General features: G+C 42.4%; 1 protein-coding gene across 1 annotated transcript; it reads right to left on the reverse strand.

Annotated features, from left to right (window-relative positions):
* Positions 1 to 29,640: 29,640 nt before the first annotated feature.
* On the reverse strand, positions 29,641 to 38,164 carry LOC135463727 (receptor-type tyrosine-protein phosphatase alpha-like). The gene is made up of 5 exons (XM_064741138.1): positions 38,136 to 38,164; positions 35,917 to 36,042; positions 35,043 to 35,200; positions 32,868 to 33,003; positions 29,641 to 29,741 (listed from the first exon to the last, which is right to left on the reverse strand). Exons 1-5 carry the CDS (start codon positions 38,157 to 38,159, stop codon positions 29,664 to 29,666), a joined length of 522 nt encoding a protein of 173 aa, XP_064597208.1. The 5' UTR covers positions 38,160 to 38,164; the 3' UTR covers positions 29,641 to 29,663.
* Between the last annotated feature and the right edge of the window lie 33,925 nt (positions 38,165 to 72,089).

The raw sequence follows: 72,089 nt of genomic DNA on the forward strand, positions 1-72,089 counted from the left end.
CACAGAGGCCCCCAGGTGGTGTTTGGTGACCTCCCATACACAGGTGGTGCTTGGTCACCTCCCACACACAGGTGGTGCTTGGTCGCCTCCCATACACAGGTGGTGCTTGGTCAGATCTCATACACAGGTGGTGCTTGGTGACCTCCCATACACAGGTGGTGCTTGGTCACCTCCCATACACAGGTGGTGCTTGGTCACCTCCCACACACAGCCGGTGCTTGGTCACCTCCCATACACAGGTGGTGCTTGGTGTCATTCCATACACAGGTGGTGCTTGTCACCTCCCATACACAGGTGGTGCTTGGTAACCTCCCATACACAGGTGGTGCTTGGTCACCTCCCATACACAGCCGGTGCTTGGTCACCTCCCATACACAGGTGGTGCTTGGTGTCATCCCATACACAGGTGGTGCTTGTCACCTCCCATACACAGGTGGTGCTTGGTAACCTCCCATACACAGGTGGTGCTTGGTAACCTCCCATACACAGGTGGTGCTTGGTCACCTCCCATACACAGGTGATGCTTGGTGACCTCCCATACACAGGTGGTGCTTCGTTACCTCCCATACACAGGTCATGCTTGGTGACCTCCCATACACAGGTGGTGCTTGGTCACCTCCCATACGCAGGTGGTGTTTGGTCACCTCCCATACACAGGTGGTGCTTGGTGACCTCCCATACATAGATGGTGCTTGGTAACCTCCCATACAACAGTTGGTGCTTGGTCACCTCCCTTACCCCGGTGGTGCATGGTAACCTCCCATACACAGGTGGTGCTTGGTCACCTCCCATGCACAGGTGGTGCTTGGTTACCTCCATACACAGGTGTTGCTTGGTGACCTCCCATACACAGGTGGTGCTTGGTTACCTCCATACACAGGTGTTGCTTGGTCACCAAGCAGCAGGGATCAAAATTTGGGGTTCAAGACCAGCTTTTTGAGCCTGTGGTTAAAACAAAAGTCAACCCCTCTTACAACTGGTCTTCCTTTATGTTTTGACTAGAAACTGTAGAACAAACGTACACATTTTTAGTAATAATTTTAAGACAGACAAACGTATAAGAACTTTTGTTTTATTATCAAATATTTTGCATGTCACACTAAATTAAGATTATGTACAGCTTCTATAGCCACTACATTAGATGCAATCTGAAGGTGTTTCTTGACAACAGTAACATGACCTAAGAAAAAATGATAAAATACAGGTTAAACTGTGATATGGATAAAACATTGACATGATACACATGCAGAATCTTAAGATCAATTTTAATTTCTTATTTCGTTCATTTATCATCCTTTAATGAACATACAGGTATTGAAATGTACAATCATGATGGTATAATGCAACAAAATACTTTGTTAACATCGCCTCCACATAAACAGGGAGTGGTATAAACATGTTAAATCGTATTTTACATGATAATTATGGCCATCGCACTTGGTATGGATTGAGTAACGTAATAAATTCAATATGTTCTGCTAAATATGCTTCAATGTGCACAGGCCGAAACAGAATGTTTATATATACATCAAGTTTTACGTAATGCCGATCTCCTCTTTTATTCATGGCCCACATTTTCACAAAATAGGGCTGGATTTAATAGTCTGGTCTTTCTTTTGCCCAAAGAATATGTGAACTGTTTACATTTACCTATTTTGAAGAAACAGGTAATTATTTTTACATCTGCGTGAATTATCTCCTGGTCGTGAGTTGTAATTATTCTGGTCTGTGCTAACAAACCAATAGAAGGTACTGTGAGAGCTTATGACAGGAAACAAAATTGAATGGAATGGCATCAATATTCAAAAGGAGGGAAAAAAATAAATGTCCATAATAAAATCTAATATGATGATATGTTTGACAGTTCTTTTTGTATTGGAATGAAACTGGTTTAATTTTAGCTACTATTCGCTGGTGCCTCTTTCAAACTTCTAGTATCAGCACTGGTATACTTACAATATTCTAAATCCTCCAAACAACCGGCCATGCAGAGAAAGCATTATAAATTGATATATAATTTAAAAGACATATTTGATATCATTTTGAAGATTCAAATGTATTGGTCCTGTATGCTGACTTATCCTGTTTATCTGTTCATATAACAGAACACTCTTCTAATTCATGTACATCACTAAAGATAGCATGATGGTGGTTGAATTGGCTTAGGATTTGAATGTAGGCCAGGTGCACACATATACAATGTATGCTATTGAATGCATTCACTGATGAAGAACCCACGGAAACCACGATATTAAAGGGCAACAAATATTATTTGTTTGGAAATTCAGAATGATTCAAATGGACAAGCCTATAAATAACAGTTTAGCCCGCTTCCCTCATAATGGGCTGTTGAAAGTTCTGTACAGGTTTTCTAAACGCAAAGTACTCAAGTCTGGGCCTTTTGTTTGCGTATATATATCTCAAGAGTCAGAGAGAAGTGTTCCACGTGCTACGTTCTGACAGATGAATTCTGCATTTCAGGGAAGAGAATCTAACGAAATCCCAGGCGTCACGTGAACACTTGGAACTCTGAATCGTACGGTGGTCTTTTCGGACAATATTGGGGCCAGTGACTTCATACCAGGTTTTTATCACTTTCCACTCACGGACCGATAAATCTCAACACTAAACATGTATGTGCATATAGATTTATGCATAGATTCGCCGAATGGATCTTGAAACCAGCTATTTCAAACAAAAACATATACATGTGATATCTCTCACACCCTCTGCTTCACAACGGACCACCGTATAATCTGATGTTTTAAAACTACTTTACTCTGTTAGAAAAATTCTAAAGAAATAAATCAAAGTATTTTCTGGAATTGTCTTCTATCTGATGTATATCTGAGTGTTTTCTTTGCCTTCAATGACTTTTCCTACCACCCAATCTAAAACGACACTTCTTGAGAGCCCCCGTAACTGCCATGTAATCCTGGGGAGAGACTGGAGCTGTATGGGGTAAAACTGGGGGGCAGGGGGGGGGACTCGCCAGAACCACCCCAGGGAACCCATGATCGTCATCTTTCATCAGGGGCAGGGTAATAACGGGTGGGGCTTGTGCTCTGCACGTATTTTATGGCCCGGAGGGTGCGACAGAACTGCATCCAGAGGAGGACGGCGCTGGCAAGGGTCATGACCACACCGATGATGACAATGAAAAATTCTCAGGTGAGCGACTCCAGACTGACTGTGGAATTCCGCCACATGTTGTTACACCAGTTGTTACAACACGATGATCACAGAGAGACTAGGGAGAGTAGGACGCTGGCTGCCACAGAAATACCTGAGGGAAAATAACGTGATAACATTAGGGCCAAGAAAACTGACTCACTGACTGTTAAACTCACTGACTGACTAACCACCAGGCGGACCCCCATGAGGGAAGATCAACTGATATCATCACGGAAAAGAAGACTGTCCGACTAGCTGCATGGCTGACTGGCTCACTGACTGACTAACCACTAGGGAGACACCTCAGGGGAGATATGGTGATAACATCAGGGCAGAGAAGACTGTCCGACTAGCTGCATGGCTGACTGGCTCACTGACTGACTAGCCACTAGGGAGACACCTCAGGGGAGATATGGTGATAACATCAGGGTAAAGAAGACTGTCTGACTAGCTGAATGGCTGACTGGCTCACTGACTGACTAACTGACAGCCAGGGAGACACCTCAGGGAAGATCAGGTGATATCATCAGGGCAGAGAAAACTGTCTGACTAGCTGCATGGCTCACTGGCTCACTGACTGACTAACTGACAGCCAGGGAGACACCTCAGGGAAGATCAGGTGATATCATCAGAGCTGAGAAGACTGTCTGACTAGCTGCATGGCTGACTGGCTCACTGACTGACTAACCACTGGGGAGACACCTCAGGGACGATATGATGATAACATCAAGGCAGAGAAGACTGTCCGACTTGCTGCATGGCTGACTGGCTCACTGACTGACTAACCACCAGGCGGACCCATGAGGGAAGATCAACTGATATCATCAGGGCAGAGAAGACTGTCTGACTAGCTGCATGGCTGACTGGCTTACTGACTGACTAACCACCAGGGAGACACCTTAGGGAAGATATGGTGATAACATCAGGGCAGAGAAGACTGTCTGACTAGCTGCATGGCTGACTGGCTCACTGACTGACTAACCACCAGGGAGACCTCTGAGGGAGATATGGTGATAACATCAGGGTAGAGACGACTGTCTGACTAGCTGAATGGCTGACTAGCTCGCTGACTGACTAACTGACAGCCAGGGAGACACCTCATGGAAGAACAGGTGATATCAGGGCAGAGAAGACTATCTGACTGCCTGCATGGCTGACTGGCTCACTGACTGACTAACCACCAGAGAGACACCTCAGGGAAGATATGGTGATAACATCAGGGTAGAGAAGACTGTCTGACTAGCTCCATGGCTGACCAGCTCACTGACTGACTAACCACCATTGAGACACCCCAGGGACGATATGATGATAACATCAGGGCAGAGAAGACTGTCCGACTAGCTGCATGGCTGACTGGCTCCCTGACTGACTAACAACCAAAGAGACACCTCAGGGAAGATATGGTGATACCATGAGGGCAGCGAAGACTGGCTCACTGACAGCATGGCTGACTGGCTCACTGACTGACTAACCACCAGGGAGACACCTCAGGGAAGATATGGTGATAACATCAGGGCAGAGAAGACTTGATGACTAGCTGCATGGCTGACCAGCTCACTGACTGACTGACAACCAGGGAGACACCTCAGGGAAAATAAGGTGAAAACATCTGGGAAAAGAAGATTTTCTGACTAGCTGCATGGCTGCCTGGCTCACCGACTGACTTACCACCAGGGAGACAACTCAGGGAAGATATGGTGATAACATCAGGGTAGAGAAGACTGTCTGATTAGCTGCATCAAAGACCGGCTCACTGACTGACTAACCACCAGGGAGACACCTCAGGGAAGGTATGGTGATAATATATTAGGGCAGAGAAGGCTGTCTGACTAGCTGCATCAAAGACCGGCTGACTGACTGACTAACCACCAGAGAGACACCTCAGGGAAGATATGGTGATAATATCAGGGTAGAGAGGACTTGCTGACTGGCTGCATGGCTGACTGGCTCACTGACTGACTAACCACCAGGGAGACACCTCAGGGAAGATATGGTGATAATATCAGGGCAGAGAGGACTTGCTGACTGGCTGCATGACTGACTGGCTCACTGACTCACTAACCACCAGGGAGACACCTCAGGGAAGATATGGTGATAATATCAGGGCAGAGAGGACTTGCTGACTGGCTGCATGGCTGACCAGCTGACTGACTGACTAACCACTAGGGAGACACCTCAGGGAAGATATGGTGATAATATCAGGGCAGAGAGGACTTGCTGACTGGCTGCATGGCTGACCGGCTGACTGACTGACTAACCACCAGAGAGACACCTCAGGGAAGATATGGTGATAATATCAGGGCAGAGAGGACTTGCTGACTAGCTGCATGGCTGACCGGCTGACTGACTGACTAACCACCAGGGAGACACCTCAGGGAAGATATGGTGATAATATCAGGGTAGAGAGGACTTGCTGACTGCCTGCATGGCTGACTGGCTCACTGACTGACTAACCACCAGAGAGACACCTCAGGGAAGATATGGTGATACCATGAGGGCAGCGAAGACTGGCTCACTGACAGCATGGCTGACTGGCTCACTGACTGACTAACCACCAGGGAGACACCTTAGGGAAGATATTTTGATAACATCAGGGCAGAGAGGACTTGCTGACTAGCTGCATGGCTGACCGGCTGACTGACTGACTAACCACCAGGGAGACACCTCAGGGAAGATATGGTGATAACATCAGGGCAGAGAAGACTGTCTGACTGACTGCATGGCGGACTGGGTCACTGACTGACTGACACCCAGGCAGACACCTCAGGTAAGATATGGTGATAACATCAGGGCAGAGAAGACTGACTGACTAGCAGCATGGCTGACTGGCTCACTGACTCACTAACAGCGAAAGGGACACCTCAGGGAAGATATGGTAATAACACCAGGGCAGAGAAGACTGCCCGACTAGCAGCATGGCTGACTGGCTCACTGACTGACTAACCACCAGGAAGACACCTCATGGAAGATAAGGTGATAACATCAGAGCAGAGAAGACTGTCTGACTAGCTGCATGGCTGACTGGCTCACTGACTGACTAAATAACGTGATAACGTGAGGGAAAATAACGTGAAAACATTAGGGCCGAGAAGACTGACTCACTGACTGTTAAACTCACTGACTGACTAACCACCAGGCGGACACCCATGAGGGAAGATCAACTGATATCATCAGGGCAGAGAGGACTTGCTGACTAGCTGCATGGCTGACCGGTTGACTGACTGACTAACCACCAGGGAGACACCTAAGGGAAGATATGGTGATAATATCAGGGCAGAGAGGACTTGCTGACTGGCTGCATGGCTGACTGGCTCACTGACTGGCTAACCACCAGGGAGACACCTCAGGGAAGACATGGTGATAATATCAGGGCAGAGAGGACTTGCTGACTGGCTGCATGGCTGACCGGCTGACTGACTGACTAACCACCAGAGAGACACCTCAGGGAAGATATGGTGATAATATCAGGGCAGAGAGGACTTGCTGACTGGCTGCATGGCTGACTGGCTCACTCACTGACTAACCACCAGGAAGACACCTCATGGAAGATAAGGTGATAACATCAGAGCAGAGAAGACTGTCTGACTAGCTGCATGGCTGACTGGCTCACTGACTGACTAAATAACGTGATAACGTGAGGGAAAATAACGTGAAAACATTAGGGCCGAGAAGACTGACTCACTGACTGTTAAACTCACTGACTGACTAACCACCAGGCGGACACCCATGAGGGAAGATCAACTGATATCATCAGGGCAGAGAGGACTTGCTGACTAGCTGCATGGCTGACCGGTTGACTGACTGACTAACCACCAGGGAGACACCTAAGGGAAGATATGGTGATAATATCAGGGCAGAGAGGACTTGCTGACTGGCTGCATGGCTGACTGGCTCACTGACTGGCTAACCACCAGGGAGACACCTCAGGGAAGACGTGGTGATAATATCAGGGCAGAGAGGACTTGCTGACTGGCTGCATGGCTGACCGGCTGACTGACTGACTAACCACCAGAGAGACACCTCAGGGAAGATATGGTGATAATATCAGGGCAGAGAGGACTTGCTGACTGGCTGCATGGCTGACTGGCTCACTCACTGACTAACCACCAGAGAGACACCTCAGGGAAGATATGGTGATACCATGAGGGCAGCAAAGACTGGCTCACTGACAGCATGGCTGACTGGCTCACTGACTGACTAACAACCAGGGAGACACCTCAGGGAAGGTATGGGGATAATATCAGGGCAGAGAGGACTTGCTGACTGGCTGCATGGCTGACTGGCTCACTGACTGACTAACCACCAGGGAGACACCGCAGGGAAGATATGGTAATACCATGAGGGCAGCGAAGACTGGCTCACTGACAGCATGGCTGACTGGCTCACTGACTGACTAACCACCAGGGAGACACCTCAGGGAAGATATGGTGATAACATCAGGGCAGAGAGGACTTGATGACTAGCTGCATGGCTGACCAGCTGACTGACTGACTAACCACCAGGGAGACACCTCAGGGAAGATATGGTGATAATATCAGGGCAGAGAGGACTTGCTGACTGGCTGCATGGCTGACTGGCTCACTAACTGTTTGACAGCGAGGCATACCCCTCAGGGAAGATAAGGTGATAACATCAGTGCAGAGAAGGCTGTCTGACTAGCTGCATGGCTGACTGACTCACTGACTGACTAACCACCAGGGAGACACCTCAATGAAGACAAGGTGATAATATCAGGGCAGAGAAGACTGTCTGACTAGCTGCATGGCTGACTGGCTCACTAACTGTTTGACAGCGAGGCTGACACCTCAGGGAAGATAAGGTGATAACATCAGCGCAGAGAAGACTGTCTGACTAGCTGCATGGCTGACTGGCTCACTGACTGACTAACCACCAGGGAGACACCTCAGGGAAGATATGGTGATAACATCAGGGCAGAGAAGACTGTCTGACTAGCTGCATGGCTGACTGACTCACCGACTGACTAACCAGCAGAGAGACACCTCAGGGAAGACAAGGTGATAATATCAGGGCAGAGAAGACTGTCTGACTAGCTGCATGGCTGACTGGCTCACTAACCGTTTGACAGCGAGGCAGACACCTCAGGGAAGACAAGGTGATAATATCAGGGCAGAGAAGACTGTATGACTAGCTGCTTGGCTGAGTGGCTTACTGACTGACTAACCACCAGAGAGACACCTCAGGGAAGACAAGGTGATAATATTAGGGCAGAGAAGACTGTCTGACTAGCTGCATGGCTGACTGGCTCACTGACTGACTAACCACCACTAAGACACCTCAGGGAAGATAAGGTGATAACATCAGGGCAGAGAAGGCTGTCTGACTAGCTGCATGGCTGACTGGCTCACTGACTGACTAACCACCAGGGAGACACCTCAGGGAAGATAAGGTGATAACATCAGGGCAGAGAAGGCTGTCTGACTAGCTGCATGGCTGACTGGCTCACTGACTGACTAACAACCAGGGAGACACCGCAGGGAAGATATGGTGATAATATCAGCGCAGAGAAGACTGTCTGACTAGCTGCTTGGCTGACCGGCTCACTGACTGACTAACCACCACTGAGACACCTCAGGGAAGATAAGGTGATAACATCAGGGCAGAGAAGACTGTCTGACTAGCTGCTTGGCTGACCGGCTCACTGACTGACTAACCACCAGGGAGACACCTCAGGGAAGATAAGGTGATAACATCAGGGCAGAGAAGACTGTCTGACTAGCTGCATGGCTGACTGGCTCACCGACTGAATTACCACCATCGAGACACCTCAGAGAATATATGGTGATAACATCAGGGCAGAGAAGACTGACTGACTGACTGCATGGCTGTCTGGCTCACTGACTGACTGACTGACAACCAGGGAGACCCCTGAGGGAAAATAACATGTCAACAATAGGGCAGAGAAGACTGAATAACTGGCTTCAGTGATGCTACAAAGATCTCTTTAGATGCTAACATGAACTGGTAAGTGGTAAGAGATACATGTAGTCAGACTGCAGGCTTCAAACAACCACCCTTTTACAGCCTTTATTTATTCTAAATTCTCAACAAATTTGACCCCTAAATTACGACTTTTTATACGACTTTCAAGACTTAAATACACTGTTCATGTAGGCCACACATACGATCTTTACAGAAATCATAACATAACCTGTTCGCTTCAATTAAATATGCCTCTAACATGACAAATATGCCTCCAACATGACAATTAAATAAGCCTCTAACATGACAAATATGCCTCTAAAATGACAATAAGTATGCCTCTAACATGACTATTAAAGATGCCTTTAACATGATAATTAAATGTGCCTCTAACATGACAAATTATGCACTTTGTGTCCAGTTGAATGTGTAAAGGTTTGGGGTAAATACAAAATGCATACATGGATCACAAGCTGAGCACAATGCAGAAAAAAATGACTAACATTTAACTCCTCCTGGGTGCAATACAGACAAAAAAATTATTAAGAGTTACCTCCTCCTGACAAAGCTATCCTGCATAGCAAGCATGGAAATAATTCTCAAGTTGGTACATGATAAAATGGCAAATCTCCTGGTATTTATATTATTAAAAACAATTAATCCTGGTAAAATACTATTTTGTGCAGGACATCGTCCTTGTTCTGCAACTTATTTTCAGTCTTGTACAGGTAAATGTATATGTATAGAAAGGATATTAGAGACAACAATTGTTACCTGCTCCTGACACGGCCGCAGCCAATCCAATCTCTGCTACCAGGTGGAGGTAAGGGCTGATCGCCACGATGAACAGTCCAGCACACGTTCCACCACCCTTTGTCGTCCCCAGGAACCACAAGATCTGGGCAACCTTAAAGGTGTCTGAAAATTACATCAAAACTGTAACACTCATTCCAATATGCTAGAGGTTATGTCATGGATTTCCCCCTTTGAGTTCCTTCCTCCGTAACGCTCATATAAGTGAAATATTCCTCAGTAGTGTGCACAACACCAATCAAATATATCAAATCAGTGCTCAGTTCAGTTTAATTTATTTACACTGCTATGCCATTTGACCAAAAATAAACAACAAAACAGGAATACAAAACTACATACGTACAGTATACAGTGCCATACAGTCCCACAAAGTTGCCGAAAGAATAGCTGAGAAAATAAATTTCCCGCAGTGTTAAGCTAAGTAACGTACGTTTTAATTAAATTATGGTATATATTTATTTTTATGATGGGTGTTTTACACCGTACTCAAGAATAGTTCACTTGTACACGACCAGAATTACGGCGGGGGGGGGGGGGGAGGTGGGGGACTGCGCAGAGCTGCAATGAAACCCACAACCATCCGTAGGTTGCTGACAGACCTTCCCACGTATGAGAAGAGAGGAAGCCAGCATAAACTGGACCTGAACTCTCCTGCATTGCACTGTGCTGCGCTAGCGCGCTAACCACCAGCTAAAGGAATAAGGTATCTTTTCTAATATGCAATGTAACATGTAAACCATGCACAGAAAAGGTCACAACATGTAGCAACCCTAATTCCTCAACCTTTCCCATATGAAGGGACAAATTTCACAGCTATTTATGTACCTTTTTAATTTCATTTTGAAGACAAAAGTACATTGGTTGGGTTGGCCAATTTCAGTGCTTCACAAAAAATTCTACACAGAATAATGCCTTCAGAAAGTGCAGGAATCAACACTTTGCAAACTTGTAAAATGGTTGAGTGACGACAGTATAACCTGTGTTGTCTTGATGAGAAAACCTGGAGCTCTGCATTTTAAAATGCAATCAACCATGGATTACTGTATTTTACATAAAATTTAGCATTTTTCAAGAGACGCTCTTTGCTCGATGCTGATTGATTCAACGACGTTCTAGTTTTTTGTGAAGTTCGATTAATTCATCAATAATACCAGGAAACCGCACTGTTGCAACAAAGTGTGTCATTTTAAAGCCGTCATGTCCTTCTGACAGCGCATATTTACACACACAACTAGGCGAAATGCAGCATGACTCTTCAACATGTTGAGCAGTTGAAGCCCTCATGTCCTTCTGACAGCGCATATTTACACACAAAACTAGACAAAATGCAGCATTACTCTGCAGCATGTTGAGCAGCTGAAGCCTTCATGTCCTTCTGTCAGCGCATATTTACACACAGAACTAGGTAAAATGCAGCATGACTCTGCAGCATGTTGAGCAGTTGAAGCCTTCATGTCCTTCTGACAGCGCATATTTACACACACAACTAGGTGAAATGCAGCATCACTCTGCAGCATGTTGAGCAGTTGAAGCCTCCATGTCCTTCTGACAGCGCATATTTACGCACAGAACTATGCGAAATGCAGAATGACTCTTCAACATGTTGAGCAGTTGAAGCCTTCATGTCCTTCTAACAACGCATATTTACACACACAGAACTAGGCGAAATGCAGCATCACTCTGCAGCATGTTGAGCAGTTGAAGACTTCGTGTCCTTCTGACAGCGCATATTTACACACACAACTAGGTGAAATGCAGCATAACTCTGCAGCATGTTGAGCAGCTAAAGCCTTCGTATCCTTCTGACAGCGCATATTTACACACACAACTAGGTGAAATGCAGCATAACGCTGCAGCATGTTGAGCAGTTGAAGCCCTCATATCCTTCTGACAGCGCATATTTACACACACAACTAGGTAAAATGCAGCATCACTCTGCAGCATGTTGAGCAGTTGAAGCCTTCATGTCCTTCTGACAGCGCATATTTACACACACAACTAGACAAAATGCAGCATAACTCTGCAACATCTTGAACAGTTGAAGCCCTCATGTCCTTCTGACAGGGCATATTTACACACAGAACTAGGTGAAAAGCAGCATCACTCTGCAGCATGTTGAGCAGTTGAAGCCTCCATGTCCTTCTGACAGCGCATATTTACACACACAACTAGGTGAAATGCAGCATAACGCTGCAGCATGTTGAGCAGTTGAAGCCCTCATATCCTTCTGACAGCGCATATTTACACACACAACTAGGTGAAATGCAGCATCACTCTGCAGCATGTTGAGCAGTTGAAGACTTCATGTCCTTCTGACAGCGCATATTTACACACACAACTAGACAAAATGCAGCATAACTCTGCAACATGTTGAACAGTTGAAGCCCTCATGTCCTTCTGACAGCGCATATTTACACACAGAACTAGGTGAAATGCAGCATAACTCTGGAGCAAGTTGAGCAGTTGAAGCCTTCATGTCCTTCTGACAGCGCATATTTACACACACAACTAGGTGAAATGCAGCATGTCTCTGCAGCATGTTGAACAGTTGAAGCCTTCATGTCCTTCTGACAGCGCATATTTACACACACAACTAGGTGAAATGCAGCATGACTCTGCAGCATGCTGAGCAACTGAAGCCCTCATGTCCTTCTGACAGCGCATACTTACACACACAACTAGGTGAAAAGCAGCATCACTCTGCAGCATGTTGAGCAGTTGAAGCCTCAATGTCCTTCTGACAGCGCATATTTACACACACAACTAGGTGAAATGCAGCATAACTCTGCAGCATGTTGAGCAGTTGAAGCCTCCATGTCCTTCTGACAGCGCATATTTACACACACAACTAGGTGAAATGCAGCATAACTCTGCAGCATGTTGAGCAGTTGAAGCCTTCATGTCCTTCTGACAACGCATATTTACACACACAACTGGGTGAAATGCAGCATTACTCTGCAGCATGTTGAGCAGTTGAAGCCTTCATATCCTTCTGACAACGCATATTTACACACACAACTAGGTGAAATGCAGCATGACTCTGCAGCATGTTGAGCAGTTGAAGCCTTCATGTCCTTCTGACAACGCATATTTACACACACAACAAGCTGAAATGCAGCATTACTCTGCAGCATGTTGAACAGTTGAAGCCCTCATGTCCTTCTGACAGCGCATACTTACACACACAACTAGGTGAAAAGCAGCATCACTCTGCAGCATGTTGAGCAGTTGAAGCCTCCATGTCCTTCTGACAGCGCATATTTACACACCGGTCTAGGTGAAATGCAGCATCACTCTGCAGCATGTTGAGCAGTTGAAGCCTCCATGTCCTTCTGACAGCGCATATTTACGCACAGAACTATGCGAAATGCAGAATGACTCTTCAACATGTTGAGCAGTTGAAGCCTTCGTGTCCTTCTGACAGCGCATATTTACACACACAACTAGGTGAAATGCAGCATAACTCTGCAGCATGTTGAGCAGCTAAAGCCTTCGTATCTTTCTGACAGCGCATATTTACACACACAACTAGGTGAAATGCAGCATAACGCTGCAGCATGTTGAGCAGTTGAAGCCCTCATATCCTTCTGACAGCGCATATTTACACACACAACTAGGTGAAATGCAGCATCACTCTGCAGCATGTTGAGCAGTTGAAGACTTCATGTCCTTCTGACAGCGCATATTTACACACACAACTAGACAAAATGCAGCATAACTCTGCAACATGTTGAACAGTTGAAGCCCTCATGTCCTTCTGACAGGGCATATTTACACACACAACTAGGTGAAATGCAGCATAACTCTGGAGCAAGTTGAGCAGTTGAAGCCTTCATGTCCTTCTGACAGCGCATATTTACACACACAACTAGGTGAAATGCAGCATGTCTCTGCAGCATGTTGAGCAGTTGAAGCCTTCATCTCCTTCTGACAACGCATATTTACACACACAACTAGGTGAAATGCAGCATTACTCTGCAGCATGTCGAACAGCTGAAGCCTTCATGTCCTTCTGACAGCGCATATTTACACACACAACTAGGTGAAATGCAGCATGACTCTGCAGCATGTTGAGCAACTGAAGCCCTCATGTCCTTCTGACAGCGCATACTTACACACACAACTAGGTGAAAAGCAGCATCACTCTGCAGCATGTTGAGCAGTTGAAGCCTCCATGTCCTTCTGACAGCGCATATTTACACACACAACTAGGTGAAATGCAGCATAACTCTGCAGCATGTTGAGCAGTTGAAGCCTTCATGTCCTTCTGACAACGCATATTTACACACACAACTGGGTGAAATGCAGCATTACTCTGCAGCATGTTGAGCAGTTGAAGCCTTCATATCCTTCTGACAGCGCATATTTACACACACAACTAGGTGAAATGCAGCATGACTCTGCAGCATGTTGAGCAGTTGAAGCCTTCATGTCCTTCTGACAGCGCATATTTACACACACAACTAGGTGAAATGCAGCATAACTCTGCAGCATGTTGAGCAGTTGAAGCCTTCATGTCCTTCTGACAGCGCATATTTACACACACAACTAGGTGAAATGCAGCATCACTCTTCAGCATGTTGAGCAGTTGAAGCCTTCATGTCCTTCTGACAGCGCATATTTACACACAGAACTAGGCAAAATGCAGCATCACTCTGCAGCATATTGAGCAGTTGAAGCCTTCATGTCCTTCTGACAACGCATATTTACACACACAACTAGGTGAAATGCAGCATTACTCTGCAGCATGTTGAGCAGTTGAAGCCTTCGTGTCCTTCTGACAGCGCATATTTACACACACAACTAGGTGAAATGCAGCATGTCTCTGCAGCATGTTGAGCAGTTGAAGCCTTCATGTCCTTCTGACAGCGCATATTTACACACACAACTAGGCAAAATGCAACATCACTCTGCAACATGTTGAGCAGTTGAAGCCTTCATGTCCTTCTGACAGCGCATATTTACACACACAACTAGGTGAAATGCAGCATAACTCTGCAGCATGTTGAGCAGTTGAAGCCTCCATGTCCTTCTGACAGCGCATATTTACACACACAACTAGGTGAAATGCAGCATTACTCTGCAGCATGTTGAGCATTTGAAGCCTCCATGTCCTTCTGACAGCGCATATTTACACACACAACTAGGTGAAATGCAGCATAACTCTGCAGCATGTTGAGCAGTTGAAGCCTCCATGTCCTTCTGACAGCGCATATTTACACATACAACTAGGTGAAATGCAGCATCACTCTGCAGCATGTTGAGCAGTTGAAGCCTTCATGTCCTTCTGACAGCGCATATTTACACACACAACTAGGTGAAATGCAGCATCACTCTGCAGCATGTTGAGCAGTTGAAGCCTCCATGTCCTTCTGACAGCGCATATTTACACACCGGTCTAGGTGAAATGCAGCATAACTCCGCGGCATGTTGAGCAGTTGAAGCCTTCATGTCCTTCTGACAGCGCATATTTACACACACAACTAGGTGAAATGCAGCATAACTCCGCGGCATGTTGAGCAGCTAAAGCCTTCATGCCCTTCTGAAAACGCATATTTACACACACAACTAGGTGAAATGCAGCATAACTCCGCAGCATGTTGAGCAGTTGAAGCCTTCATGTCCTTCTGACAGCGCATATTTACACACACAACTAGGCGAAATGCAGCATCACTCTGCAGCATGTTGAGCAGTTGAAGCCTTCATGTCCTTCTGACAGCGCATATTTACACACACAACTAGGTGAAATGCAGCATAACTCTGCAGCATGTTGAGCAGTTGAAGCCTCCATGTCCTTCTGACAGCGCATATTTACACACACAACTAGGTGAAATGCAGCATTACTCTGCAGCATGTTGAGCATTTGAAGCCTCCATGTCCTTCTGACAGCGCATATTTACACACACAACTAGGTGAAATGCAGCATAACTCTGCAGCATGTTGAGCAGTTGAAGCCTCCATGTCCTTCTGACAGCGCATATTTACACATACAACTAGGTGAAATGCAGCATCACTCTGCAGCATGTTGAGCAGTTGAAGCCTTCATGTCCTTCTGACAGCGCATATTTACACACACAACTAGGTGAAATGCAGCATCACTCTGCAGCATGTTGAGCAGTTGAAGCCTCCATGTCCTTCTGACAGCGCATATTTACACACCGGTCTAGGTGAAATGCAGCATAACTCCGCGGCATGTTGAGCAGTTGAAGCCTTCATGTCCTTCTGACAGCGCATATTTACACACACAACTAGGTGAAATGCAGCATACCTCCGCGGCATGTTGAGCAGCTAAAGCCTTCATGCCCTTCTGAAAACGCATATTTACACACACAACTAGGTGAAATGCAGCATAACTCCGCAGCATGTTGAGCAGTTGAAGCCTTCATGTCCTTCTGACAGCGCATATTTACACACAGAACTAGGCGAAATGCAGCATCACTCTGCAGCATGTTGAGCAGTTGAAGCCTTCATGTCCTTCTGACAGCGCATATTTACACACACAACTAGGTGAAATGCAGCTTGTCTCTGCGGCATGTTGAGCAGTTGAAGCCTTCATGTCCTTCTGACAGCGCATATTTACACACACAACTAGGTGAAATGCAGCATGACTCTGCAGCATGTTGAGCAGCTAAAGCCTTTATGACCTTCTGACAGCGCATATTTACACACCGAACTAGGTGAAATGCAGCATTACGTTGCAGCATGTTAAGTATTTGGAAGCTTCATGTTCTTCTGAAAGGTACGTGAGAAGGTCTGTCAGCAACCTGCGGATGGTCGTGGGTTTTCGCGGGCAGAGCCCGGTTTTGTCTTACTATAATTTTCTTTCACTACAATTCTGGCCGCTGTCAGTAAATAAGTAAAATCCTTCTGAAAGCGCATATTTACACACCAAACTAGGTGAAACGCAGCATTATTCTGCTACATGTTGAACAGTTGAAGCCTTCACAGATATGTTTCCCTGCAGCATTTACGATTGGCAATCTTTTGGTCCTACTCAATAATTACATGTAGTCTATAACGGTTTACACATAATACAGAGTACTCTGTAGTAGTACTCTGATTTAAAATAGTCAGCATGGCCTGCCATGTTCTGTACAGGAGATGTTAATTGTGACACCCATTTCTCAACTTTAAAAGAAAAGACAACAAATATATATAAACTGAAGTTTTTTGAAACAGTCGTGAAAACAAATGTGAACGATCACAGACACGCTTGGTAACTCTACATATCAACTTCTAACACGGCATTCAGAGAATTCCGGTAGCTCCTGCTCGCCTCATTGAGCAGTTTGTCAAACTACATAATGTTGAAGTCATGTAATACATTCAAATACTGACCTCTCCACCAAGATTTCAACGGATTATGGAATTGTAAATCATTGTGGTAGTAAAAAGACACTATGGGGAGTTAGTGCACAAATTCACCACAGAGGTCTATGATATGCAAATCGCGAACTGCATTTGCCCTCCCTGTACTATGGGAGGAAACTGCAAACTGGATGTTAGGTTTGGTAGGTACATGTATGTATATGTATGAATGGGTTTTCACATCATGCTCAACTATTTTTCAGTCATATGAGAAAGACGAGTCATTTTGGTGTTTACCTACATGTATATATATATACGTCTTCTTGTGGTAGGGCTAGTCCATGTCGCCTTTAATGGCTGATTATGACCCGCTCAATAATGTGTGTACATGTATGTATCCTTGCGGTTTAACGTCATATTTAACAATTTTTTTTAGTCCTATGACGACGAGAAGTAAGGACGAGTTCATGCCGTCAAAGAGCTGCCGCCACTGAAATATCATTCCGAAGACACCAGACGTGACACCCCACCCAGTAGACAACGGGCCACCAATCGTGTTTCTTTGCTCTTACCTCTCCGTGGTGAGCAACAAAGTGAGGCAGCAATAAGTACCATTTTTAAAGTCTCTAGTATGACCCAACCCGGGTTTGATCCCGAACCTCTCGGCTTTGATCCGGACGGTCTAACCATTAGGCCACTGAAGCTGTGTCATGTCGGGTGTCATCAGCATGATACTTTATTGGCGGCACGGATTCACTCTCTCAGATTGTACATGTATGTACACAATTCAAGGATGGCCCCAAACCAACGTCAGGTTTAAAAACCTGATGCAGGTGCTGTGGCAATGTGTCAGGGTACATGAGACAAAAACTATCAAGTATGTCTTCACGGCCTTAAGTCAACAGACGCTTATGTTCCTTGTCTTCTCGCCTGTCGATTTATCGTTAGCACAACGTCGATCTGTTATTTCCCAGACCGCATGGGTCCGATATCCCCCTGATGCTAAAAGCGAACGACTGTACTGACAGCTATGACATGTTTGGGCAGGTAACTATGTCAGGTTTTTAAATGGAGCTCACTTTATTACAACTCGGGGCCCCAAGTTTACAAGTCGGGGCGGCGACATAATTGACCAATCATAATTAAGGGTTACGGTAAGATCTTATCTATATAAAGGGGGCTACTCACTGATCGTCAGTGACATTATGCCTTTGCAAATTAACGTTTGTCGCTTGCAAATTATACTTTCCCAGTAGCAAAATGTTCTCTTAGACGACGATGACCGCCAACTCGATTAATAGTATAACCTTCAACAATCTGGGATTGCTATTAATAAAGTAAACACTCAACCAATTAATACGATAATTTTAAAACTTATCACAGCCGTCCTCAGACATTCTATGTGACATATGGTCTTTGGTCCTAACGTATAGATAGCTTGCCTGAGTTCCAGCCAACCTGGATCAAGTACATGAGGTGGAAACAGATCAACTAGGCTATGTGAGGGCGGGGCTGCACCCTACATTTTGTGTTCTATTTTTATTTTGTCCATACATATGTCTTTGCATCTATCAATAAGCTGCCTCACTGATGTAGGGAAATGCATTGCCCGCCTAAAGACGAGTCGGTCTATAGCGAGTTACTCTTTTATTCTTTCAGTGCGTAACTGATTCTGCGCAGACCTAGTCGTGCTCGTCCATGCTGGTCAAAGCCCACCGAAACGTACCAATATCTACACAGGGGGTCGGCACACCACCTGTCCTGCTTTTAATCTTTTATCAGCGGCGAATTCACAAGGTACTGTCGAAACTGCAGCAATGCGCTGGATTTCTTTAAGAAATCAGCACTCTTCAAATCTAAATTGCTCATCAGAGGATACTCGGAAACTGAAGTTGATTCCACTGTCAACAAAGTGAAATTTGAGGACCGTGCTATGACTCCTCCGGAAAAACAAGACTACCAAACACACACATACGTTTTATAACCACTTATCACAATCGTCAAAGGAATATTAGAAGCATCCGTAACAAATACAGGCATCTAATTGAAGGAAATAAAGACTCTAATGAAATATTTCCTCTTCGTCCTCTAATCGGCTACGTGAAATCCTGCGTAAATCCAAGTTATAGCATATGCTAACATTATCTTTGTTGTGGACCCGTGGATTTATGAGACCCTAGTCAAAACATGTAGTTATCAGTGAGAGGTGCTTGTTTGTGGCTGCCCTATTGGCTGTTTGATGGCAAACGACCTGTGATTGGTCAATTAAATAGGGTTCCCGACTTGTTAACTGGGGGCCCCGATTTCACTGCTATGCTATTGTGGCGATTTTGCTAGAGACAGTATATTATTTCATATAATTGCATGGGAGGTTAGGGGTTAATTTTCTGCCTTGTCCATAACGTAGACACAGGTTTTTACCAGTAGAATGTAAATTTTTATGGGTTAGACATATCCTCAAATTAAATTAGAATTTTTGTGGAATATTTTGAAATATATATATGTTTTTTTTGTAACATATAGAGACAGGATATTTTGTGGACTCATGAGAGCAAGTTGTTTTTGGCGCCTTAATATAACTTTTGAAGGACACAGTTTCCGTGGACCCCTGTCCCTTCCAACGTAAGAATTTTAACACTTGATGACTTAATTAGAACACCATATTTCACGTATAATACACTGACATGTTGAAGGAGTTTCTCTCCAAGCTTGGTGATCGGATATTGTTTGGCTAGGTTGCTAACAACATTTTTTTTTAGCGACCTTAAGTTTGGCGAAACATCCGCCATTGTTAATATTTTGAAGTGACAAATTCGAGTAGCGTTTCCATTACTTTTGGACATATTCTTGCTGTAACAAACCACGTACAGCATCTTTCCAGTTAAAAACAACATTAGTACTCACTGACTGTGGCATGATTTTGGCATAAAACATCCTTTATACCAAGTTTAAGACACTAAATCATTTTTGTGGTTGTTGTTGTTGTTTCGCCGCGCACGATCGTCGTTCGCGGTGAACTGCCGCTAGACGAGGTTGTCTACTTTACGACATCCTTTAGTGTTAACTCATATTGAAGAGTTTCAAAAGGGGCATTAACTTGTATTTGCGAAAGTAAATAGTTTCACTCCACAGGCTCATCTCCTTTCTACCTACAAGTTATTGTTCATCTTTCCATTATTAAGAAAAAGAAAGAAAAATGTGCCATGACATTAGATACGCATGTACATGTATAGTATTTCTATACACAGATGTTGTTACTTTGGTATTAGCCAATCAGTGCTCTGAGTACCATCCTTGGTACTCATGAATATTTATGAGCGTAGACTATAAATACCGGGCAAATTCCCACTTTTAGTCCCAGATGATCTCGGACCACCGTCGTGTTAACATCTAAATTTCCACCTAGTTAGCTTTCTAAGGCAGGTATTTTACATGTATATAAGCAGTGTGAAGTGGTAGCTAGATAAGTTGTCAGCACTGAAGTGGGATTTCAGCTTCAGAGCATACCTAGAGACAGTGGGACTGCTAGTTCCAAATTGTGACACAAGTGTTCCCAGGCTGTGGGACTGACTTTCCCAGGCTGTGGGACTGACTTTCCCAGGCTGTGAGACTGATATTCCCAACCATGATTGAGACAGTATATCTCAATAGTTTGTCACTGGGATTTTCTGGACCAAAATTTTATAATTCCCAAGTATGAGCTGAAACATTTATACTGGGAGAATTTGTGCATAAGTGCCCCTGAGCAATCGTGGGACTGGGATTCCCAGTTTCAGCACAGTGAGACACCGAGTCCCAGAATTTGAAACTCGTTTTCCCAAGTTATTACTGGACCAATTCTGGAACTGTTACTCCCAGAGAAGACCTGAAAGTATTATTTACCGATAATGTCCCCACACATGGCTGACATATTGTCTATATGACACCAGTAGGACATACCACTATCACAGCAGTACTAGGTTTAATACCTCCCTGAGATATCCCTAACACAGTTATCTGAACCATCTGAAGTACAGATGTTGTGCTTGTACACAGTACTGGCACTTTTACCTATATATATATCAACATACTCCTGTCACTCTATTTTAATAAAACTGTTGCTGCTGTTTGTTGAACTTTAAAAATCGGACTTTTCTTGGTTATTCGAAGTTCAGAGCTAACTAGTGGTTTTCCCAAACATACTACTGAATGACACGGACTGACCGAGCTGACATTCAAAAGAATCCATAGTAGCGAACGTCTCCAGCAGTATACAGATATTGTTCCAGAGTTCGACACTGGGTGATTCACGCTACCAATATTGTGCTTTCCCCTGTAGTAAATGGTGTGATTTGGAACTGGGATATCTGTATCGTTAAGAAGATATATACATAAAAACAACAAATCGCTACACTATTCTTGTTTAAAGGGAGCGCGAGTCTTGACGAGAATGCGGTTAGCTGTTTGTGATGTAATGGCAGAACCGGTGATCGCACTGAGGATAACAAAAGTAGAGGATAAGATCTAAAGTGCCAGATTCTTCGGGAAGCAAACGTAGAGGATAAGATCTGAAGTGCCAGATTCTTCGGGAAGCAAAAGTAGAGGATGAGATCTAAAGTGCCAGATTCTTCGGGAAGCAAAAGTAGAGGATAAGATCTAATGTGCCAGATTCTTCGGGAAGCAAAAGTAGAGGATAAAATCTAAAGTGCCAGATTCTTCGGGAAGCAAAAGTAGAGGATGAGATCTAAAGTGCCAGATTCTTCGGAAGCAAAAGTAGAGGATAAGATCTAAAGTGCCAGATTCTTCGGGAAGCAAAAGAAGAGGATAAGATCTAAAGTGCCAGTTTCTTCGGGAAGCAAAAGTAGAGGATAAAATCTAAAGTGCCAGATTCTTCGGGAAGCAAAAGTAGAGGATGAGATCTAAAGTGCCAGATTCTTCGGAAGCAAAAGTAGAGGATAAGATCTAAAGTGCCAGATTCTTCGGGAAGCAAAAGTAGAGGATGAGATCTAAAGTGCCAGATTCTTCGGGAAGCAAAAGTAGAGGATAAGATCTAATGTGCCAGATTTTTCGGGATGCAAAAGTAGAGGATAAGATCTAAAGTGCCAGATTCTTCGGGAAGCAAGCCTATCCTTGATAGTGAATGAAATCTTTACTGGGGGGGGGTTGGGGGGGGGGGGGGGGGGACCGTTACCAACCACGTCTTTAAATATTGTACAATATTGTTTTATTTGATCTTGAGCTTACCTGATCAGTGTCTGACCTACATTTTCCCCTTTTGTGTACGTAATACAATGTGTTGTAATTCAGTCGAGCGTTCTCGAGGCTATGGTGTTCATGAGTTTCGTGTTATTGTAAATAGGGTATACATTCTGGTAATATGTATCGGTGTTGTAAACATGTTTAACCATCCAGAATTTTCTTTTCGTTAGTCTGTAAATATGAGTGACGGGGCTGTGAAGCTCGCAGTCATTTACTCAAGTTCACTTGGAGCAGTCATATTTATTGTCATCTACTGTGAAGGATTTTACTGGGTTTGGAGACATCGACTTTCACGCCATTCGCCGTTTATCATTTGAACTCCATTTTCTGAATGTAGCACTTTGTGAGCTTGTGTTTTGCCACATGCTAATTTCTTGAGACATTATTTTGGAGCTTGTATCGCTCATTGCCTCTCTGTTCGATTACGTTCATTTCATCCAAGTTTACCCTGAAAATGACTGTATATATTTCCGAGGAGGTAAAACATACATCGCCAGCTGGGCATCACTGACGCTAATGTCAACCCGACCGCCCTGAGAAGTTGCACCGTTACATGCAGTTGGGGATCAACCATCGTCAGAATGTCGTGCTCACTATAGCTTGTCACTTATTCGGACTAACATCCGTCCATTGTGGAATTCCTCTTAACTGTGGATTCTATATTTACGTGGACAGACTCACCTGTGGAAGTGGAATATCCCTTCCGGATTTAGACGCTGTATTCATTAAGAGACTATATTTTTGTAATTATTTGTATTGTTTTGTATATTATTATGAGTTCTATTTTTTTTGTCTATTTTGTTCAAACGTATTTATTGAACTAATTCAAGCATATTTGTCTTTATTTGTTTGATCTTGTGTAAGACCTATCGCTGATTTGAGAGTTGAAAAAGCCAATTGTTCCTCATCCTTTCTCTCCGATAGTGTTCTCATCTTTACTCTCCGATAGTGTTCTCATCTTTACTCTACGGTAGTGTTCTCATCTTTTCTCTACGATAGGGTTTTCAGAAGAACGTTTGCCGATAGAGTTTTTGTTAGGATCTATGAAACCCATTGGCGTGGAAATTTTCTGTACACCAAACATTAGAATGAGCTGGATTTATGAAAGTAAATACAAACACCTACATAATTAACATGACAGATATGTCGAACTGTATGTTGTAAATGAGCCCGATTGGCAGAGCGGTTTATTTCACTTATGCCCACGATTTGAAAAATTAGAGTAGAAAGTCGAAACAGAATGTAGGCATAAGTGGAATGGAGGGACAAGGGATTAGGATTAGGATAAAATCATGCTCACTGTCAGAAGACATACGTCGTTTCCCAATACAAAAATCAAAAGCCGCGTCCTGATGACGTGATCTGTGTCACCTTGACATAAAACGTTAACGATCGACAAAGAGCTGACAGGGTGCTGTGGGACTGGGTGGGTCGGAGTGGGTGTTTTAGCTCGGAGAGGGAAGGAAACTTGGGGATTCTCACACATGTTAAATAATGCGCCTACATGAAGACCTAATTCTGTTACCAAAGGCCAATACAAAACTCAGTCCAAGTGACAAGTCCTGCACTCGTATACCATTCGTGAACAATGAATGCGCGTTCCAATCGCAAGATACACTTCCAAAACAACAAAAACACTATTTCTTCCCAAAGGAGCAGTTAAGGAATAATATATAAATGGTAAATAAGGTTGCTAACATACACAAGAGAAGCATTCATTAGTTTTCAGTTTTCAATGATGCGCAAGACTTTCTAAGCAAGAAGTGTAATTCAAAATTCAAACTCGTAGTTCGTGAACAATTACCAGGTCAGATACAAACAAAGTTTGACTGGGGTGGCGGCCACATCGAGTCCAACACCTACTGCTTGACATATATGACAGGAAGAATTACATATTATCTTGTGAGGAAGCGACCGAGGTGACAAAAAACGGCCAAAAGTGAATGATCATCTACATGTAGCTTGGACACCAAAAACTAAAAGCGGTAGTTGACTTACACAATGTTTTCATTGCTTGGAAGTGTTCATTCATGTCATGAAATAACCGGTTTAGCGTTTGAAGCTGGAAAGAGTTTTCTATATTTTGAAATACACCGTAAGATATGTGACATTTTATTCGTATGTATAGGTTTGTAAAACTACACATTTTACTAATTTCAAGAAGTTGAAGAAGGTTTAAGAAGCAAGATGATACAACATTAACACCGTATAGCGTCAAATACATCTGTGTGGATTTCTCTGAAGCCGTCGAAATGAGCTATATGTCGATATTGATGTGGTTTTATTTAAGTCTGTTAATACGTCTGTTATCCATTACACTGGTGCCTTGACACAGTTTTACCACATCGTGTTACTTCGTGTTATCGTTTAGGTCCGCTTTTATACAATTTAGTAAGGTGTTCCAACAGAGTTTAAAGGAGCAGAAAAACTCAGCTTATATCTTACCCTGATTTCATGGCCTATCCAAAGAATGTAGCAAATTTTTATATTTTAAACAGATCTCAAACATGATTGTTTTCCCAGCAGATCTTGGTCTAGTGAGAGACCAAACCAAAATGACGTTTTCTAAAAACGGTAAATTCTTTGAACAAATACCACGGACAAAAAATATCCAGCAACATTCTTTGTACTGCTACAAGTACGTAATATTCTATACAGATACACGTAACAGCTCACTTGAAAGCTTTAATAGTGGATATTTCCTTATTATCGCAAATAGCAAATTTGTTCGATGAAAATAAACCCTGCTGTTCGTAAAATTTATTCTGCTAACTTGAAAATGGTAACATGTTTATCTTTGAGTCAATCAATAGCTGTATAAAAGAGCTTGGGCGAAGGGCTTCATGCAAGTGTTACTGTTGTCGTTGAGAAACGTAGGTGCCGGAAAGATAGCATTATGGTACGATGATGGCCTTTCCGGCTTCCATAGAAAGACGGTGCTACAGGTAGCTCAGATGCCGGAGAGTTTGTCGTTGTGGATCATATTTCTATGTATCTGGTGATACACCCGTCACCTCCCCATTCAGGATTGCTGATTTCGTCCACAATAAAATGTGGTAGAACACCTAACAAACTCCAGGAAGAAAAGAGACTTTCCCATTACCTTTTCCATCCTGTCTAGAATACAGAGTCATTTCCGCCCGCCATGACATCTAATTATTTATCTCATTGACTTTGTGCCGTATTCAAGAATTTCTTAACGTATATATGATGACAGTTGGGTTTATTGGTAGAAAAAGGCGTCCTAAATTCTGTATAGAAAACACCACCCATCACTAGGCAACAGGTAAAGCTCTGTGCCTAGAGCTGAAGCTTTATTTGCCAACGAAACCTGAATGCGAACCCTCCACTTTTTGGCCAAGGGCTTTGCTCGAAATATAAACAGTTGCAATCAAAGCACAACTGAGATACATATTTTTACTATAGACAAACTTTTACGGATAGAAAATTGATTACACTCAATCGCCTAGAATATACCTTGCGTCTTTCAAGCATCACTGAAAATTGTTGACTATTTCTCTTTGCATAATTCCGTTTTGTTTCGTATTTTATATGCTATCTTAGTTCTTTGATAGTTTGTGCTAAACATTGTTTTGGGAATTGGCCTTGCCATTATTGACCTGGAACGTCCATCTTGGTTGACGACTGGTGCAGGAATGTCTGTTTCGACGCATAGATTGTAACATCAGGTTGTAAAAGTCATTAGTTCAAAGTTTTATCGGTCCGCTAGAATTCTTCACTGCTATTAGTTTACCTTGAAATATAAATTTTTGTCAGGATTTCTTTAAACGGGATTGCATTCATGTTATTTGCGAAGGCTTTAACACAGTTTTTGAGTATTTTTCGAATTTTAGTTGTTTTATGTCGGTTTGTTTTTTTTTCGTTATTTTTCTCGTAATTGTCCAATTACGAAAAGGCTTCCGGAAATATCTATGTGTTTAGAATCCACTTTAAAAGCCAAATTGATTGATGGCGTTACCATGATCTTGTCCTTTTGTTTATAGCTTATCCATATTGTTTATAGAGCGTGTTACCATAGTCTCGTTCAGTCATTCAATCTTTTAATATTCCATGTTGACGGCCATCATATATATGGCAAATTTTTGACTTTGGATATACATGTGTAAGTAACAAACAAATAAAAAAATAAATGAATAAATAAATAAATGTACTTGTAAGTTTTCAAGCGCCGTCTTGTACTTACGTGTGTATGCTTACATAAGGTCACTAATCAAGCGATGAAATGTATTTCCCGCGTTTACGGCGTATTATCCAACGTATCCAATATCAGTAGGTTTTGTCAGCTTAATGACATTTGTTAATCGCATTTGTTACCTAATATATCATGAATGTTATCACATTACCTACCACGCGCAAAATTAACCATCCATATTCGTTCTGAGACACTTGAGCCCATATTAAGGCATACCCATCTAAAACAGCTTTATACCCCAGGTACACTTTCGTTCTGAGACACGTGGGCCCATATTAAGGTATACCCATCTAAAACAGCTTTATACTCGAGGTACACTTTCATTCTGAGACACTTGAGCGCATATTAAGATATACCCATCTAAAACAGCTTTATACCCCAGGTACACTTTCATTCTGAGACACTTGAGCGCATATTAAGGCATACCCATCTAAAACAGCTTTATACCCCAGGTACACTTTCATTCTGAGACACTTGAGCCCATATTAAGGCATACCCATCTAAAACAGCTTTATACCCCAGGTACACTTTCATTCTGAGACACTTGAGCCCATATTAAGGCATACCCATCTAAAACAGCTTTATACCCCAGGTACACTTTCATTCTGAGACACTTGAACGCATATTAAGGTATACCCATCTAAAACAGCTTTATACCCCTGGTACACTTTCATTCCGAGACACTTGAGCGCATATTAAGGCATACCCATCTAAAACAGCTTTATACCCCAGGTACACTTTCGTTCTGAGACACTTGAGCCCATATTAAGGTATACCCATCTAAAACAGCTTTATACCCCAGGTACACTTTCATTCTGAGACACTTGAGCCCATATTAAGGTATACCCATCTAAAACAGCTTTATACCCCAGGCACACTTTCATTCTGAGACACTTGATAGCCGCTTTGAAGAAAGCAAATAAAACACGGATGGTTGATAAAAAAATTGTGCATTTTATTAAGCCTGTGCCAAAAGTGGATATAACATCACAGGGTAAGTAGCGTATATATATCATTTAAACAATTATATATAATTTGTTAGCAGAAAACAAATAGCGTGTCCGACCCACAGCTTTGACGCACACATAACATACATTTAGATTTTAATCCTGTGTTACCATGGCAACTGGATGTCATAACAGGAAACTTTTATCCAACTGCATCGAGTCATGATATGACAATTTCAATATGTCACACCAAATGTAAAAATGACAGTAAGTTAATTTAGAACAGAATGCGTAAATAATGCGGAAAGATTTCACGTGACACACATTAAACTAATATGTCATGAAGTACTAAGTCTGGTAGCCATCATCTTTGTTATTTTGTTATCACAGTCAATTCACATGTAATTGTGTTATTTTAAATTTCAACATAATTCAAATGTAACTTTAGTCAGTACAATTGTTCTATAGAAAGGGCTGAAGGTAATGAAGAAGAACATACAAAACTGAACAGAATCAGATAACACTTAATGAAACACAATCAGCATTTTCCAACCCGCGTTTTTAAATAATATTCCATTCCTTATCGCAAAGAAATGTAGCAGATGCAAATAAAGACAACAAAATCTACCGATAGATTAAAAACTTGTCTGCTCTCGTTGTGCCAATTCATTTAGTACAGCAGCAACAGCGGCAACCTCGGCAACAGTAAATAACATCATCTAATCATATTAGATCTATGTGTAATTTGAATAAAAAAGTATTCTATAAACAATCGCAAAAACTCAAACCATAACCTGATTATATCAGCAATAAAAGTAATATGCCACTTAGAAATGGGTTATATTTCTGTAGTTTCAGTTTCATAGTCAGATGTACGAAAAAGGCACTGCCTGATTCATAATACAAAGTGGTAAATACAAAAGTGTGCATGGCATACAATGTTAGTGTGCAGAAATCTAAAATTCATTCCAAAGGAGTCTGCAAGCTAGTTGAACAAGACATTGATGTCGGGTAGAAATCCGTAAATTTATGTGATCTGTTAACCCTTTGCCCGGCTGGCTTTGTTACTATGGAATGCTGCGTAATATTTCGTGGCACAGTTTCAATCGATCATGCACATACATAAACTATACACACAATTTGGATCGAGAATTTTGCAGATGCCAAATGAAAATATCTTCATGTATTTGACGTTTAAATGTGCGTTACACGGTGAAGGTCACACCTCTAATTGTGTTACACGGTGAAAGTCACACCTCTTGCCGTGCTACACAGTAAAGGTCACACTTCTAATTATGTTACACGATGAAGTTCACACCTCTAACTGTTTTACACAGTGAATTTTATTTATTTATTTGACTGGTGTTTTACACCGTACTCAAGGATATTCCACTTATATGACGGCGGCCGTTATGCATGGTGCGGTTATACTTACTATTTATCTGGTTTGTCTGTAATGTCATACCAGGACAATTACTAACCTTTATTACTGTGGTTTATGTTTAAATGAATAACTATACTCCGACACGAATAAAGGTCTTGTAAAAGAGTGGATGGGATGGAATGACAGAACGAAGCAACAACAACGGTTTAAACACGGGAACGTTTATATTATATGACGTATATGTAGCCTATTTTATTGCAAAACAGATGTAGAACTTAAAAGTGAGTGGATAGATAGAAGTAATAAGAGTTATAAGGTGATGAACAGCGTGCTTCTAAGAGAAAATAAAACTGAGAAAGGAGGAAAGAGGGAAGAGCCTGTGGGTTCGTAACTGAGTTATCTCCCTTAAACAGCCTCCAGATGGCGCTATACTTATGTTGGTCATTTACCAAAGCTGGGTATTCTTTCCCATTTGTAAATATAGTACATGCATGTAAATAAAATGAAATCTTCAGCCAAGTACATAATAGTGACAGCAAAGTCGGAAGCTAAGTTATAATTGGTGCCTTGCGCTGGCAGTCACGCGGGGCTGTTGCAAAGACCCACAGATGACTCAGTAACTTCCCTTTTTAAAGGTCGGCCTTGCTCAGGGGACAAAGTTGGCGTACGTATCGAAACTCTCAATGAACGTCCTAACAACTTCATAGCAGAATCCATACTGCTCCTGAAAAACAAAAATACAATAGGTGCTCACGAGGTAAGCCTGGGAATCTATCCCATGTTATGATCGCTGATAATGGCCACAACATGCCTGCCGTAATACCGATGGTAATGAGGCGATGAGGCGAAGTGGAGAGGCGAAGTGACGATGCGAAGAGGCGAAGTTGTGATGCGATGGGTCGAAGTCGCGATGCAACTTCGCCCCTTCGCTTCGCAACTTCGGATTATCGTCTCATCGCCATTTCACATCACAACTTCGCCTTTTGGAATCGCAACTTCCCCTCTTCCCTTCGCAAGTTTACCCTTCCGCTTCATCGCCCTTGATGTTACTGGAGGCATGCGTGGCCCTTACTAGCCATCATCCTATTTCTGTAGAAATCTTTGTTTACAAAAAGACTGAAGTTCATTGTTTCAGCGCTTTCTCTTACGGCTGCAGCTTAAATCAAGAGCTACTTTTGTCAGCTACCCTGCGAAGGGTCAGCGTGACTCCAGGTAATCTGGTCGCTTCCAGCCATACACCTAACCGACGTCACAAAGGTGAAAACTTCTTTAGTATGGCGTTAACGAACAAACGAACAATAATCCAATCAATAAGGTCAGGGGTTCGAATCCAGCTGTCGCTGATTCGTCTGCAGCCTTAATTTTATTTTTTTATTTGACCGGTGTTTTTCTTCGCACTCAAGAATATTTCACTTATATGACGGCGGCTCAGCAACATAAAGTTAAATGGTTTCTGCTGTTCCTGGCGAAGGACCTTGTGTTAATCCAAGCATTTCTCTTTTAGCCACCCAAAAATTGATCGCTTTTAGATATGGAAAAAATGTTTAAATGTGGAAATAAACAAAAAAATAAATAAATAGGACAGGACGAGAAAGATTTTATAAACACGGCTGTGGTTTGGAATTGGCGTCCGCTTTCCCATGTGAAAATAAGTTACCTAAATTATAAGGAAAATATCACATGCCTCCAACACAAGCCAAAATGTTTAAAGTAAACTTGAATCTCATATTCTAGAATCTAAATTACAAAAACAATTTATTGGTATATCGTTGTGTATAGGTGAAATGGTGATGTGATACCTGATGAGGACAAGGAGAAAACCTTTTGTCTACAGGCGTCTGGTGCTTTACTTTAAAGTTTAAGGCCAATACTTTTATCATGCTCACACTAATTGTGTCTTGCAAAATTCGGCTAGTTCTAGTGTTTGCGGATTTATTTATTTATGTACTTATTTCATTGGTTCTTTACGCCGTACTCAATAATATGTAACTTATACAAAGGCGGGCTCGGGGAAAATCATCACCATAATAATAGTATCCAATATTCTGTTTGAAACATTGGCAAAAATTGATAAGAACGATGACCAAGCACTCTTTTTTGGAATGTATCCGGAGTAACTTACCACGTTAGGTAGAGCCCCAGGCCAGTGTTTCCGGTTGGTGTTCCCAGTATTCAGTACAATAACTTACTACGTCAGGTAGATGTCGAGGTTGGTGTTTGTGATTGTTGTTCCCAGTATACAGTACAATAACTTACCACGTTAGGTAGATGTCGAGGTTGGTGTTTGTGATTGTTGTTCCCAGTATTCAGTACAATAACTTACTACGTTAGGTAGATGTCGAGGTTAGTGTTTCTGATTGTTGTTCCCAGTATACAGTACAATAACTTACCACGTTAGGTAGATGTCGAGGTTGGTGTTTCTGATTGTTGTTCCCAGTATACAGTACAATAACTTATCACGTTAGGTAGATGTCGAGGTTGGTGTTTCTGATTGTTGTTCCCAGTATACAGTACAATAACTTACTACGTTAGGTAGATGTCGAGGTTGGTGTTTCTGATTGTTGTTCCCAGTATACAGTACAATAACTTACCACGTTAGGTAGATGTCGAGGTTGGTGTTTCTGATTGTTGTTCCCAGTATACAGTACAATAACTTATCACGTTAGGTAGATGTCGAGGTTGGTGTTTGTGATTGTTGTTCCCAGTATACAGTACAATAACTTACCACGTTAGGTAGATGTCGAGGTTGGTGTTTGTGATTGTTGTTCCCAGTATACAGTACAATAACTTACTACGTTAGGTAGATGTCGAGGTTGGTGTTTGTGATTGTTGTTCCCAGTATACAGTACAATAACTTATCACGTTAGGTAGATGTCGAGGTTGGTGTTTGTGATTGTTGTTCCCCAGTATACAGTACAATAACTTACCACGTTAGGTAGATGTCGAGGTTGGTGTTTGTGATTGTTGTTCCCAGTATACAGTACAATAACTTACCACGTTAGGTAGATGTCGAGGTTGGTGTTTGTGATTGTTGTTCCCGGTATACAGTACAATAACTTACCACGTTAGGTAGATGTCGAGGTTGGTGTTTCTGATTGTTGTTCCCAGTATACAGTACAATAACTTACCACGTTAGGTAGATGTCGAGGTTGGTGTTTCTGATTGCTGTTCCCAGTAAACAGTACAATAAATTCCCACGTTATGTAGACCTCGGGATTTGTGTTTCGGGTTGGTGTTCCCAGTATTCAGTACAATCACGTACGACATTAGGCAGAGCTCCGGGGCGGTGTTTCTGGTTGGTGTTACCAGTAATCAGTACAATAACTTACCACGTTAGGAAGGACTCCTGGGCGGTGTTTCCGGTTGGTGTTCACAGTTTACAGTAAAATAACTTACCACGTTAGGCTGAGCTCCGGGGCGGTGTTTCCGATTGCTGGTCACTGTACCACGTTAGGTATTTCTGTACCAAGATGGTATTTCTGATTGTTGTTCCCAGTATACGATACAATAACTTACCACGTTAGACTGAGCTCTGGGGCGGTGTTTCCGATTGCTGTTCACAGTATTCGGTACAATAACTTACCACGTTAGGAAGGACTCAAGGACAGTGTTTCCGGTTGGTGTTACCAGTATACAGTACAATAACTTACCACGTTAGGCAGAACACCGGCCGGTGTTTCCTGCTGGTGTTCCCAGTATACGATACAATAACTTACCACGTTAGGCTGAGCTCCGGCCCGGTGTTTCTGCTTGGTGTTCACAGTATACAGTACAATAACTTGCCACGTTAGGCAAAACTCCGGCCTGTTGTTTTCTGTTAGTGTTACCAGTATATGGTACGATATCTTACCAAGTTAGGTAGAGCTCCGGGGCGGTGTTTCCGGTTGGTGTTTACAGTGTACAGTACACTGATCATGTGTTCCGCTTTTAGTTTCTCCAACACAGTGAAACAGGTACACAGCAGTACGGTTTTGTCCACGCCATTCCTACGAAGATAAAAAAAACCCATACCTGTCAGAAATAAATGTGTGGCAAACTGAGCCCGGTCAGCCAAAGCAACGACAACAATATCATAATAGGAAACTTTGAGTTCGAACTCTTTTACTGCTAAAGGTAAAAAAGCGCAATAGTATCATGTGACCTGTCAAGTACTGCAGGGTCGCACTTCTTATAGCTGTAAAAAGATTCGCAAAAAGTTGTTTAGAGTGAACAATAGATGGAGAAATTTCAGGAACTGAACGTTTGTGAACTTGAGAAGTTTCTGAAGGAAAGAGGCGTCATTTTTGTCTCATGGAACACCGCCATGTCTTCTTGTCATATATAATGATATATATAATACAGATACATGACATATCTCAAGATGGATTTTGTACCTTATCTCAAGATGGATTTTGTACCTTATCTCAACATGGACTTTGTACCTTATCTCAACATGGATTTTGTACCTTATCTCAACATGGATTTTGTACCTTATCTCAACATGGATTTTGTACCTTATCTCAAGATGGATTTTGTACCTTATCTCAAGATGGATTTTGTACCTTGTCTCAAGATGGATTTTGTACCTTATCTAAAGATGGATTTTGTACCTTATCTCCACATGGATTTTGTACCTTATCTCCACATGGATTTTGTACCTTATCTCAAGATGGATTTTGTACCTTATCTCCACGTGGATTTTGTACCTTATCTCAAGATGGATTTTGTACCTTATCTCAACATGGATTTTGTACCTTATCTCAGCATGGATTTTGTACCTTATCTAAATATGGATTTTGTACCTTATCTCAACATGGATTTTGTACCTTATCTCAACATGGATTTTGTACCTTATCTCAACATGGATTTTGTACCTTATCTCAGCATGGATTTTGTACCTTATCTCAACATGGATTTTGTACCTTATCTCAAGATGGATTTTGTACCTTATCTCAAGATGGATTTTGTACCTTATCTAAAGATGGATTTTGTACCTTATCTCAAGATGGATTTTGTACCTTATCTAAAGATGGATTTTGTACCTTATCTCCACATGGATTTTGTACCTTATCTCAATATGGATTTTGTACCTTATCTCAATATGGATTTTGTACCTTATCTAAAGATGGATTTTGTACCTTATCTCAATATGGATTTTGTACCTTATCTCAATATGGATTTTGTACCTTATCTAAAGATGGATTTTGTACCTTATCTCAATATGGATTTTGTACCTTATCTAAAGATGGATTTTGTACCTTATCTCCACATGGATTTTGTACCTTATCTCAACATGGATTTTGTACCTTATCTCAATATGGATTTTGTACCTTATCTCAATATGGATTTTGTACCTCATCTAAAGATGGATTTTGTACCTTATCTCAATATGGATTTTGTACCTTACCTAAAGATGGATTTTGTACCTTATCTCCACATGGATTTTGTACCTTATCTCAACATGGATTTTGTACCTTATCTCAACATGGATTTTGTACCTTATCTCAACATGGACTTTGTACCTTATCTCAACATGGATTTTGTCCAGGGCGATGCTTAAATCCTAACAACTTGTATCGTTCAGCCTACATGAGTGAAACACATAAAAGTTCCAGCACGAGGAATGTAGCTGTGGATGTACACGTGAGCAAAAGGGGAGATAACTTTATGTAAAACCATTGAAGCGAACACGCGATACCTTTCATGAAAAAAGAGCTTTGACGGTGCACGTCTTACCGTTCAAATTCGGTAATAAAGTTTGTTTAGTTCAAAAAGTGGACCTCTTTTAAACGTTTTCAAACATTATAAATAGTCCAGGCACGAGCCTCGGCTAATTTTTTGAAAGGCAGTGATTTCCGTTTTTGTTTTTTTGTTAAATAGGGACGTGCAGTGTATTGCTGATGGCCCAAAGAAGTGCAGTGTCGTATATTTAAGAAAAATGGCGTATTCCGTATGCAAAGTAGGCAGTGATGACGTCACAAACAAGCACTGCACTAGTGTAAAGTATGAGAGGTCATAGCCGTGATGGCGGGCCTGTGGTTCTTACACGCAGTGAACGATAATGGGCCTGTTGTCATTCTGTCTCTGCCACTCCTGAACAGTCTTCTGCAGGTTGATCAACCGCTCTGCTGAGACCGGTACCACCGAACCGGGCTTCCATAGGTTCACACAGAACTGACGCACGATCTGATCAGTCTTTTGCTCCTGCCAAATCCAGGAAACAAAAGGAAAACTTTAAAAAATAACAAGTTTTTAAAGTGAAAGACAGCTAAGATTGGTCAGACGGACTTTGAGTTATATTTTAAAATCCTTTTAGGAGAGTAAAATGCATTCACATGCCGTCTGTGGCAGGGTACTCTTAAATCCCATCGCTGTTTTATTTCGTACAAACTATGCACCGGAACACACATTCAAGGCTTGTTATCGCCTTTACAAGGAGGTATTATTTTTACATACGGTAGTTCAGATTACAAATTGGAACATCCGTAATTGCTGGCTTCATTTGCAAAGGTACCCTTCCACATGAAACCCTAACGAATCCAAGAAGCCATGGTTGAGTGGTTAATGTTCTCTCGTTTCAGTTTGTAGGACACACGAAGTGACAGGGCCTTTATAGATGAAAATTTCTATCAGTGTATGGGGCCCAGGTGAAAATTAGAGCTCGACAGCGCAAGCGCGGCCCTTTGCACAGTGTAAGGTTCGTCGAAGGCCATGAAGGCCACTTTTCTCACACCAATATTGTATCCGGTTTCCTCCAACGATAAACTGACTACCATTATCTAAGAGAAATCTTCTTGTGAATGGTGTCAAACAACTATGGCAATTATCAATAAAGAAATAAATCAGAGATATAAAACCTATAAAAGGGAGATCGAAATACTTCCGGTTTACCGGTATGAATCGCTATTGATACTACTCACTCCTTTCTCATAGGATAGGTTGAGCTGTCGAACAAGATTTCCTGCATCTGACGTCGTCCATTGATGCCGTACCTCAAACGGACCGAAATTTCGAGTTTCATCATCTGCTGGCCAATACTGACCGTCCTGGAGAGACAGGTGAGCAATATAATGATAGCAATAGAAGTAAAGAAGCGGAGACTAGGGTGATAAAGAAAACCAAGCGCTACATGTAGCTGAACAGATTCGCACATTGATTGAACAAAAATATATGTTAGCCGAACAGACCCATACAGTGAATGAACAAAACATGTGTTAGCTGAACAGACCCATATAGTGACTGAACAAAAATATCTGTTAGATGAACAGACCCATACAGAGATTGAACAAAAACATGTGTTAGGTGAAAAAACCCATACAGTGGCTGAACAAAAGCATCTGTTAGCTGAAAAGACCCATACAGTGACTGAACAAATACATGCAGTAGCTAACAGACTCACAAAGAGATTGAACAAAAACATGTGTTAGCTGAAAATATTCATTCAGTGACTGAACAAAATCATGTGTTAGCTGAAAAGACCCATACAGTGACTGAACAAAAACATGTGTCAGCTGAAAAGACCCATACAGTGTCTGAACAAAGACATGTGTTACCTAAAAAGACCTAAACAGTGACTGAACAAAAATATGTGCTAGCTGAAAAGACCCACACAGAGACTAAACAAATACACGCAGTAGCTGAACAGACTCACAAAGAGGCTGAACAAAAACATCTGTTTAGCTGAAAAGACCCATACAGTGACTGAACAAATACATGCAGTAGCTAACAGACCCACAAAGAGATTGAACAAAAACATGTGTTAGCTGAAAATATTCATTCAGTGACTGAACAAAATCATGTGTTAGCTGAAAAGACCCATACAGTGACTGAACAAAAACATGTGTCAGCTGAAAAAGACCCATACAGTGTCTGAACAAAGACATGTGTTACCTAAAAAGACCTAAACAGTGACTGAACAAAAATATGTGCTAGCTGAAAAGACCCACACAGATACTAAACAAATACACGCAGTAGCTGAACAGACTCACAAAGAGGCTAAACAAAAACATCTGTTAGCTGAATAGACCCATACGGTGACTGATCAATAACACGTGTTAGCTGAACAGACCCACACAGTGAATGAACAAAAACATATGTTAGTTGAACAGACCCACACAGTGGCTGAACAAAAACATGTGTTAGCTGAAAAGACCCCTACGGTGACTGAACAAAGACATGTGTTAGATGAAAAGACCCATACGGTGACTGAACAAAACAGGTGTTAGCTGAACAGACCCACACAGTGGATGAAAAATAACCGTTCCTCAGCTGAAAAGAACACAGTGATTGAACAGAAATGTGCTTTAATTAGCTAGCTAAATTTATAAATAGAGCCGTGTGTCAGGAGAATAGAGATTACAATGACTGAACAGAATCGTATGCCAGCATTCTGTGATTGTCCAGAAATTGTCCTTTATAATCGTGTTGCAGAGTAAAATTAAATTTTAAATGATTAGAAAAGATCGATAGCTGAAAGCGGCATCGCTCATCAGCTTGACAGAACTGCTTATCAGCTTGACAGAACCGCTCATCCGCTGGACAGAACCTCTCATCAGCGGGATAGAACCTCTCATCAGCTGGACAGAACCGCTCATCAGAGGGACAGAAAAGCTCATCAGCTGGACAGTACCCCTTCTCAGCGGGATAGAACCTCTCATCAGCTGGACAGAACCGCTCATCAGCTGGACAGAACCGCTCATCAGCTGCACAGAACCCCTTATCAGCGGGATAGAACCTCTCATCACCTGAACAGAACCCCTTATCAGCTGGACAGAACCACTCATCAGCTGGACAGAACGCTCATCAGCTGGACAGAACCGCTCATCAGCTGGACAGAACTGCTCATCAGCGGGATAGAACCTCTCATCAGCTGGACAGAACTGCTCATCAGCTGGACATAATCGGCTCATCAGCTGGACAGAACCGCTCATCAGCTGGACAGAACTGCTCATCAGCTGGACAGAACCGCTCATCAGCTGGAACAGAACCTCTCATCAGCTGGACAGAACCGCTCATCAGCTGGACAGAACCTCTCATCAGCTGCATAGAACCGCTCATCAGCTGGACAGAACCTCTCATCAGCTGGACAGAACCTCTCATCAGCTGGACATAATCCTCTGGGCGGCCCCACACAGCTTACCTCGTTTTGTCCTGTATTCAGCATTATTATCGTTGACGACCTCTGTTCGAGAACAAGCCTCCAAAAGTCGATGATAGTGTCCGGTAAAGGCATCTGAGTGGAGATGTAGGCGAACTTGTTCTCGTAACCTGCAATTCAAAAGACATAATCCTCATGAACTGGTTATGGCTGGAGGGTACCATTAATTTCATTTCGCCAAATACTAAACTCATACTAAAATTCGCCAGTACCCTACTTAAATTTCACTAATCTCTACTTAGCTCACTTAGATTTGCCAGCCTCTTTGAAGCCTCCCATTGTCCTCTTAAATTCCAAACTTTATACTTAAATTAACCACACTTAAGCTCCCGATATAATCCTAAGACTAGCCGATAGCATACTTAAATTTGCCAATATCATACTTAAATTAGCCGATTCCAAACTTAAAATCACGAAAACTTTACTTACATTCACCAATTTCTTTTTTTTATTATTATTTGTTTTTTCTCTGGGAGGGGGGGGGGGGTGGTAGAGAGTTTAGTCTCTTTTATACTGTAGGCATAGCTTTTGCAAACTTCTGTGGACGGCTCCGGAGGAGTCAAATCTAGTTCAATTTTCATTACATCTAATTGTAATTGTCGATTTAATATATGGTCAGACTTTAGTGACAATCGTATATTTCAATACCTAGCAGAATTCAGTACAATGTAACAATCGGATTGAACCAGTCAAGACTATCTTGTGATGATCCTCTACTGCAACAAATAAGGTACAGTCTTCCTCACTTCTTGATAGCTGAAGGGGTTTTCACTGGCAAGGGGAGATTACTCAGGCTTACCCGTAGATAAACGGCGTTGATATAGTCTGTTCTCCCGGGGATGTACGTTGACAGGAATGTACGGCTTATGTCGGCTGTAATCATAAATTTTATGTATATTTATTTATGTATTTATTTGATTGATGTTTTACGCCTTACTCAAGTATATATATATATATATATATATATATATATATATATATATATATATATATATATATATATATATATATATATATATATATATATTGTTTTATAAATTAATGTTTTATATAAACTGGAAATTATGTAATATAAATTGTTTAATGCCAGGTGGTTTCATATGTTATAATTTACTTAATGTAATGATCAAACAGCAGTTTGAGTAACTGTAGGCCATCACTATTAACATTACTGTAAGTTGTTTTTACCTGGTTCTGCTTAAACCGTAGACGTCAAAGTATGTATGTGTAATTGAGGTTTAGCGTACTACTTAACAATTTTTCGTCATATGACGACTAGAGATGTCAAAGTTACTGCTATCTTAGCATTTACACCAGTACGTCATGAAATTTAGTCGCTTATAGCATTCAATTATAATGTTTTGTTTACATGATGAAATTTAGTCGCCTGTTGCATTCAATTACAATGTTTTGTTTACATGATGAAATTTAGTCGGCTGTTACATTCAATTACAATGGTTTGTTTACATGATGAAATTTAGTCGCGAGTTCTTTGGTGGTTTGTGTTGAGTATTGTTTCGGAAATTGGTCACGATTAATGGCCTTGAAGGTTCATTATGGTTCACAATTCGCCTTTAAGGAATATTTGCTAAGAGGCCTTAATTTCACTATTACTATTTTGCACACATTGCCTGTGATAAAGCTCTTCTTGATTTTTACATGTTATATTCTGGATGTCAGATTTGACTTCTCAGGTTCTTTATAAAAAGTGTGTTCACTTGAAACTTTAAATGAGCTTTCCCTACTGTAAACTGTCAATCATTTGAAGACTATTTCAAAACCGAGGATGAACGCTAAACCTGTTTAGTTTTACTTACGCGGCAGATGGTCGGGATCTCTGTTCTTAGAGATGTTCTTCTCTGTACACGCCGCCTTGAAAGCCTCAGAGCTCGGCTTATTCTGTAGTACCTCCAGTGCCTGAAAGCAAAGAGGCAAAATTCGTACAACGCTGTATAGGACACCTCAAGTGCGTGAGTAAAAAAACGTTTTATTTCTCATGCATTTAATAATATTTTATCACAACTTGTTCTTCTATTAGATGTTATAAATCCTCTATACCTGTACGGAAATGAAAAAGTTAAATCTAATTTTTAAAAAAATGACAACCACATTCAAAGCTTATGCATTATTTATTTTTATCTGATTTGTGTCTTACGCCATGCTCAAGAATAGTTCACTTATACGACGGCCGCCACGATTATGGTAGAAGGAAACCGGGCAGAACCCGATGATAAACCCATGACCATCCGCAGGCTGCTACAAGACCTTTCTACCTTCAGCCGGAGATGAAGCCAGCATGAGCTGGGCTTGAACTCACATCGACTGCATTGGTGGGGAGCTTATTATGCAATACGGAAAATGGTAGAAATCATACAAGCCATATGCAACAGGTTTTGATGTTTCTGTTCTAAACAAAATGTCCCAGTCCATGTACCTCAAATTCTGACTGGATCTTGGGTACATTGTTAGGCGGGACAGGCCGGAAGTAAGATGTGGATTGTTGCGCAAACTCCGGAGTTGTGACAATGCTGTCAGCTCCAACCCAGGCATCAAGGAGTACACGGTGAAGGAAGGTAAACTGACCCTAGCAAACAGAAACACATTTAAAATATTTAAACATTTCAAAGTCGTTGGTGAAGAGAAATTTAAATATTGAGAGAATAATCTAACCTATCCGAGACACCATCTGTCTGCTCAGCTAACAGTCAATCAAAAATAATGATATTCCTTACAAGAATAGATTTTCAACCTGTACATTCCGTACTTTGAAACATGGAAAATTTTCAGGACCTATGGTGCTTAGATAGGTAGTTATAAGTACATCTGCGAAGAGTAATTAACTGATGTCTACTCTATCCACATTAGCATGTGTATTATACCATTGTACTGAAACCGGGAATGAGGTAAATTTTCCCGCGTAAAGACGACTAGGGTCCAGGCCGGACTGACCATTGTTCTCTCCTAATATATGAGTACTACGTCACCATTTTGCACACAAAACGTCATCACAGAGGTAGGAAAGAACAATGGATTATACAAGTTAGAGGTGGGTTACTTTAGGAGGGAAAGGCTTTCATTTCCCGCTCAGCTATGGCACACTGTTGAGAGGAAACAATCTCAAAGTGACAAATGTTACCTGAGTTTAGTGAGTCTCACGTCACCTGGTTTGTTTGTGGAACCGTCGAAAGGTCTTAAATACAACAAGGAAATATCCGCTTTCCTAAACGATGTCGTACCTGAATTCGAAGTTGTTTATTGGCTTCTTCATGCGATCTCGACGAGGCATTACAGAATAGGAAAACATCTTAGAACATGTCATGCAGGTAACAGCCAATCGCTAAGTTCACACCTGCCCATATTCCTGATTCTGTTACAGAATTCTCCGCTCGACGTTCGGTATCGCGAGACGGTACAAGATTTTGCGAGACTAACCTGAGTCTGGATCATATTTGCCCTCTGTGACCGGATCCGTGTCACATACTTCGGAATATCAACTTGATTCTCGGCCCGAGCTTGCTCCAGCAAAATGTCCAGGGCGATATACGTGCCTGTCCGGCCCACCCCAGCGCTGTGGTATTGTAAAGACAATGTGAAATGATTGAGTGAGTACTTGGCGGTTAACATCTTACTTGACAATTTTTCAGTCAAATGACGACGAAGGTTATTAGCGTGCTTGTTCGTGAAATGTGCCTCCATGTTGCAGGATGGATATCCATCACTCTTTTACCTGGTGCTGCTTAACTGAGACGACTTACCGAAGGCAAGTAAGCCGCTCAGCCCAAGCAATTCTACTGATACTGGTCAAGCAGTTGTTGCACTATACCCTTAATGCTGTTTCAACTTCCTCTGTTTTAAGGTCTTAGGTGTGACCCGACCCAGGATTGACCCTGGATCTACCGCCCCGAAGTGGACGCTCTATCAACTGAGCTACCGAAGCCAGTGAAGACAATGTGGATAGATAGCATCCGCCACAAATAGACATTCTATAGTGCCTACAGCGATGTAGGACAGGCACGAGCACTCTGATAATGTATAAACAATACGAGTTAATAACACTCACAACAAACAGACATTTTATAGCACCTATACCGATGTACAACCTACACGAGAACTGTGATGGAGTACAGACAATGTGGATAGATAACATCCACAACAAATAGACATTCTATAGTACCTATACCGATGTACAACCGACACGGGAACTGTGATGGTGTACAGACAATGCGGGTTGATAACACTCACAAACAGACAAATATTCTATGGTACCTTACAAGGCACTTACTTTAAGACAGGTTCAACTTACTTTGCTTTCATATATAATTGCCAAAATTTATGCACCAGTTTGATTGGCTTCAATGCAAATATCGAAATGTAATGAAATATTGCAAGTAAAATTAAGAAAAATTCCAAATGTAAAGTTGAATTTTAGCTTGGGACACTAAAACAGATTAAGTCCGTTAGACACATAAAACATACTAATAATGTAATGGTTAGGGCTATTGTCAAAGAGTCTCAAGCCCAACCGTGCAAAGATGAATTCGTTTTACATTTTGGTATAAATATGCAGGACTATTTCACTCATGCAAAAATCCTAGTGTTATAAATTCTGAAAGGCAAAGTGGGCTTACATGTACGCGGAGAAAAAACTGACCCTACAGCCAATTATATAAACAAGTGGATGCTGTATTAAAACACGCTATCTGATTGGCTAATGTCTGGTCACCATCCACAGGTGGGTGATGGATTCAAACACGCTACCTGACTGACCAAGGTCTGGTCACCATCCACAGGTGGGTGATGGATTCAAACCCCCTACCTGACTGGCCAAGGTCTGGTCACCATCCACAGGTGGGTGATGGATTCAAACCCCCTACCTGACTGGCCAAGGTCTGGTCACCATCCACATGTAGGTGATGTATTCAAACACGCTACCTGACTGGTCAAGGTCTGGTCACCATACACAGGTGGGTGATGGATTCAAACACCCTACCTGACTGGCCAAGATCTGGTCACCATCCACAGGTGGGTGATGGATACAAACACGCTACCTGACTGGCAAAGGTCTGGTCACCATCAACAAACAGGTGATGGATTCAAACACGCAACCTGACTGGCCAAGGTCTGGTTACCATCCACAGATGGGTGATGGATTCAAACACGCTACCTGACTGGTCAAGGTCAGGTCACCATCCACATGTAGGTGATGGATTCAAACACGCTACCTGACTGGCCAAGGTCTGGTCACCATCCACAGGTGGGTGATGGATTCAAACACGCTACCTGACCGGTCAAGGTCTGGTCACCATCCACAGGTGGGTGATGGATTCAAACACGCTACCTGACTGGTCAAGGTCAGGTCACCATCTACAGGTGGGTGATGGATTCCAACACGCTACCTGACTGGTCAAGGTCTGGTCACCATCCACAGGTGGGTGATGGATACAAACACGCTACCTGACTGGCAAAGGTCTGGTCACCATCAACAAACAGGTGATGGATTCAAACACGCAACCTGACTGGCCAAGGTCTGGTTACCATCCACAGATGGGTGATGGATTCAAACACGCTACCTGACTGGTCAAGGTCAGGTCACCATCCACATGTAGGTGATGGATTCAAACACGCTACCTGACTGGTCAAGGTCTGGTCACCATCCACAGGTGGGTGATGGATTCAAGCACGCTACCTGACTGGTCAAGGTGTGGTCACCATCCACAAACAGGTGATGGATTCAAACACGCTACCTGACTGGCCAAGGTCGGGTCACCATCCACAGATGGATGATGGATTCAAACACACTACCTGATGGGCAAGGTCTGGTCACCATCCACACGTGGTAGATGGATACAAACACGCTACCTGACTGGTCAAGGTCTGCTCACCATCCACAGGTGGGTGATGGATTCAAACACGCTACCTCACTGGTCAAGGTCAGGTCACCATCTACAGGTGGGTGATGGATTCCAACACCCTACCTGACTGGTCAAGGTCTGGTCACCATCCACAAGCAGGTGATGGATTCAAACACGCAACCTGACTGGCCAAGGTCTGGTTACCATCTACAGGTGGGTGATGGATTCAAAACCCCTACCTGACTGGCCAAGGTCTGATCACCATTCACAGGTGGGTGATGGATTCAAACCCCCTACCTGACCGGCCAAGGTCTGGTCACCATCCATATGTAGGTGATGGATTCAAACACGCTACCTCACTGGCCAAGGTCTGGTTACCATCCACAGGTGGGTGATGGATTCCAACACGATACCTGACTGGTCAAGGTCTGGTCACCATACACAGGTGGGTGATGGATTCAAACACGCTACCTGCCTGGTAAAGGTCTGGTCACCATCCACAGGAGGGTGATGGATTCAAACACGCTACCTGACTGGCCAAGGTCAAGTCACCATCCACATGTAGGTGATGGATTCAAACACGCTACCTGACTGGCCAAGGTCTGGTCACCATACACAGGTGGGTGATGGATTCAAACACGCTACCTGACCGGTCAAGGTCTGGTCACCATCCACAGGTGGGTGATGGATTCAAACACGCTATCTGACTGGTCAAGGTCAGGTCACCATCTACAGGTGGGTGATGGATTCCAACACGCTACCTGACTGGTCAAGTTCTGGTCACCATCCACAGGTGGGTGATGGATTCAAACACGCTACCTGACTGGTCAAGGTCTGGTCACCATCCACAAACAGGTGATGGATTCAAACACGCTACCTGACTGGCCAAGGTCGGGTCACCATCCACAGGTGGGTGATGGATTCAAACACGCTACCTGACCAGTCAAGGTCTGGTCACCATCCACAGGTGGGTGATGGATTCAAACACGCTATCTGACTGGTCAAGGTCAGGTCACCATCTACAGGTGGGTGATGGATTCCAACACGCTACCTGACTGGTCAAGTTCTGGTCACCATCCACAGGTGGGTGATGGATTCAAACACGCTACCTGACTGGTCAAGGTCTGGTCACCATCCACAAACAGGTGACGGATTCAAACACGCTACCTGACTGGCCAAGGTCGGGTCACCATCCACAGATGGATGATGGATTCCAACACACTACCTGACTGGTCAAGGTCTGGTCACCATCCACAGGTGGTAGATGGATACAAACACGCTACCTGACTGGTCAAGGTCTGCTCACCATCCACAGGTGGGTGATGGATTCAAACACGCTACCTGACTGGTCAAGGTCAGGTCACCATCCACAGGTGGGTGATGGATTCAAACACGCTACCTGACCGGCAAAGGTCTGGTCACCATCCACAAACAGGTGATGGATTCAAACACGCTAGCTGACTGGCCAAGGTCAGGTCACCATCCACAGATGGATGATGGATTCCAACACACTACCTGACTGGTCAAGGTCTGGTCACCATCCACAGGTGGTAGATGGATACAAACACGCTACCTGACTGGTCAAGGTCTGCTCACCATCCACAGGTGGGTGATGGATTCAAACACGCTACCTGACTGGTCAAGGTCAGGTCACCATCCACAGGTGGGTGATGGATTCCAACACCCTACCTGACTGGTCAAGGTCTGGTCACCATACACAGGTGGGTGATGGATTCAAACACGCTACCTGACCGGCAAAGGTCTGGTCACCATCCACAAACAGGTGATGGATTCAAACACGCTACCTGACTGGCCAAGGTCGGGTCAACATCCACAGATGGATGATGGATTCCAACACACACCCTGACTGGTCAAGGTCTGGTCACCATCCACAGGTGGTAGATGGATACAAACACGCTACCTGACTGGTCAAGGTGTGGTCACCATCCACAAACAGGTGATGGATTCCAACACCCTACCTGACTGGTCAAGGTCTGGTCACCATACACAGGTGGGTGATGGATTCAAACACGCTACCTGACTGGTCAAGGTCTGGTCACCATCCACAAACAGGTGACGGATTCAAACACGCTACCTGACTGGCCAAGGTCGGGTCACCGTCCACAGATGGATGATGGATTCCAACACACTACCTGACTGGTCAAGGTCTGCTCACCATCCACAGGTGGGTGATGGATACAAACATGCTACCTGACTGGTCAAGGTCTGCTCACCATCCACAAACAGGTGATGGATTCAAACACGCTATCTGACTGGCCAAGGTCTGGTCACCATCCACAGGTGGGTGATGGATTCAAACACGCTACCTGACTGGTCAAGTTCTGGTCACCATCCACAGGTGGGTGATGGATTCAAACACGCTACCTGACTGGTCAAGGTCTGGTCACCATCCACAGGTGGGTGATGGATTCAAACACGCTACCTGACTGGTCAAGGTCTGGTCACCATCCACAGGTGGGTGATGGATTCCAACACGCTACCTGACTGGTCAAGTTCTGGTCACCATCCACAGGTGGGTGATGGATTCAAACACGCTACCTGACTGGTCAAGGTCTGGTCACCATCCACAAACAGGTGATGGATTCAAACACGCTACCTGACTGGCCAAGGTCGGGTCACCATCCACAGATGGATGATGGATTCCAACACACTACCTGACTGGTCAAGGTCTGGTCACCATCCACAGGTGGTAGATGGATACAAACACGCTACCTGACTGGTCAAGGTCTGCTCACCATCCACAGGTGGGTGATGGATTCAAACACGCTACCTGACTGGTCAAGGTCAGGTCACCATCCACAGGTGGGTGATGGATTCCAACACCCTACCTGACTGGTCAAGGTCTGGTCACCATACACAGGTGGGTGATGGATTCAAACACGCTACCTGACCGGCAAAGGTCTGGTCACCATCCACAAACAGGTGATGGATTCAAACACGCTAGCTGACTGACCAAGGTCGGGTCACCATCCACAGATGGATGATGGATTCCAACACACTACCTGACTGGTCAAGGTCTGGTCACCATCCACAGGTGGTAGATGGATACAAACACGCTACCTGACTGGTCAAGGTCTGCTCACCATCCACAGGTGGGTGATGGATTCAAACACCCTACCTGACTGGTCAAGGTCAGGTCACCATCCACAGGTGGGTGATGGATTCCAACACCCTACCTGACTGGTCAAGGTCTGGTCACCATACACAGGTGGGTGATGGATTCAAACACGCTACCTGACCGGCAAAGGTCTGGTCACCATCCACAAACAGGTGATGGATTCAAACACGCTACCTGACTGGCCAAGGTCGGGTCACCATCCACAAACAGGTGATGGATTCCAACACCCTACCTGACTGGTCAAGTTCTGGTCACCATACACAGGTGGGTGATGGATTCAAACACGCTACCTGACTGGTCAAGGTCTGGTCACCATCCACAAACAGGTGATTGATTCAAACACGCTACCTGACTGGCCAAGGTCGGGTCACCGTCCACAGATGGATGATGAATTCCAACACACTACCTGACTGGTCAAGGTCTGCTCACCATCCACAGGTGGGTGATGGATACAAACATGCTACCTGACTGGTCAAGGTCTGCTCACCATCCACAAACAGGTGATGGATTCAAACACGCTATCTGACTGGCCAAGGTCTGGTCACCATCCACAGGTGGGTGATGGATTCAAACACGCTACCTGACTGGCCAAGATCTAGTCATCCACAAACAGGTGATGGATCCAAACACGCTAGCTGACTGGCCAAGGTCTGGTCACCATTTACAGGTGGGTGATGTATTCAAACACGCCACCTGACTGGCCAAGGTCTGGTCACCATTTACAGGTGGGTGATGTATTCAAACACGCTACCTGACTGGTCAAGGTCAGGTCACCATTTACAGGTGGGTGATGTATTCAAACACGCCACCTGACTGGCCAAGGTCTGGTCACCATTTACAGGTGGGTGATGTATTCAAACACGCCACCTGACTGGCCAAGGTCTGGTCACCATTTACAGGTGGGTGATGTATTCAAACACGCTACCTGACTGGTCAAGGTGAGGTCACCATCCACAGGCGGGTGATGGATTAAAACACGCTACCTGACTGGCAAAGGTCTGGTCACCATCCACAAACAGGTGATGGATTCAAACACGCTACCTGACTGGCCAAGGTCTGGTCACCATTTACAGGTGGGTGATGTATTCAAACACGCTACCTGACTGGTCAAGGTCTGGTCACCATCCACAGGTGGGTGATGGATTCAAACACGCTACCTGACTGGTCAAGGTCAGGTCACCATCCACAGGTGGGTGATGGATTCAAACACGCTACCTGACTGGCCAAGGTCTGGTCACCATCCACAGGAACGCATTATCTCTACTGGTCAACGATCGCTGTTCCATGTCGCCATCTACGATTTTGATTGTTGTTTAACGCCATAATTATGACTTGTTTACTTCACTCTTTCTTTTTGGTTAGCTGTGGGTGCATGACATCAAAATGAGCCATGTGTTTACATGGCTCATTTTGATGTCATTTTGATCGTCACCACACTGCCCAAACGGCCATGCGAGCGTCGTCGGCTGTCAGCAAGGACCCGCATACAAGGGGTATACACATTCCGTGGCCCAGGCCAGTCTTGAACCCGCACATCGTGTGTCCTACAGATTGAAAGGCAAGCCTGTTTAAGCGGTAACCGAATAAATGAGGTGCTACCTGCAGTGGACGACAATGGGTCCCTTTCCCTCATCCTTGGCCTCCTGTACCCGAGTCAGTAAGGAAATTACACCCGTGGTCTCAGACGGGGCATCATGATCACCCCAGTGGGTAAAGTGGAACTGTTTGAGCGTCCGCACCTTGCCGTCCTACAACAACAAAGATGTGAATCAGTCACACTAAGCCGTCGTTGAAATGCAGGCAAGGGACTAGAATTTCAGCGTTGAAACATTTGCCTATACAAGCCGTCAACCATACTGAACGTTCCCGGTCAATAATCGCAAGACCTATATCTTCGACACAAACCACCAAAGAACTATGCAAGTATATAAAAATAGGAAAGTAGGACAGACCCATGCAAAGAGAAGCAGTCAACAGTTTTTAACGATGATGGAAAGACACAAAGGAAGTTCTGAGCGAATAAATTAAATCAGTATTCAGTTTATGTACCATGTTATTTCATAAGCTGTCTTTAATAACAAAAATATGTGTAGCATACTGGATTTGTAGAAGGCACCCTTTGACCAAACATCTATATCACGGCTAAATGTACTAGTTCTTGCACTATAAACAAAGGGACAAACTCCTAATTTCTGTTCAATTTGAAAGTGGTAAAGAATGAACTCAAAAAACCGTGCTTAATTTTTGACCATAGCAATTCACTGGATAAGTCCATAGCCGAAGGTCAAATCCCGGTACAACTTTTCCCTTAAATCCCCTTAAAATAAACATGTCCTGTGAATCCAAATACGGTGTATACGCACTTATATGCCAGGAGTGTGGCAAGCAATACATTGATCAGACAACAGATTTAAGATCCCGGCTAACCGCACATCTTTTCCTCCTGTTAGTCGACACATTAGACAGGGTTCTCTCTCTTTAACACCGCCTTTAAGGTTTTTTTTCCGTTTTGCAAAGTTCCGGATGAAAACCAGGCTTTGGTAGATGTCAAAGAAACTTTGTTTATAAAATAAGTATCAACCCGGTCTGAATGGAAGCCATTGGCCAAGATTAGTATTATTATCCTTTTTGATCTCTCTCTGTGTGTATAGATGTTCACAACACTTTGGCATGTCCGTACTTAAAAAATTCTTGTCCCAGTGACAATTTACTCCCTAGAAACATTCCCAGATATAAAGCTTGTCGAACTGTTACAATTCACTCCTTGATGGGAACAAGACGTTCGAAACTGCAGTCAGAATACAAAGATGTAGAAAGTCTAGGACGGAGAATTGACCACAACCATGTACCTTTTAAACCTCAAAACTTTAAGCTACGGCCGAGTCATTGAGAGCTGGACTCGAACCCGCGATCTCATTGGTCAGAAACCGATCCGCGGCGTGGAAAGCAAGACTAGCCGAATGGGCTACTATTAATCCAATGCTATATTCAGCTGTCTGTAAAATCAATCAAACTCACTACCAATAATTTCCTTTGGTCAGTGACACGTACTAACTAAAGCTCTACACAATGATATGTTGAGCGTCTTTAATATTCCAATTCATAATGTTAAACTTCATAAGCTTAATTTCGACATCAAGAATTCATTCTCAGGTGACCTCATAATTATTCAAAAGCAAGTCGCACGCTAGACATTGGGCGTGGATAGTAATTTGTTTTACAATAGCTGTACCAGCATGCGGTAAGAACAAACTCCACATAGTAACAAGACCTACACTTCTGTCTCAGCAAATAGACTAAATTAGGGTTTCTTCGTACATCCAGTTCTATAACCATACAGGAAGAGATAAAATAAAACTGATTGATGAAGGTTATATTATGCTAAGCCATGCGAACAGTGTCAAATATGGCATTGTCATAAAGTACAGTAAAAGTAGGTAGCAGTTTATGTAACAGGTGCCACTTTTTTCCAACCATACTGAATTCCGCCCAATATCCAGCATACCACTGGTTTTTCATAATAGCCACGTCGCCCAAGGCAATGAGTTCTTGCCTTTAAAACCGAAATTATGCAGTTTAGCATGATCAATTAGAAACAAATGTTGTAACTTTCAACATATCCGTGTATAGACCTTGTGTTGTTACGTGTCACCGACTAGAGGCAAGTTTGGGAGCGAGTATTACTGATTTTACACACAGCTGAATATAGGCGACTCGTTAAAAGAAACAGACAATATCAAATGAATGAGCGTAGACGTTAGTGGGGTGTGTCATTTGGGGTATTTCTCATCCAGAAGAAGTCAAAGAAAATATATAAATATATACAACATTGAACATATATTACATGGCGGTAATTATCTGTCCCTGCGTTACCTCCAGAAAACTAGTCGGTTCCCCATAAAATCATGACTGGTCTTAGGAAAACTCACGCATGCACCGACCACTTCACTCACGTCACTTCACGGTAAACAACCACATGAGTTTCATTATAACGTCACCCCAGTGACCTTGGTGATGTTCAAGGTTTCTGTACAACTTCTTCCTGGTTGTGGGAGTCACTGTAAAGCAAACGCAGATAGCTAAGCATGCGCTGTGAAGGTCCTGTGCGCAGGACCAATCAGGAACGCCTATCCGCTCTTAGTGCTCCACCCTGCAAGTCACCTGGTGGTTTTCATTGCGCATGTACTCAAGTAAGTACTCACCGCTCGAACCGTCAGGGTGCGCACACAGAAGTCCTCAAACTGGTGTGTAGCCAGAAGTTCCACGGTAACGTGGCCGTAAACGGTGCTACCGGACTCCGGCCAGTTACTGGTCACATTTGATCTAAAAACACACACAATAAGTAAAAAAAGATTGGACTGCCGAAGAAAACGGGGTTTTAAAACAATAATGATACGTTTGCAGAAAAACGTCTTTACTTTGACTTTGTTATCTGCAACTTCCTAGTTCATAGTGAAGTTAGTCTGGCAATCTGAAACCATGATTTTTGTTTCGCGACATGCTTTAGCTTAACGTTGGGGATATTCACTGAAAGATCGGCCAAGTGAATTCATCCTGAACCAGATTTAGGGCAGCTTTAGATTTCAACTTTGCCACGTGTGCACTTTTTCTGTTTCTGGCCATTCCCCTTTTCTGATTGCTTAGGGATTAATTGGAAAATACAAACGCGCTACAATGTTATCAACAAAAAACTACATTTACTAATCTTGAAACTATTATTGTAAGGTACATTGCGTGGGGCGTTTCAAAATGTGATCGGTTCACCATGTTTGTGAAGGCCAGAATCCGGACCATTTACATGAAACACAGACCATTATCTGGGGATATTGTATAAAAATAAACACCTTGTTTCCCTCCTTTAGTTTTGTCAGCATAATGATGATGTCCGTATTCAGTTGCCTGCCAAACCATCCGCCAGAAATCGTTCATGATGAACGTCGTGGGTCCTGTGAATACAAATACCCTGTTATTTTCATGCAGACTTACATGTAGGACAAATAATATAAGGCCGAGTAAATAATCTCCTCAGAAAGAAACCCATAGGTGAAAAATCGCGGTCACACCAGATCTTAGGAAGCCATATGTGGCACATGGAGTATTTAGTTATATACATACAACTAAATGTTATAGACATTGGAACGTCACATACAAAGTTTTAATATAATAAACATGCATACCAAATATTTAGATGGCACATGGTGGTCACATCAGATGGTGAGAACACATCGGTGACACATGGTGGTCACATCAGATGCTGAGAACACACAGGTGACACATGGTGGTCAAAACAGATGCTGAGAGCACATAGGTGACACTTGGTGGTCACACAAGATGCTGAGAGTACATAGTTGACGCATGGTGATCACACCAGATGGTGAGAACGCATACCTGGCACATGGTGGTCACACCAGATGGTGAGAACGCATACCTGACACATGGTGGTCACACTATATGGTGAGAATACCTAGGTGACACATAGTGGAAACCCCAGATACTGAGAACACATAGGTGACACATAGTGGTCACCCCATATGCTGTGAATACATAGGTGACACATGGTGGTCACACAAGATGACCAGAAGGCTGCCCAGGGTGGAACATGGTGATCACACCAGATTTTTTAAACACATAGGTGGCACGTGCTGGTCACACCAGATGCTGAGAACACAAAGGTGGCACGTGCTGGTCACACTAAATGCTGAGAGCACAAAGGTGACACATGGTGGTCACACCAAATGCTGAGAGCACATAGGTCACACATGGTGGTCACACCAGATGCTGAGACCACATAGGTGACACATGGTGGTCACACCAGATGCTGAGAACACATAGGTGACACATGGTGGTCACACCAGATGCTGAGAGCACAAAGGTGACACATGGTGGTCACACCAGATGCTGAGAGCACAAAGGTGACACATGGTGGTCACACCAGATGCTGAGAGCACATAGGTTGTCAACAATTGAATATTATAGATATTTCAACGTTATATACTGTTAAGTTTTGAAACAAGTAAACATGCACACCAAATAGTTAATAATCAGTTACACAAACGTAGAACATTACAGCTCATGATTCAAACAAATAAACATACATACCAAATATTTAGTAATCAGTTACACAAACGTCGAAACATTACAGCTAATGAATCAAACAAATAAACATACATACCAAATATTTAGTAATCAGTTACACAAACGTAGAAACATTACAGCTCATGATTCAAACAAATAAACAAGCAACCAGAAAGAAAATGTAATACAGTCAAGCATTTTGATCGACCACCCGGTATCTTGTTTAACTGACCTTGTGCCGCTATAAATTTCTTCTTCGTAGAATATCCCTGCAACAAATCATACAAATCGTATCAGGAATCGAAAAGTTCGGTGAAACCTGTATTAACATGACATGTAATCACAAAGCTAAATCCTTATTGAAAGACCACTCAAAATGGAGTCATCGGATTGGTTTGGGCTAAATTAATTACAGTCTTATGGTTTAGTTCTATGATAAATAATTATCAGCAAAGAGAACCTACATCAATGTAACTGGCATTGATGAAATCCGAATAGGGATCGCTGTCACGTGGCTCCAAGACAACGCGAGAGTGGTCATCTGTAACGAAAAAAATGATCATGTAGGGTTTTGGAAGGAAATACACAAAATATGATTGAGTAATCTGGGTCAATATAGTTTTAGTGCTGCCTCAGTGGAATGCCATAGCGATCAGGCATAACGGTTCGTTCAGACATTGTTTACGGACACAGCGCTGATGGCACATTGTACAGATCGCTTATCCCATTTCTGATGATATCAAGAATGCAATACCAGGATTACAAATTTAAGAGTGGAGTATAATGATAAGGATCATTTGAAACAAAAATAAAACCAATAAGAAAAAAGCCACCAAAGGCCTTGAGATATACGCACATGGAACCATTCCTTTGTACCGGCATTTGTGCGCGTGTTGGGGTAAGAATGCTGTCTCTGACTTCTTCGACACACCTCCAGGTAAATTCTGACAATCAGAAAATAGAGGGTGCATTATCACCCAGGGCCAAATATAGCGCCTTCTGCCTCGTGGAAATTATTTTTCAAAAACTAGCTCTTTTTTGTCTGAATTAAAGCTTACACACACAAAAAACGAGAATTCAAATAGTTCGTCTACTTATATTGTTACATGCAGAGGAACTTAAATAACGATGACTCTTGAAGACGAATAAAAATAGCTTGATACGATCAGAACAGCTATATCTTGCTTAGTTTCATGCACACACTTTCGATGAAATTTTACATTGCGTTTCCTTTAACATACCTCCTTCTACCCCCAGTGTTCTGATAAAATTCATCGATGAAAGAATACACACAAACACACACATACGTATTTACCTCAAATTCATCCGCCAGGGCTTCTGGATCCGCGTCACAATAGCCGACAATTGTCACCAGTTCATTTATACCAATGACCTTGGATAACATGACCGAATTCGTGGCATGACTGCTCCTTTTATTTGAACCCGTGAGACTGTCTGCAATGCAGGAAGAAGGGACATATGTATACAAAGTGTTTGCTGCAAAGGTCTTCTTAACTACAAATGTCCAGAGCTTTTTTCTCGCGGTGCTTATTTGGGAGGGGGGGGGGGGGGTAGTGTCCGTGGCCGAGGGTGTAACACACCATGACTCATCAGCTGTGAGTTTTAAGTCCAGCTCATGCCGGCTTATTCTCCGACCGTATGTGGCATGGTCTGATAGCAACCTGCGGATGGTCGTGTGTTTCTCCCAGGCTCTGCCCAGTTTCCTCCCACCATACAGCTGGCCACCGTCGTGTAAGTGACATATTAAGTACGGCGTAAAACACCAATCAAATAAATAAAGAAATAAAGTATTCACACGGTCAAACCTGTAAACCTGATAAAACCTGACCCTCATTCTGGCCCATCGATCATTCCTCCGTTAACCTCTAAGGCACCAAGCTGCCTGTCGTATTATCAAAGCCACTCGCAAAGCGATGCGGATATCGTGACCATTATAACCTTGATAAACATTACACGTGTACATAGAACACATACCATGGTCCATTTGCAAAAAGCTTTGCAAATCTAGTTTTCGAAACATATCCCCGAATTGCTTCACTTGTTGCATTATAATCGAGATGTACAAATATAGTACATTCTATGTTTTGCGTCACTTCCATGTGCCATTGCATGCCAAACAGTGATTGGCTTACACTGATAGTGCTAGAATAGTGACGGATAGTGATCTTTTGCTGACACTCCATCAATAATATGACGTGAATACTCATATTAAAATATTAAAATTCGTGAATAAGTTTTAAAAACCGACCAAATAAATAAATAAATAGATAGATAAATACAGGAACAGAACCTGTCACTCTCTGATGCTGTTGTATTTCATAAACGTTAAAACACCGTACCATTGATGAATGGTACACCATTTCGTATCTCTGTGTTAATAGTAGGCATATGCTGAAATTGACCTACGCTGGAGCATGCACATTGTTTTGTTTGGGGTTTGATTCTTTAAGCATTATGGTTTTGGCTTTAAAATCTTCCCCAGAAACGAGGTTCTGAATTTCAACAGATTTATATCCGAAAAAAGCATTTGTGTACGTTAGGGAATAGCGGAGTAACACTAAAATCCGCCATACTTATATAGACGCACCAGTTATGATAATTGGCCTGTTGACGATATTGTCAGAATCAGATTCCGAGTTCTTTCGCGTAGACCTCCTGTGGAATAAAGCATGTACATAGTTAATTTTGTAATTACGACTTCTTTACAGAGATATTTCATTTATTTGGTTAATGTTTTAACGATATGCAGATACCAGACAGTGTTATGACACCTTCGTAATCCTGAGATCGACTGATTGTTTGATTTATTGGTTAACTGTTGGTTAACGCCATTCTCAAGATTTTTGAGGGACGGCAGTGTTCTGAGTAATCCACCGTACCACACCATATTTGCTGAACGCAAATGTTATTTAGTAAATGCAAGGCTATGCAAACAGCCCCATGAGCGCAATCGGCCGCATATTGCCACCAAGGCCTAACTTAACAGTGAGAGATGAGGATCTACAAATTCCACGTCCAAGGCTGGATTTGAACTCTCAAGCCGCGTGTCTCTTTGTTGGATGAATAAATGCTTGGGGTTTTAAGTCCACCACTCAAACAAGTGATAATCGACATCAACAGTACAAATATTCAACAATGTTATATAATTTCATGCTGAGACTGGGACAGTCCTGTCGGAGTAAAGCTGAATATGCAGAATTTCATATGTCCTTAAAATAAACCCATGCACTTCTGTTGTCTTGGAGTGATCTTCTCTGTTTTAATATAGCATGCTTCTACAAGTATAGTGACTAATACATACGTCTATTAATATAAATGAAGCGTGTATTTAATATACAGGAAGTAATTTTATTGTTATGAATGCCATGAAACAAATAAATATGTCTATCATCATATCATAGATCACCACGTAAGTTTTGTTAGTGTCATATCGAAGGGAGCAGTCCAAAGCTAACAATAATGAATGAGGTAATATAAAATAACAACAATATACATGACCTTTCATTTGCCAAGAGTCTGGTCTAGTGTTATACAGTAATCACAAATTAAATGTAGAAAGAACCGAACCATTACCATTGCTTCATTCACTTAGCTTTATCCGGGAGATGTCTATTCCGTTTGGGAGATGCTCATCTGGCCGACCTTTCTCTGGTTTGAAATATACTTGCTTGGTTTAGGAGATTTTTATTCCATTTGGGAGATGCTCGTTTGGTTTGGAAGATGTTTGTTCCATTCGAGAGATGTTTGTTTGTTTGTTTGGAAGATGTTTGTTCCATTCGGGAGATGTTTGATTTGGGAGATGCTTTTTCCGTTTGGGAGATGTTTGTTTGATTGGGCTGTAGATGCCTGTTTCCTTTGGATGATGCATATTTCACTTGGAAGACGTATTTTTGGCCGTGTTCGCCTTCCATAGATAAGCACTCCAGAGCGGAACTATGACCATGGAGCCGCTCACCAATGCGGTAACACGATAGCGTAAAACACCACTCAAATAAATACAAATAATAAATCCAAGCATGTTTACGCATAATGTGCAGTATAAATCAGATTACAAGTTCTAAATGGCATGTCCTTAGCGCCTTTGTATACAGTGCGTCTTTATTCTGTCAAGTCATATACTCCGCTTCCGTTTAGTAAAATGCCTTGCCTACAAGGTGTTTCCGGGGCTGTGTTCATGGTATTCATGGCTGTACTCATGAGTAATAAATAACACCCACTTCTCTCTACGTACCGTTTTCGTCTCAGGAATATCACAACAACAACAGCAACGGCAACCAAAACAACGAAACCGAGTACTCCTCCCACAATGGCTCCAGTCGTGGACGAGGATAAAGCTGCAGTGCTCTTGTCTGTGGTTCCTGTTGCTGATAACACAAAAAACGAAGGGCATGGGACAATAGGCGATAACTGATAGTAAGAGATCTGATTGATAAGGTATAAACGTAAAGGAGGAATTATAACATACAAAAGTGGGAATGAGATGATGAAATCGAAATAGAAAACTGGGATGATGTGAGAACATATAGGGAAAGAACGATTATGAAAGTCAAGTGGGCCTTAAATGAACGCTTGGTTCCGCAAACGGGCATACCAGCTACACAAATCACAGTGAGGGCGGAGAAATCTACGAATTTCTTGTCCAAGGCAGGGTTTAAACCCGCATCTCTTATGTCGTAGCAATTGAAAGACCAGTACCTCCAACCGGTAGGCAAAGGTCAATTCATCATAAAGGACCTGGTATGGTAAGGCGGGGAATCGGCCCCGGTGCAACAGCCCCAACAGCTGCGATTGACAGCTGATGATACCTTCATGAAACCATATCTTTTCTCAGATCTGTTTCACTCCTCTTGATACATGGCATGAGTGCGAGATATATAGCTCCAAATATTCACAGAGGAGAATCTATATCCGTGGAGGTTCGCGATGTATACGTCATGCAAACTAAAACTGGTAACCCACTCCAGTCACGCTGAAAAATCTTTTTGAAGGCGGCGGGTGGCGGTGAATAACTGTATCACAACTGAAACTTATTGACAAATTCTAACATGTTACATATTACACATACGATGACAAGTAGAGTTGCCATATGTTACATATTACACATAGGATGACAAGCAGAGTTGCCACAGGTTACATATTACACATAGGATGACAAGCAGAGTTGCCACATGTTACATATTACAAACAGGATGACAAGCAGAGTTGCCACAGGTTACATATTACACATAGGATGACAAGCAGAGTTGCCACAGGTTACATATTACACATAGGATGACAAGCAGAGTTGCCACATGTTACATATTACAAACAGGATGACAAGCAGAGTTGCCACAGGTTACATATTACACATAGGATGACAAGCAGAGTTGCCATATGTTACATATTACACACAGGATGACAAGCAGAGTTGCCACAGGTTACATATTACACATACGATGACAGGCAGAGTTGTCACATGTTATATATTACACATATGATGACAAGAAGAGTTGCCACATGTTACATATTACACATAGGATGACAAGCAGAGTTGTCACATGTTACATATTACACATACGATGACAAGTAGAGTTGCCACATGTTACATATTACACATACGATGACAAGTAGAGTTGCCATATGTTACATATTACACATAGGATGACAAGCAGAGTTGCCACATGTTACATATTACACATATGATGACAAGTAGAGTTGCCACATGTTACATATTACACATAGGATGACAAGTAGAGTTGCCACATGTTACATATTACACATATGATGACAAGTAGAGTTGCCACATGTTACATATTACACATAGGATGACAAGTAGAGTTGCCACATGTTACATATTACACATAGGATGACAAGTAGAGTTGCCACATGTTACATATTACACATAGGATGACAAGTAGAGTTGCCACATGTTACATATTACACATAGGATGACAAGTAGAGTTGCCACATGTTACATATTACACATATGATGACAAGTAGAGTTGCCACATGTTACATATTACACATAGGATGACAAGTAGAGTTGCCACATGTTACATATTACACATAGGATGACAAGTAGAGTTGCCACATGTTACACTTTAGGATACCATAACAATTATCCATTGTAGTTCATGATAATAATTATTTAATACAAGTTTGCCTATATTTGACAAAATTGTGTCTCAAAAATAAAAAAAATAGAACTAGTCAGATTCGAACTCATTCTCGACGAGCTAGGAACTTTCAAATGTGACTTCGTTACTTCAATGCTCTATGAAGGATGTCAAACAGACATTTCCACAAATACGGATTTCTAACTGATCACATTTTAGAATTTATGTTCTCCATATAAAGACAAACGTTTCCCAAAGCGAAATTTTGACAGCACATAAAAATCCGTGTGTGATAATTTCAGTAAATAATTTTTCTGCTTAGCGTCGATCTTCATACGGTACATTACAAGCACACTGCCTCGTTTGGATTATAAAAATTGGCGTTTTGGATCGAGATTACAATTTTGGTGGGTTATTACTAAGCAACCATCTAATTTAGGGCTATACAACTTTTACTGGCGCTTCGAGCAAGTTTTAGGTTATACTTCTGATTTGGAAATTTACAAAATTGTGCTGCTGTTTGGAAATCTGCACTTTTACATCGTTTGCCTATGTTTCACAAAAATGTGCTTCAAAAGTAAAAAAAAAGAACTAGTCAGACTCGAACTCATTCTCGACGAGCTACGAGCTTTCCAATGTTACTTCAATGCGCTATGAAGGATGTCCAACAGACATTTCCAGAAGTACGGATTTTTAACTGATCACATTTTAGAGTTTATGTTTCCCATATAAAGACAAACTTTATCCAAAACGAAATTCTGACAACACATAAAAATCCATATGTGATCATTTCAGTAAAATTATTTTTCTGGTTAGCGTCGATCTTCATTCTTTACATTACAAACACATTGGCGTTTTGGATCGAGATTGCATTTTTAGTGGGTTATTACTAAGCAACCATCTATTTTATGGTCGTACAACTTTTACTGGCGCTCGGATCAAGTCTTAGGTTTTGCTTCTGATTTGAAAATTTACAGAATTGTGCTGGTATTTTGAAATTTGCACTTTCACATCGTACCTCTCTGGGACCAATTCTCCGCCGTACCGTACCAGGTCCTATGTTGCACGATAATTGGGTATTGTGATTGCAAGAGTACAAAAAGGGAGCACAGTGACAGCATGACAAGATGACGTTGTGATAATGTAACAATATAGAGATAGTCGTGGGTTTCCCCCCGGGCTCTGTCCGCTTTCCTCCCGTCCTATTGTGGTCGCCATCGAATAAGTGAAATATTCTCGAGTACGGGGTAAAACACCGATCAAATAAAGAAATACTTCTAAAATAAAAAAAATAGGGAAACTTTACTAAGCTGAAAACATTATGACGAAATGATAATGATAATCTAAATCACAAGGGCGACATGGCAACATGCAGGAGTGCAAATCGGTGCTAGTTGCTCAGCTCCGACGAAAGTTTTACAAAAGTTCATGACGCGGATTTTTCTCCGAAAAAGACGTCAAATTATGGAGTTAAAACGTACAAGGCGTAAACCTAATGAGTAACATTTCAGCGAAAATTTTTATGAGGTTACAAAAATTTGGAAACGATAATCTTTATTTCTTTGTAAAACTGCTCTTTTTTGCAGCGGAAACCCTTCCGGCACTCCAGTTTTCCCCGGTCTTAAACCATACCACTGCCAAAAATATTTAATAACTGTTCTTAAACACGAATCCTAGAAATAAATAAAGATAAATAAAAACACTGTATATAGAGTAGAGGAGCTTCAGTAGGTTATTGTTAAGTACCTTAACGTTATTTTCAACTCTTACCTTCCTTACTGTCGTTTACTCTCGATGCTCAGGTTTCACGAAAAGCCCGAATGATAACGCGAGAGTGTCCAACAGCGCATGCGTTGTAATGATGCTAAAGACATGGGCGTGTTCTATATGTCTTATATGTTCGTTATTAGAATCATTTTACTGTGATGGTTCTTGTGTGTTTTGTAATCCTATCATTTCGTAGAAACTAAAGAAAATGTATCGCATTTCGTGCCACTTACATTGGTCAGAGAAATGTGTTCCCTTCACCAGGTTTAAACAATGAAATTGATATTTTACCTTTTTCACAGTCCTGTCCAGTATAGCCGGGGTTACACTGTTCTGTACATGTCCCAGTCGTCTTGTCACAGATAGCTGATTGTCTGTTCGGACAGTTGCATGTATCCTCACATGTGGATCCGTATTTCCCGACATGACACGGGACAGGTTGGCAGTCGTGTCCAGTATAGCCGGGGTTACACTGTCCTGTACATGTCCCAGTCGCCTTGTCACAGATGGCTGATTGTCTGTTCGGACAGCTGCATGTATCCTCACATGTGGATCCGTATTTCTCGACAGGACACGTGGCAAGTTGACACTGTGGTCCAGCATAGCCGGGGTTACACTGCCCTGTGCATGTCCCACCATTCTTCATACATATGTTTGTTTGTCTGTTCGGACAATTACAGTTGTACTGACACGTGGGGCCATATTTCCCTACAGGACAAGTGACGAGCTGACAGTCTGGTCCAGCATAGCCGGGGTTACACTGCCCAGTGCATGTCCCACCATTCTTCATACATATGTTTGTTTGTCTGTTCGGACAATTACAGTTGTACTGACACGTGGGGCCGTATTTCCCGACAGTACAAGTGACGGGTTGACAGTTTGGTCCAGTAAAGCCGTTGTTACACTGCCCTGTGCATGTCCCACCATTCCTCATACATGTGCTTGTTTGTCTGTTTGGACAATTACAGTCATTTTGACACGTGGGGCCGTATTTTCCGACAGTACAAGTGACGAGTTGACAGTTTGGTCCAGTAAAGCCGTTGTTACACTGCCCTGTGCATGTCCCACCATTCCTCATACATGTGCTTGTTTGTCTGTTTGGACAATTACAGTCATTTTGACACGTGGGGCCGTATTTACCATCGTCACAGGACTCTGAAACAGATCAATACAAAACATGGTCCTATAACTCTAAACTATAAACGCTGAATGTTGAAAGCCGCATGAAAATTGCTGCTGTGGAGGATAGCTCCAGAGTGGACAACCGATTTCAAACTGTGGATATGCCATTGCTTATAATGTTAGTATAAACATACATAATATCATAAATATAAGCGTCAAGTCCGACATTCCTATACCATTCGTAGTCCGTAAAGGGCGTTCCAAGTCGATAATCGCAAGATCCATTTCCACAACAACGTTTAACACTAACTCCGGAAGACAAAGTTATATAAGAATTTATACAAATAAGAAATAAAGCCGGTAACACACAAGAGAGAGGCGATCATCAGTTTTCAATGATGCCGGGCAGACAATGAATATTCCAGGCATGAATTCCATTTCAAAGTTCAAATTCGTAGTCCGTGAATGAGTTCCATGTCAAATCAGAGCTAAACAAGTATCTCAGTCGCGCTTTAATTGCAACTGTTCATAAAGGCATCATGTAATTAGCATGGCTACCTTTACGGCCCCTAGCTACAGGTTAAGCGGTATTAGATACAGTTTGAAAATGACGAGCGTTACAGACCCTAATGGATCAGATTATGATTCAAAAGTAACGGACGATTACGTCTTTCCCGTTAATATGTAAAGATCTTCATGCTACAAGAGGCGCCATCTATGATGTTACACATGACATACGAGATAGACGGTTACACCGGGCAACCAGCGCCATCTATGTTGTCAAATACCATGTACATGATAGATATGTACATAGGGATAAGAGCCATAGCATAGAGTAAAACCAGAGCAGCGACGATAATGGCCTATTGTCAATTTACCTGAGTTAAAGTTTTCTAACTGTTCATTTAAATGCTTAAGTAATAGCAAGTTGCAGGCTCCTTGGTACCATGGCACCATGGATTAAACAGAATTAAAAAATGCAATGATGAATATATCACATGATCAGTTTTTGTTTAGATATGTGTCCACGTGATACAAAGGTTCAATCACAGCAAGCCTGTGATCAGGTTGCTACTCAGCAGCGACCGAAAATATTGTAATCGCGTGCAAATCGTAGGAAGAACGTGCGACTGTTCTCAGAGGGGGTTGATGATCACCAGAGCAAAATCAGTCGCCACAAGGTCAAGGGTTATATTCATAGCGTCTGATCTGTGATTGCAAATCATGTGTTTGCCCCCACCCATCATTACAACATGGACCAGGCAAGACCTGTCTGCATGATCGCAACTCCAGTCGTGGGTAATTAGGGTCACCAGGATTAGTTGTGCAACTGGTCATGCCACACGACGATTGGTTGTGATCGATCGGTCACCACGATTGATTGTGCGATCGGTCGCTGATCCCTAGTACTGGTCACACGACTACCTATTACTGGTCTAGTCATCGATCTTCTCCAGTCGTAGGTGATCCCCAACCACACCTACCACCAGTTGTACGAGGACCTATCACGTGTATAAAATAGATCGTACCAAACAGTGGCAATTGGTCAATACAAAATCGTATGAGCCGTTTTGATTGAGGCTTCACCAAACCACTCGTATGCCCTAATTCCCGAGATACTTACAGTTGTGTGGTCGTCGCGAACAGTTAGACGATTAGAAGTTTACTGCAGAACACAAAACCCACATCAACCACGATGTAGACGTACTTATAGGCTGGTGACTCATAGAAGCCACGATGTGGACATAGTTATAAAGTGGTGACTCATGGACGCAGTTATGGTCTGGTGACCCTGAGCAGCCACGATGTAGGCCTAGACGTACTTATGGCCTGGTGACCCACAGCAGCCACGATGTGTACGTAGTTAGGCCTATAGGTTTGTGACTCATAGCAGCCACGATGTGGACGTAGTTCTACTGTGGTGATCCACAGCAGCCATGACGTAGACGAACATATAGGATGGTGGCTCATAGCAGACACGATGTGGAAGTAATTATAGGGTGGTCCCCCATAGAAATGTAAACGTTGTTATAGAATAGTAAAACACAATACCGACCTTTCAGTGGTGATACAAAGCAGCACGGGTACAGAGGTACCACCTTATGGACATAATTATAGAATGGTAAACAAGAGCAGCCACTATATGGGCGAAGTTAGCAAACCTGACATGGCACAGAGGTTATTATAGAGTGGTGAACCAAACCAGACATGGCACAGAGGTATTACAGAGTGGTGAGCCAAAGCAGGCGTGGCACAGATGTTATTATAGAATGGTAGACCAAAGCAGAAATAGCACAGAGGTTGTTACAGAGTGGTAAACCAAAGCAGACATGGCACAGAGGTTGTTACAGAGTTGTGAACCAAAGCAGGCATGGCACAGAGGTTGTTACAGAGTGGTGAACCAAACCAGACATGGCACAGAGGTTGTTACAGAGTGGTGAACAAAAGGCATGCCACAGAGGCTATTACAGAGTGGTAGACCAAAGCAGAAATAGCACAGAGGTTGTTACAGAGTGGTAAACCAAAGCAGACATGGCACAGAGGTTGTTACAGAGTAGTGAGCTTAGTAGGTATGACACAGACGTTATTACAGAATGGTGAACCAAACCAGACATGGCACAGAGGTTGTTACAGAGTGGTGAACCAAACCAGACATGGCACAGAAGTTATTATAGAGTGGTAAACCAAAGCACACAAGGCACACAGGTTATTACAGAGTGGTGAACAAAAGCAGGTATGGTACAGAGGTTATTATAGAGTGGTAAACCAAAGCACACAAGGCACACAGGTTATTACAGAGTGGTGAACAAAAGCAGGTATGGTACAGAGGCTATTACAGAGTGGTGAACAAAAGCAAGCATGGTACAGAGGTTATTACAGAGTGGTGAATAAAAAGAGACATGGCACAGAGGCTATTACAAGATGGTGAACAAAAGCAGGCATGGTATAGAGGCTATTACAGAGTGGAGAACCAAAGCAGGCATGGCACAGAGGTTGTTATTCAGTGGTCAACCAAAGCAGGCATGGTACCGAGGTTATTACAGAGTGTTGAAACAAAGCAGACATGGCACAGAGGTTGTTATTGAGTGGTGAACCAAAGCAGGCATGGTACAGAGGTTATTACAGAGTGGTGAATCAAAACAGGCAGGGCACGGAGGTTATTTTACAGTGGTGAATCAAAGCAGACATGGCACAGAGGTTGTTACAGAGTAGTGAACCAAACCAGACATGGCACAGAGGTTGTTACAGAGTAGTGAGCCAAGCAGGTATGGCACAGAGGTTATTACAGAGTAGTGAACCAAAGCAGACATGGCACAGAGGTTGTTATTGAGTGGTCAACCAAAGCAGGCATGACACAGAGGATATTATAGAGTGGTGAACCAAAGCAGACATGGCACAGAGGTTGTTACAGAGTGGTGAACTAAACCAGACATGGCACAGAGGTTGTTACAGAGTAGTGAGCCAAGCAGGTATGGCACACAGGTTATTACAAGGTGGTGAACCAAACCAGACATGGCACAGAGGTTATTACAGAGTGGTGAACTAAACCAGACATGGCACAGAGGTTGTTACAGAGTAGTGAGCCAAGTAGGTATGGCACAGAGGTTATTACAGAGTGGTGAACCAAACCAGACATGGCACAGAGGTTATTTTAGAGTTGTGAACAAAAGCAGACGTGGCACAGAGGTTATTATAGAGTGGTGAACAAAAACAGACATGGCACTGAGGTTGTTACAGAGTGGTGAACTAAACCAGACATGGCACAGAGGTTATTACAGAGTAGTGAGCCAAGCATGTATGGCACAGAGGTTATTACAGAGTGGTGAACCAAACCAGACATGGCACAGAGGTTATTATAGAGTGGTGAACCAAACCAGACTTGGCACAGAGGCTATTACAGAGTGGTGAACTAAACCAGACATGGCCCAGAGGTTGTTACAGAGTAGTGAACCAAAGCAGACATGGCACAGAGGTTGTTACAGAGTAGTGAGCCAAGCAGGTATGGTACAGAGGCTATTACAGAGTGGTAAACCAAAGCAGGCATGGTACAGAGGTTATTACAGAGTAGTGAGCCAAGCAGACATGGCACAGATGTTATTATAGAGTGGTGAACAAAAGCAAACGTGGCACAGAGGTTATTATAGTGTGGTGGACAAAAACAGACATGGCACAGAGGCTATTATTCAATCTTCCAGAGTATCAAAGTGAGCTAGAGTTGGGACACTTAGATACTCTGGAAGATTGGAAAGTCTCCTTCAGGACACAAAGCCTGACCTAGTTATCCCCCACATTTGGGAAAACGATGCGATCTCCCACAAATCATCATCAGCAATTTCCGCTGATATTTTGGTGCACTTAAATCGAAATTCTAGCTTCTTTACTGTCTGGTAACTCGGCGAATTTCGGTCCACATTTATAACACAAAAATCCATGAAATTAACATAAAGCTGACAAACAACCAGTTGGCCATCTTCTGGAGACATAGGAGACTGATCCGACCACAAAAGCAAATTCTAACCAACGACGGAGTGCACCTAAACACTCTAGGCCAGGAACTGACCTACCGGTCTATAAAACGTGCTGTTTGCGCCGTCATGGGAGGCCACGAATAAAAATGGGAAATAGAAAAGGAAATCAAGTAAAGGAGAAGACAGGAAAAACAAAAGGAAGACCCATGGGACCAAAGAAAATTAGAACCAAGGAAACGAAAACCAGAAACTTTTCATAACGATTCATAACAATAGGACTATCTCTTGGTTCAACTAAGTGGATGAGGCCTGACATCCTTGATCCTCGGTTAATCTTGTCCCAACTGTTACAGGTACAGGTTTCCAGTACGCTGGTGTTTCCTGGACGGCGTCCGGTATAAGTGGCAGGAGCTCCTGAACCCCACGTCACAGAGTAAGAAGAAAGAGAACAAACGTGTTAACCAATAAATAAAAGCTCTACTGTTGTTTTCTCTCTGTGTAAATTTCTGTATAGGCAACTCATTGTAATTCTGTAATGTAGATCTATGTTTTTCTAATGTAAAGATAACGTAAATCTCTAAATAGCTTACTATTTATCCCCTTTCTGTTAAATAACCATGGCAGCATTTGAACCTATACAATAAGCTATGCACAAGCAACCACAAAAAGGATTAATTTCAGTAATTGACTCATGTACATATGTAAATAGTATACCAACGCACTGCCATAATCTATCCAAAATATTGATGTGTTAAAAAAAATAAAACATTGATTTGATGGGTTATGATATCCGCCAGGAAAGTTACCCTAAAGCCAGTATTCAAACCCCAAAAAGGTTATTATAGAGTGGTGAACCAAAGCAGACATGGCACAGAGGTTATTATAGAGAAGTGAACCAAAGCAGGCATGGCACAGAGGTTATTATAGAGAGGTGAACCAAAGCAGGCATGGTACAGAGGTCATTACAGAGTATTGAACCGAAGCAGGCACGGCACACAGGTTATTACAGAGTGATGAACCAGAAGAGCAACGTTACCTTTATTTCTGGAGCGATGAATTGAAGTAAATGGACAAAAAGCGGAACTTGAACTGTGACGTGAAAGTCCTTTTGCTAATTATCAAACTACCATTACTGTTCTGGAGGCTGTTTTTCAAAGGCCTAGCGTTACGCCGGCCTAATCACCATGTCGTCGCATACTGACGGCATGTGCCGCCTTTACATCTACGACCGCCAAAACGTTACGCCGGCCTAATCACCATGACGTCAGATACTGACGGCATACGCAGCCTTCGTATTTGCAACCAGCATAACGTTACGACCCCTTTGAGAAACAGCGCCCAGATTTTACTCTCCATGTCGTAGTCTTTCATGTTGTATTGATCCTGTGACCAAAAAACATTACCATTTACGTTGGCACATTTGCTACATAAATCAATGCTCGGTTCAACCGGCCATCAAAGAGTGTGCTACGAAAGAAAATGGAAGCACGCTGAAAAAGATACAAATATGATTGTTAACACAGTAAAACATGACCACCACAGAAAATTGACTCACATCAATCTTATCGAAAACACAGTATTTATCATCCCACCACCTCTTGTACCTCAGCCCCCTACTCCTGATCCCATCCTTTCGCGTGTCTAACAGGTTGTCCCTTCCCACCCGTTATAATAGTTTCCCAATCTCACTTATTGGTGAGAAACAGATTCGCCTCTCCCACCCGTCATAACCCCTTTCCAAAATTACATGTAGGTGGCCGACAGGTTCTCCCCTCCCACCCGTCATTACAGCTTCCCAAAATTACCTGTAGGTGTCTGACAGGTTGTCCCCTCCCACCCGTCATCGCACATCCCATTGCAGATGACTTTCCCACACCTGAGTTTATTTATACAATGACAGTCTTTTCCACACTTGGTAGCCTGCGACGTGTAATACCCCACAACACAAACAAACCCTTACTAGGTCTGAATGGTTTTAGGTTCTTGTAAAACTCGTACTGTAGTATTTGGTCTTATGCTCTTTCTGGATGAATGTTGCACAAAAACTTACAGAACGAGTGTTATGAGATGCACTCTTTCTCAGTTTATACACAGTACAAGAATTACAAAATACTGAAGAATTAATTCATTACACCAGCGCAAAATGGATGCCAGGTCGACGTAGAAAATACTTTCGTTTAAGTGGTTCGTTTGAAGCTTACGTCCCGATACGTAGGTAATATCTGACAAGGAACAACACTGAAAATAATCTGCTGAGAGTACAGTTTTTTTTGGACTATTTTTAAAGGAACGGCCGTGAAAAGAACCCTAAGTCGAAAACTGGAGGCGATATATAAACATGTATGTAGTGAGCAGAGGCTTTCGCCTGACATTTAAAGGCTGAAAGTAATTGTGTAATTAACACTGTAATTAACTCCGAGAAAATATTCTTTATCGATTGAAGAAAACCGTCTAAATATTATTTCTTATTGTTACAATATTCCTCTGGGCCGATCCCTTAATATATTATATTTCATGACTTTAATTCGGCCTTACTTATAATACTCTTTTAGCATACAGATAACAATGGATTGGGTCGTGAGTCAAAAAAAACTTGTACCCTGGAAATTTAACCCTGTCACCAGAGCCAAAACAACTTAAGCTGGTGTTCATCAACTTAATTAATATCTAATTAGTATTTTTCACAAAATACATGACGTAGGTAAGGTCAACGTGGGGAACCATACCATTCAAGATAGTGACACAAAGGTATCTGAGGTAGATTTCGAAAAGAAATCTTTTTCACTGAAGTAAACGATCTATATATTTTGTACACACGAATGTTGAAAGCTTTACTGCCCTAGAATTGTTTCCGCATAACACATGTTAGTCGCGAATATATTTTACTTCTAGTTTCCAAAACTTAGCCTTTCAATGCAAAGAAAGGTTTAAAAAGAGGTAAGCATCAGTGAACAGATCATTTAAAACTGTTTCTTTCCTTGCAATTTAGATATTTTTACTAAATTAAAATGCACCCATGTGGTCTCTGTTCCTTCTTTTAATGCATACATGTTTAAATATTGCTTTCTCTTTAAATTTAAATCTTTGGGTTTTTTTTTACTAAATTCAAAATACTTTATGTAACTAGTGATGTACAGCATTTTGACATTTCAGTCTTTATGAATTTCCATAGCAAAGTTAAAGAAGTATAAAATTTTTTTTAAAAAAACCTAATTAAAAACATGGATTATATTTCTCAGTTTCTTTGACGAAATGAAATGCAATTTAGTGACAAAGATTTATTATGGGTTTTAAAGATCATTTTAATAATATTGGAAACTATCATTAAGAACTTATATTTTATACGCCTCTCTCTGCTATAACAACTCGAGAAAGACTATGCCTCTCTCTATCCTTACAACTCCGACTCAGAAAGACTATGCCTCTCTGCTGTTACAGCCATGGCCGATAAAAAATAAGCCTTTTTCTGGTTTTACATCTCTGGATGAGTAAGACTACATGTACACCCTCCTCCTGTTGGAAATCTGACCGATTAAAATTACACACTCATTACAGTGGCATTCATTTAGTACTAAATTGACTAAATGCTGTTACCTGTAGGTGTCTGACAGGAGATCCCTTCCCATCCAGGAGCACAGCCCTCTCCCGAACACCGATCAGAGCCGCAATAAAAGGTATTATTACAATGACAAATGTTGCCACATTTGGTTGCACTCGATGCTTCACACACTGAAATATAAAGAGACGAAACTGTAAGTGTGGTAATGGGTCACAGGACACATACTATAAACCTATACTATACACACAGTATAAATGGTAATGAGTCATATATAGAAAAAGATTCTACAACACAACAGCATGAATATAAATGCATCAAGATTCTGATGTCTTTGCATTCATGTCTGTTTTTTAATCATATCACTTAGTAGACACTAATAAAAATATATTGCATATAATGCATTTGATATTGGTCAGAATTGGTCAGTTTTATGGGGTTTTTTTTAATTTGTCATTCGATCACACGACTTCATTGGCTAAGGGCAGCGAGTCCGCGCAAGCATGAGGGTTAATGATCCGGATGCGAGCTTGTTTGGGACAAAGTTACAGCACTAGACGTTATCATTGTCGCTTATGGAAAATTAATGGGGGTCTAAGGCCGTATCCTTTGTAGGGCTGTACAAGCACAGAGATTCTGGTAACACTGGAATATCACTGGAATAACACTATATATTAAATACTGTACAGTATGAAGAGGAATGTTTTCGATATCAGAAAAATCTGAGTGGTGAAGATAATGGCTCTATCCTGTAAACTGAATCTATAACCAATATTCACATACATGTGCCTTTACTAAAACGCACTAAAAACGCACCAGTGATAAAATGGAATTGACACTAAACCAATTCTTATTTGTTGTTGGCTGTGTATTACATTAAACACTCAGATAAGTCAGTTACGCGTTAGTAATGACAAGTGTCACTGGAAAGTATACAAATTACATGTAGAGGAAATGAAACACACAAGAGGTCCAAAGACAAGTTAGTACCAGGTATGACCACCCTTGTTTGCAATGCATACCATAAAACACTATCAGTCTCCGTGTAACAGTGTTTGGTAGCCTGCGCTACTCACGTTGATGTTTACGGAAACAGGGGGCAACGCGACGCCTTAAAATGACGTCCCTGCATTAACGCGACCAGTGTATACATGGAGGCGTGTCCTGTGATTAAAAGTGATACCGCAGCAAGATAATGTTCACCACCGCGTATAAGTTCGCTGGGGTGCCTGAGATGAATTTCGTCAGAGAAGAGAACGCCATAACAGCGTCGAAGTAACCATTGTCTGTTCAGTCTTGTGTTGGTATTGTGGTGACATCCAAACCTTGCTGCTATAGCCCTTGTAGTCAAGCCAACTTCAGTCAAGGCAGTAGCGCGCTCCCGTTCCCCAAGTGTCAATTGCAACACTGCGTCTTCGGTGCTATTCCGCTGCTACAGCGATTGTGCGGAGAGCCATTGAATGCCTTCCCTTTATACCCCATTTCTGTACTCAAAATTCATACTTCTGAATTTTTTGTGCTTTTCAGGTGTAAAAACGTGTTTTCCCGTCCTGTACCCTGTTGCGTTTTGGTGACGACCCACACAAAGGTTACCAGACTACACATCATCTTTGGAGCTTCCTTACTCCTAACCATGGATAGTTCCGTTTTTATTCTCAGACTATCATCATATTTTAATGGATTCATGTTGGTGCGTTTTTAAAGCGGTGCAGTATATGTACTAGCGGCCACAAACACTCACGCCCTTATTTCAATCCAAAAATATCATTTTCACCGATAATGCCTGTTTGGTGGGTGATTAACACGCAATCATTTCTTCTATGGCCATGAAACTTTTGTT

The sequence above is a fragment of the Liolophura sinensis genome, chromosome 3 (genome assembly GCF_032854445.1).
Source record: "Liolophura sinensis isolate JHLJ2023 chromosome 3, CUHK_Ljap_v2, whole genome shotgun sequence".
Taxonomy (NCBI): Eukaryota; Metazoa; Mollusca; class Polyplacophora; order Chitonida; family Chitonidae; genus Liolophura; species Liolophura sinensis.

Bases quoted from the DNA above. Each gene is read 5' to 3' on its own strand.
- LOC135463727 (XM_064741138.1), bottom strand. From the start codon at position 38,159: ATGCTGAATACAGGACAAAACGAG. The intron at 35,201-35,916 runs GTGAGTAGTATC...TGGATTTGGCAG, and splicing joins ACCTATCCTATGAGAAAGGA to GAGCAAAAGACTGATCAGAT. The intron at 33,004-35,042 runs GTAAGAACCACA...TTATCTTCGTAG, and splicing joins CCCATTATCGTTCACTGCGT to GAATGGCGTGGACAAAACCG.